Source organism: Monodon monoceros, unplaced genomic scaffold, assembly GCF_005190385.1.
Source record: "Monodon monoceros isolate NGI ecotype Baffin Bay Population unplaced genomic scaffold, NGI_Narwhal_1 Super_Scaffold_7, whole genome shotgun sequence".
Classification (NCBI taxonomy): Eukaryota; Metazoa; Chordata; class Mammalia; order Artiodactyla; family Monodontidae; genus Monodon; species Monodon monoceros.
Window position 1 is genome coordinate 62,675,036 of NW_021703784.1, and position 70,009 is coordinate 62,745,044.

Genomic DNA, 70,009 nt, shown 5'->3' on the forward strand with positions numbered 1-70,009 from the left:
CTGAGCGGAAAACTAATGTTGGAGACTGGAAATATCTCACTGCCTTATTTATTTATTTTTAATATCTGTCTATCTATCTATCTGTCTATCTAGCTAGCTATCTATCCATCTGGCTGCACCAGGTCTTAGTTGTGGCAGGCGGGATCTTTGTTGCCACATGCAGGACCTTCGTTGCAGCATGTGAGATCTTTAGTTGTGGCATGTGGGATCTTTTTTTTGGTTGCAGCATATGGGATCTTTAGTTGCAGCACGCGGGATCTTTAGTTGTGGCATGTGAACTCTTAGGTGCGGCATGTGAACTCTTAGGTGCGGCATGTGGGATCTAGTTCCCTGACTAGGGATCGAACCCTGGCCCCCTGCATTGGGAGCACGGAGTCTTCGCCACTGGACAACCAGGGAAGTCCCTCTCACTGCTTTAATGCTGAAACATCAATAATTGGTCTAGGGATTTCCCCGACGGTCCAGTGGTTAAGACTCTGCCTTCCAATGAGGGAGGTGCAGCTTCAATCCCTGGTCAAGGAGCTAAGATCCCACGTGCCGTGGGGTGTGGCCAAAAATTAAAATAAATAAATAAAAAAAATTGAAGGAAATCTTAAAAAAAAAATTCGATCTAACTTGGGAGGCAGAATCCATGTTTATTTATATGACATTTCTAGGAGAAGAGATTGAAAAACAGAACATTAGTAATGTGTGTTGACTACTGTTGGCTGCAGTTGTCAAGGTATTACAAGAAAAAAGATGAGCTCAGAATAGAATTGGCCAGAGACTGGAAGAATGAATAAAAATCAAACAAACAGACAAACTAACAAACATCCATGACTCAACTATATGCTGTCTACAAGAGACACATGTTAGATTCAAAGACAGAAATAGATTGAAAGTAAAAGGATGGAAAAAGATATACCATGCAAATAGTAACCAAAAGAAAGCTGGAATGGCTATATTATTATCAAAGTACTCTTTAAGACAAAAATTGTTACTAGAAACAAAGAAGAACATTTTAATTCTTTTATTGTTATAAAAGAATCAATCCAGCAAGCAGTTATAAAATGATAAATCTCTGCATCTTACAAAAGAGCCCCAAAATACATGAAATGAAAAATGAGAATTGAAGAGAGAAATAGAGTTTTACAATAATAGTTGGAGACTTCAGTACCTTACTTTCAATAATGGATAGAACAGACAGATAATAAAGGATAGACAGATAATCAACAAGGAAGTAGAGACTTGAACAACAATATAAACAGACTAGACCTAACAGAGAAATAGAACTCTGCACTCAACAACAGCAGAATATACATTCTTCTCAAGTACACATGGAACATTCTCTAGGATGGACCATATGTCAAGCCATAAAACAAATCTCAATAAATTTTAAAAGTTTGTAATAATGTATGTTCCCCAACCACAGCAGAACGACATTTGAAAGCCATAACAGAAGGAAATTCACAAACATGTTGAAATTAAACATATTTCTTCTGAATAATCAATGGATCAAAGAAGAAATCCCAAGGGAAATTAGAAAATACTCTGAGATGAATGAAAATGAAAAAATGGGGACTTCCCTGGTGGTCCAGTGGTTAAGACTCTGCGCTTCCCCTGCAGGGGCAAGGGTTCGATCCCTGGTTGGGGAACTAAGATCTCACATGCCGTACCGCATAGCCAAAAAAAAAAAAAAAAAGAAAGAAAGAAAAAGCTGGGCAAAGAATCTGATTGACATTTCTCCACATAAGATATACAAATGGCCAATAAACACATGAAAAGATGTTCAACATCGTTAGTCATTAGGGAACTGCAAAGTAAACTATGAGATACAACTGCCCACCCACTAAGCTGGCTATAGTCAAATAGAGACACTGACAAGTGATGGTGAGAATATGGAGAAATTGAAACCCTCATACATTGCTGGTGAGAATGTCATATGGGATGGTTTTTCTGGAAAAGAGTTTGACAGTTCCTCAAAATCTTAAACATAGAGTTCCTATATGACCCACAAATTCCACCCCTAGATATCTATCCGAGAGAAATGAAAACATACATCCACGCAAATACTTGTACACAAGTGTTCTTGGCAGCGTTATTCATAATAGCTCCAAAGTAGAAACAGTCCACATGTTCATAAACAGATGAATAAACAAAATACAGTAAGTCCCCTACATACGAACAAGTTCCATTCTGAGAGCACATTCGTAAGTCCAAGTTGTTTGTAAGTCCAACAAAGTTAGCCTAGGTACCCAACTAACACAATCAACTATATAGTACTGTAATGTAATCATTTTATAATACTTTTCACATAAATAATACATAAAAAACAAACAAACACAAAAAATGAAGAAAACATTTTTAATCTTACATACAGTACCTTGAAAAGTTCAGTAGTCCAGTACAACAGCTGGCATACAGGGGCTGGCATCGAGTGAACAGGCAAGAGGAGTTACTGACTGGAGGAGGAAGATGGTAGAGCTGAAGGATCGTCAGCAATAGGAGATGGAGGGCAAGCTGCAGTGTCACTCATGCCTGACGGTGATGGCACAGGTTCTGGTTCCTTGCTGGAACCAGATGCGTGTTCACATCTTTGAAAGTTTGCAACGTGAAGGTTCATATGTAGGGGACTTACTGTATAGTGTATCTACACAATGGAATATTATTCCGCCATAAAAAGAAATGAAGTACTGATTCATATTACAGTGTGGATGAACCTTGAAAACATTATGCTAAGTGAAAGAAACCAGACACAAAAGACCACATATTCCATTTATCTGAAATACCTAGAATAAGCAGATCTATAGGGTCAGAAAACAGATGAATCTAGGGGATAGAGGGAATGGGAAATGGGGAGTGACTGCTAATGGTTACAAGGTTTCTTTTCGGGTGATGAAAATATTCTGAAATTAGACAGTGGTAATGGTTGCACAGCTTTGTGAGTATAGCAAAAAACACTGGATTGTACATCTTAAAAGGGTGAGTATTATGGTCACAATTATATCTCAACTTAAAATAAAAAAGGATAGGATTGGCTGTTTTGCCAATTAAATTAAATGGAATAGACAAAGTCCAGAATATTGAGGCCTGCAGAGTTAGAAAAGCTGACTGCTTCTAGTTCCCAGATAGAAAGAGATGGGAATTTAAAAGCCTTTGAGTGACAAAGGCCCAAGGAAATATCTCAGCTGGTTAAAGTGAATCATGGAAAATACCTGATTAAAGGTGTGTTCCGGGCTTCCCTGGTGGCGCAGTGGTTGAGAGTCCGCCTGCCGATGCAGGGGACACAGGTTCGTGCCCCGGTCCGGGAAGATCCCACATGCCGCGGAGCGGCTGGGCCCGTGAGCCATGGCCGCTGAGCCCGCGCATCCGGAGCCTGTGCTCCGCAACGGGAGAGGCCACAACAGTGAGAGGCCCACGTACCACGAAAAAAAAAAAAAATGGTGTGTTCCTTTGTTCTAGCTAGTTTCAACGAAATCACTCTCACATTGAAAGAGAGTATGCAGGGGCAAGAAGGCAAAAGAATAAAGCAAACTTGAAAACTGTATCTTAGAAAAGTAACACTGAGTGTGAGAATTGGCACATGGAATGGTCTGGATGCAAATAGGTTAGAAAGTTATTTTTGAGGAAACTGTATTGTTAAAGAAACCACAAGCCTGTGTAAAAAGTTTGAGTCCTTTAGTTAAGCCTTAAAACTGTGCAGGAAGTTGCACAGCCCCTAAGAAAGCATTCTCTCCAGTGCCCTCTTTAGATGTGGCCAAAGAGAGTAAGGGTCCAAGAGGAAGCCTCTCAGATGGTGGTGCCTAGGATCACAAAGAACAGTGAAGGGGAGAATTCCTACCCCTGGCTAGGCAGCCATTCTAATGTCTGCCCGTTGGTACTTCAGCATTGCAATACCAATGTATTCAGCAGTGTCATACCAGTGTAGCTGTGGAACAGTGACCCCTGTGGGTCTCGCAGTCTTCCCCTTTCCGAATGGGAGTGTTAAGTGAAGTTATCCTCTTCCTGTTCCATCACTGCACATTTGTATGTTGGCATGGGTATGAGACAGACAGCTTGCCCTTTTAGTTCACAGTCTAAAAGAAGTCACATTTGTTCCTGACAGAGAGGACTGAGAAATGCAATGACAGATTGGATTTTGGATTGTTTTCCATTAAGAGCAGTAGAAGGTGTTCTATTTGTGGGAAGAAGGGAACAAAGGGATATTTAATGACCAGAAGAGGACACTGTGGTGGAGATTGTTATTTGTTTATCACATAGGCTTGCCATGTGCTCCTCTAAATTTTTCAGCCTACAATGTTGGGCAGTAATTTTTCTTTCTTGTAAAGTATCTCTGATATCAAGGTATCAAGGTTTTGCAAGACTTACCAAATGAGTTTGAATGTTTCTCCTCTTCTATTCTCTGATGCATCTGTTTAGATCAGTATTATTTATACCTTAAATTTTTGTGACTCCATTTGGGCTTGCAGTTTTCTTTGTGGAAGAGTTTTAATGCCAGATTCAATTTCTTTGATAGCTATAAGACTATTGGTATTTTCTATTTCTTCTTGTGGCAGTTTTGGTAAATTGTATTTTTTTTTTAATAAAGTTATTTATTTTATTTATTTATTTTTGGCTGTGTTGGGTCTTCGTTGCTGCACACGGGCTTTCTCTAGTTGCAGTGAGCGGGGGCTACTCTTTGTTGTGGTGCACGGACTTCTCACTGCGGTGGCTTCTCTTGTTGCAAAGCACGGGCTCTAGGCACGCAGGCTTCAGTAGTGGTAGCTCGCGGGCTCTAGAGCGCACGCAGGCTCAGTAGTTGTGGAGCATGGAGTTAGTTGCTTTGTGGCATGTGGGATCTTCCCGGACCAGGGCTTGAACTCGTGTCCCCTGCATTGGCAGGCGGATTCTTAACCACTGCACCACCAGGGAAGCCCAATAAATTGTATTTTAACAAACTTGAATATTTCACCTAAAATTTCCAATTTATTGGCATAAATGTACACATATAGAATGCCAATTTATTGGCATCAAGTTGCTTATAATAGCCTCTCATTGTCCTTTAAATGTATGTAAAGTCTGTAGTGATATCCCATTTTTTATACCTGATTTTGGTATTTGTATTCTCTCTCTCATTTTTTTTTTTCTCTCTAGATCTGCCTTGCCAGGCATTTATTTCATTGTATTAGTCTATTCAAAGAATATGCTTTTGACTGCTGATTTTCTCTATTGCATGTCTTTTTCTCTATTTCACTGATTTTTGCTCTTATCTTTATTTTTCCCTTCTATTTGTTGGGGGAGTGTTTAGTTTGCTGGGTTTTTTTCTAAAAGTTTTTGATTTGGACACTTAGATCACTGGTGTTCAACTTTTATTAAGTTTTAATATATACATTTTAAAAATTAATTAATTAATTATATTTATTTTTGGCTGTGTGAGGTCTTTGTTGCTGTGCATGGGCTTTCTCTAGTTGTGGTGAGTGGGGGCTATTCTTCGTTGAGGTTCGTGGGCTTCTCATTGTGGCGGCTTCTTTTGTTGCGGAGCACAGGATCTAGGTGCACAGCCTTCAGTAGCTGTGGCACGCGGGCTTCAGTAGTTGTGGCACACGGGCTCAGTAGTTGTGGCTTGCAGGCTCTAGAGCACAGGTTCAGTAGTTGTGGCACACAGGCCTAGTTGCTCTGCGGCATGTGAGATCTTCCCAGATGAGGGCTCGAACCTGTGTCCTCTGCATTGGCAGGCGGATTCTTAACCACTGCGCCACCAGGGAAGTTCCTTAATATATACATTTAATGGTATAGGTTTCTTCTAGCTACAGCTTCAGTAGTGTTATTGACCACACTACCTCCCTTCTCTCACTGATCAAGTAGTGAAAGACTCTTAGATGGTGAAAGTGCAGGATGGAAACTGTGTGAATTTCTGAGTCACTGTTTGGAGGAAAGCCATGCGGGAGAGCTGCCTGACCTGCGTTGGCTTGTGATATGAGCAAGAAACATAACTTTAATGTGTTGAACTACTGAGTTTTGTTTGTTTGTTTTGAATAGGTTGCCATAGCCTAACTTATCGTGGCTAATATAAGAGGGCCTGTCTTACATCAGTTCCTGTATTGGTCCATATTGCAGAAGACCTCTCCTCCTTTATTTACTCAAATATCAATATTATGAGATTGTCGTTGTAAGAGGTTTTTACAGAATATGTGGGGGTAATGGAGGGGTATTACAGCACAGCACACAATAGGAAGCAACTTTACATTGAATATGCCTTCCTCTTCATCGCACAGGAAATTTTTCTTTGTTTCTCTTTTTGGTTTGGCCCTGCCCCACAGCCAGGATTTTGAGTTCTCTTCTCTATTTAAGCTTTTCCCTCACAGTTCGTATTCTCTTCTCTTCCCATCCCTCCTATTCTAAGGCACCTCAAAACTCTCCAGTTTTTACATACAGCTTTTCCTTACCTAGGATAAAATCAAATTCCTAGTCATGGTGTCTTCTCTACTGACCAAAGCACACCCAGAGGTCTGGGGCAGAAATGGGGCTGTGGGCAGCCTGTTGGAGAATCAGTGTGGGCTTTCCAAGCTAAGAGGTTTTTTCCCAGAACCTAGAGTTGTATTTAAAAAAATTTTCCTGCCACTTTTTTTTTCTATGCTTGGGTTTTTATTTATTTTATTTCACTTCTTTTATTTTTCACATAGTTGAAATCATGCTTTGTGTTGTACTTTTATAACTTAATGTTCTATCATAAGCATTTACTACATTACTATATGATTTTGGTAAGCATCTTTTTACATTTGCATTTTTTTCCTATTTAAGAACACAATGATCAATCCCAGGGTGTAAAGAAGGACAAACTAACTGAAGTTAACTTGTCCCCCTGAAATCCCACCCACTGGACAGACAGCATTTTACACAGTGGGCTGCATGACTTCAGCTTCTGACAGTTGAACAGAAAGAAGAATATTCGGAAAGTCTGTGAGTGACTGCTTGGACAGAGCTATCCCTCATCAAACTGTAACCGAGCCATGGCCCTGGTGGGACAGCCTGGTGTGCTGGGAATCAGGACTGCCAGGTTAGATGCATCTGTGTGTCTGGAGCAGTTGTGGGGAGGGGGTGAGGCAGCAGTCTGCTCTCAGAAGGATCTAGGAACCTGTTGGGAGAGGGTCAAGCCTGTGCACATTGCTCGTGTTGCCCTGACCATCCTCAGAGGGAGGGGCTATAATGGAAAGTGAATAAAAACAGGGCTGCTTCACTGATTTCTGTGGGAGTTTTGGGCCACCTTGCTTTGTGTTCTCTGTAATAGTGACCCATGGAGGACAGGGAGGGGATGGTGGGAGGGATCCTTCCTTCTCATGGTAGATAATCCTGGAAACGGATTGGATACAGCTGCCTGAGCCATGAGTGGACCGAACTTTGTTGGTCTGGAAAAGGAGGGTTGCAAGACCACCACACCAGGCTGCCACAAAAATTGGCCATGATTTCAATGTTCAGCCTGATTGGGTACCAGTCACCAACTAACATAGAGGCCAGAGGTCAGAGAGCTAAGGTGATGACTCTTAGCACTGTTCTCAGATCCTCAACTGAGGAAGAGGGAGAAGCTACAGGGACAGGTGGACTCAGCCAGGTGCCTGCAGCCGCTGGGTTCATAGGGAGGCCTGTGGGCCAGGTTAGAGACAGGAAAACCCTGTGCTGAAGAGTAACATCTGCATGGGGCTTAGGGAGGGGTCTGGAGAGGTAGGCTAGAGCTGCGAGGAAAAAGCCCTACCAGGACCAAAGGGCCAGGTAATATGAGACAAGTAAGATGACTGGGAATCTGGCTTTATTGGAAGCCTGCCATGGAATCAGTGCAGATGGTCTTTCGCCTTCCATCTTCAGGCCCAGGGAGGGTGACACCCTGATGCTTCCAGCCCTTGAGTATCATACAAATCCTCATGGTTCCCTACACCCTTGCCACATCTTTGTAAATAGTCCCTCTATTAAATTATCTATTAAATCAATTATCCTAATATGAAGGTAGCATCTGTTTGCTTCTGGGACCCTACTGATATAGAAGCCATTCTGTTGATGGCTCTGGGGAGGCCCTCTGGACCAGCTCTGGAGATGGAGTATGGGGACAGGGCTTTAAATAGTAGATGCCTGCAGGAGGGGAAAGGACAAAAGATAAGGACAGAGAGTGTAACTTCATTGACATACTCCAGAGATCCCTGGTAGGAATGGAATTTGGCAATGCATTTATGCCTAACTCATCGGGATGGGTAGAGATCAGACAGATCTGATTTGAAGCAGTGGGTCGGGTGGTGGTATTAGGAAGCAGGACCATTAATATCACCCAGATCTTATTCCACTTGCTCTCTGGAGAAGGGCTGAGCAGCAGTCCAGACCCTGGGGGGGGATGAGTGATTAAAGCTAGAGCCCACTGAAGCAGGAGTAGGGTGGGAGGGGTGGGACCTGGCCCTGGAGTCCCGGCACAGGGTCGGGCCCCTCTACAGCTTTGGCAGAAGGAACAAAGATGCTCACAAAACAGTATGGGAGGACATTCTTCCCCACTGACTTCCAGGATATACTCACATGGAAGGAATGTTTGAGAGAGACAGAACTGGAAACATCCAGAAAACATGAAGGGTTGGGGAGGGTGGGCATGAGGAATTTAAAAACAGGTTTATTATAAACTTAATAAATGCTGGAAAAGTGACAGAATTTGGAAAAGTTAATTTGAAAACATCACCACCCTGGAGCACTAAATCTGGTTTTATTTACCCAGGCCATGTGATATTTCCTTTAGTAAAATAAGAGATTTATACACATTGGAAATGGAGCTTTTATTGTGTAATCTTTACAGAATTTCCAATCATGAATATGTGACAGAAATAAAATGTGGGAAAATGACTCAGGTATTATTCCCCTAAATTCTCCCAGGGCCTTTGCACATGCTGTTTCCAAGGTGTGGAACCTGGAAGGAGGTCAGTTTTTCTTGTTATGCTCTGTTACAGCTCTTGTACTTTTCTTTCCAGCACTATCACTGTTGAAGTTATGTGTTCAGGTGGTCATTTGATTAATGTCCTGTCTTGCTAAATAGCTGTAACCTCCATGAAGGCAAGAAGTGTTCTGCTGACCATTGTTGCTCTAGGACCTAGAGCCTGACACCTGCTAGATACTCAATAGATATTTCATGGATGACTGCCCAAAGGACTTTTAGAGTATGTCAAGACTGGCTTCCCAAGTAAGAGCAGGTGAACCAATAAAGACGCAGACATAGAGAATGGACTTGAGGACACGGGGAGGGGGAGGGGTAAGCTGGGACGAAGTGAGAGAGTAGCATTGACATATATACACTACCAAATGTAAAACAGATAGCTAGTGGGAAGCAGCTGCATAGCACAGGGAGATCAGCTCGGTGTTTTGTGACCACCTAGAGGGGTGGGATAGGGAGGGTGGGAGGGAGACGCAAGAGGGAGGAGATATGGGGATGTATGTATATGTATAGCTGATTCGCTTTGTTATACAGCAGAAACTAACACACCATTGTAAAGCAATTATACTCCAATAAAGATGTTAAAAAAAAAAGAGCAGGTGAACCACAGTATATAGTTCTGCTAATCTTGGGCCTATATTCCCTGCATTGCTCTGTGAAAAGACCTTTTTCTGACACCACACTAGCAGGGTGGGAGCATGTAACGCCATATACCAGCATGGTAACTGCTGACGCTAGGACTTCACGTGGAAGGGTAGTCAGATAGAATCCTTCAGTCAGATAGAGTCCTGCCCTCACAGCATGAAAGACAACTCCTTTGATTTCCCTGAAATTGTCAAAAGGTTTATCCTTCACTTAGATCCTTGGATCTCGGAGTGGTTGCTATGATTATGCAAATACCATGGTGCACTGACGCCAACTTGGAGAAGTTCTAAGGTGGCGAGGATATCTACACTGCACAGGGTTGTATTTTCCCCTGCTTTCTCTGATGCGAGATTTCAGGCCTGGTGTAATCAAGTTAATCACAAAATCTATGGGAGTTATATTTGGATGTTACAGAACTGCTCAGTGTGGCCAATGCAAGATAAGTGGCAATATGATATGGTGGCTTCATTAAAAGACATTTGGGACCTACTGTATAGCACAGGGCACTATATTCAATATCTTGTAATAATCTATAATAGAAAAGAATCATATAAGTGGAATCGATGCAGTAATTGTCTTTCAGTGATTGGCATATTTCACTTAGCATCATGTCCTAAGATTCATCCGTGTTGTCACATATTGCAGGATTTCTTTCTTTCTTAAGGCTGAATATTCTTTATTGTATGGACATACCACATTCTCTTTGTCCATTCATCCATCAGTGGACATTTAGGTTGCATCTTCATCTTGGCTATTGTGAATAGTGCTGCAGTGAATGTGGAATGCTAATATCTCTTTGAGATCCTGATTTCAATTCTTTTGGATAACTATGCAGAAGTGGGGTTGCTGGATCATATGGTAACACAACTCAATAGCAAAAAAACTAATAACCCAATTTAAAAATGGGCCAAACACTTGAATCAACATTTCTTTGAAGAAGACAGACAGATGGCCAACAGGTAAATGAAAATATGCTCAACATCATTAACCATCAGGGAAATGCAAATAAAAACCACAACGAGATATTACTTCCTACCTGTTAGGATAGCTATTATCAAGAAAACAGAAGACAATGGGTGTTGTAAGGATGTGGAGAAATTAGAACCCTTGTATACACTGTTGGTGGTAATGCAAAATGGTGCGTTTGCTGTAAAAATAGTATGGAGGTTCCTCAAAAGATGAAAAATAGAACCACTATATGGTCCTTCCTCCCTCTTGCTTCATGAAACATGGAAGTAATGGCTGAAGATCTATCTGTAGGCTTTTCTTAGCAAAGGAAGGGGGACTGCTAATTCCCACAAGGATGAGACCACACTTGAGGGCAGGTAGGGTGGTGGCTGGAAAGAGTCAGAGGATTTGTGACGTGCCCGTAATTCCCAACTCTGGACTATTTACAGGAAGAAAGAGAAAAAAATATTTCTCTTATTTATCTCATTGTTATTTTAGGTCGCTATTATCCTCAGCTGAATCTAATTCCAAATAATACATTTGAGAATACTCAATTATTGATAAACCACAAGCTTTTGCAATGTTTATTTAGAAAGGATCTGAACTTTGCCATATGTCACTGGAAATTGATCTGGCTCAAGTGGGGATTGTCTGGAATGTGATTGTAGACAGGAACTATGCAGATGGGTCAAGGACTGGGGCTTACCTTTTGGGAACATTTGACAGGTGATAGATATCAGTGACTTCCAACTGCTTTGTTTCTCTTTCTCAGAGACTCACCCTTTAGACAAATCATGAGCCATAGGAACTTTTGCCCACCCTGAACTGTTTGGGGTTCGTCCAGTGTTCTCTCCAAGATTTCTGAGGATTTCTGGGTGGAGCTTCTGCTTCATAGTGACCTTTGGGTTCTCATTCCTTGTTATGTGCGGATCCCCTCTCCTCTGACAGCCACTCTCCTTTCTTTCCTGGGTCTTTCCAGCATGGAACATAACTCTTGCTTCTTTGTTCCCTCAGGGCACCTCTGAAACCACTTTGCCTGAAGGTTTGGGGATAGTCGGATAGTTGATCAAGAGCCATTTGCCCTTTTCACAGTTAATGGTGCAAAGAAACAGTGGAGTTGTGAAATAACAGTTTTTTAAAAAATTCATTATTTTTGGTTCTTTTGACAATTTTTTATTGTAGTAAAACATATAGAACATAACATTTGCTATTGTAACATGAACAATTCTATGTGTACAATTCAGTGGCATCAGTTACGTTCACAATGCTGTGTGATCATCACAATTTTCTGATTTTTGATTTCCCAAATCAAAATCTTATGCAGAGTCCTCCTCCCTCACCCAGAGGTGTCATTATTCTCAGTGAGATCATAGTTAGGCTCATTCTTAAATAATAGAAATTCAGGAACTGGAAAAATGCCTGTGCTTCTCTTGGATACAATTTAAGCTGCTCCCATTCCTCCAGATGTCCCTGGTAGAATCCACAGAGCTGAGGATGGATTGGGTGTTGATGGTACTGTCACACTGATGGTGGTCAGCCTTCTGGAGTCTGACACTCAACTGGGAAGCAGACAGTGTCTGCAGCCAGGAGGGATCTTAGGAATGAGTATGGCCTAAGGGGAATGTGTGTGTGCCTGTGTGTGTGCGTGTGTGTGTGTGTGTGTGTGTGTGTAGGTGGCAATGGGGGAAGACTGCATCTCCAGGAGACAGAGGTCACTGCCTCATGTGAGGCTCTACTCTACCCACCTCCTTCTCCCCCTTCCCAAGTAATTCTGGAGGGCTATATTCATGCTAGAAGTTGACACCTGAATTTCAAAGTATAGAGGGAGAGGTGAAGGGAGGTAGGGGCAGGTGATTTGGGGCGTTCAGACAATGAGTTAAACGAGCAAGGTGTTTGAGGCTGTGATTCCCATCTATAGGAGTCCAAGCACAGAGTCTCACCAGATGGTATAATGATTAGGCTGACGGTAGAGTTCAGAGAATATGAAAACCACACAAATTCAAGTTCTGGGAATAAGCTGGGGGTGGAGCTGGAGCTACAGCCGAGCATTATTTGTGCAGAGTCCTGAAGGGAAGGCAGAGACAATAGGCCATTCTTAGATGGGGAAGGGGGTTGCTAATTCCCAGACTTCAATTTAAATACAGAGACCGTGTGCCCACAAGCAGACAGGTGTGTCCTGGGGAACATCCCCCTGCCTACCGAGAGGGTGTTCTGTGGTCATGTGCTGTGGGCCCCAAGCCTCAAATCCCCACTCATTAACCCTCTTCACTCCAGTCCAGAGAGGAGTGACTGGGGGACTCTAAGCCCAAGGTCCCCAGACACCCCAAGGCTCCACACTAGCCCCACTCTGGGCCCGGGCATGGGGAAAAGACATCTCCCCACTTCCTGTCACAACAGCTCCATTTCCAATTCTGAGTGCATGTGCTCTGGGTCTAGGGGCTAGCTCACACTCACGCTAACTTTCAAAGTGCTCGGGTTTGTCTCTCTCCTTTCTAGAAACCCATTTCAGAAAGAAGGAACCGGCTGTTAACTGTAAGGGGACATGCTGTCAGACTCCAGCTTGCTTAGGGATGATTGACCACACAGGAGTTCAAAACTGTAGGGGAGGAGGGAGTTCCCTGGTGGCCTAATGGTTAGGATTCCAGGCTTTCACTGCCACGGACCCGGTTCAATCTCTGGTCAGGGAACTGACATCCGGCGTGCGTTGTGCCAAAAAAAAAAAGAATTCCTGGGGGTGGTGGAGAAATTGAACCTCCAGCTGGAGTGGGGAGGCAGGTGGGGCGAAGGCTGTATGCTACAGCACCAGTGGGGGCCACAATGCCCTTCCATGCCCAGAGCACTCATTTTCCAGCCACTACATACTCCTGATGGACCTATTTCTGCCCCGTTTCCAGACCATATGCTATGATTTCAGTTCACTCAATTAGTAGAAGGCCCGGGGGCACTTTGGTTTGAAAATTGAATGTATTTGCTGAGACTCTGCTAAAGCACTCTCAGAAGCGGGACCCCCTTCTTATTGTCTCCTGGGTGAGATTTTTTGCTTCTGTAGTTCAGGAGACAGTAAAAGGAGACAGAGGAATTGGTTATTTGGAGGCTGCCATACCCATCTTGGATGTGCGTGTGTGCATTGTGGAACAATTACCCAGAGGTCGGTGTTAGTAGGGGTTGGGGGGATGAAGCGCAGACCCCTGGGCTTCCAAAAATGCTCAAATAATCCCCATCCGCCAGTGTCAGAGCACCCTTGGAGGTAACCCACAGCTCGGGGCCCAGTGCTCTCCAAAGCGTTCAGGTCTGAATGATTGGAGGGAAGGGCAGATTGGAGGAGAGGAGAAAGGACTCAGGATGTCTGCTCCTGGTGGCAGAGCATGGAGAAGAGACTGATGGTGCTGCTGGGGGATGGAGGCGGGGCGGGGGACGGTTGTGTTGGTTGCTACTAGTCGGTGTTCTCACCGACTTGCTCGATGCAAGGTTGCCGCAAACCTTCAACTTGTCAGAAACACAATATTTGCTAAGTGCAATAAAGCGAAGCACAATAAAATGAGGTATGTTCGTATTTATGTTTTAGTGTAAAAATAAATTTAGCAATATTTACTGTATGGATTAAGTCACCCTTACTCGACATTTTTGTCAAGTGTCCATGTCATGTGTCATAGAAGAAGTGTCCTCAGGGAAGAGGGGATTCTACTACATAGGGGAGGGGTGACAGTGGCACCCTCACTGTTCCAGTTACTTTCAAGTGGATCGCAAGGTATTACGAATTACTTGTAGCCCAGGTGGTAGATAGATTATATCATCTAACTAGCATTTAACTAATTCTCACAAAAGGGACAAGTAGCTTGAAACGATTCCTGCAAAGAAATCCATAGATTGAAAATACAGTTGGCCCTCTGTATCCATGGGTTCTGCATCTGCAGATTCAACCAACTGAGGATGGAAAAATATATATATTTTTAAATTCCAGAACGTTCCAAAAAGCAGAACTTGAATTTGCAGTGTGCCTGGCAACTATTTACATAGTATTTATTTATATATTGTATTAGGTATTATAAGTAATCTAGAGATGATTTAAAGTATACGGGAGGATGTACATAGGTTATATGCAAATACTATGCCATTTTATATAAGGGACTTGAGTATCCATGGATTTTAGTATCTGCAGGGGTCTTGGAAGGGACACTGTAATATGGATAGTGCAAGCAAAAGCAAACTCAGAAAAATGGCAGAGCTAACAATTTCCTGCTATTCATATGAGATCCATTATGATGATATCTCTGATACGGAAGTCTCTCAGAAAAAAGTTCAAACGTATAAAAAAAGACCTCTCAAAATATGGATTTACATCACTATAGTTAACAACCAGCCTAGGGGGATATTGCACTTTGAGGTATTAGCTAATAATTATATAAATATGCCATCATGATCAGCAAGATATGTACATTCTATACATCCAGAGCATGAAGACAAATCTCTATGATTTTTTTCCAAGTCATGCGATACTTAGTCGTGTATTTTTGTGAACTATTATTAAATGTAATAAACGTGTTTAGAAATCTCTTGAGTAAAATCTCTTTTATTTAATAGTAAAAGGCAAAATGTCAGTCAATATATTGGAAAAAACCCACTGTTCTATTTGCCATGATTAAAGTGACTGAATTGGTACAGAGAGAAGATGGCAACACATAAAAATGCATTCTGTTGAAAGACACACAGAAAATGTCGAAGATTTGGAAAAACGGTTTAGAACATACTATGTGTTGTGGAAGTTGGATTATGGTTGGATGCCAGTTGCTAATATGTTTTACTTTAAGTCTTTTCAGTGATGGCATTCATAAAGAAATACTTCTTGTGATCTACTAAAGAAAAGATGTGTTTATAATGTGAATGATATATCTAGTATAACATGCTGTGGTTTTTATGTGTAAGAGTAAACATCAATGCAGTGGCTGCCCAGACTGGAATACAAAACTGGGGTTGGGCAGGGAGGGACTCCATGTGAGTCACACAAGGTATCCCTTCAGGTATAGGTGATATTTTAGCAATGAATGTAACTGTGCTTTAAAATAATCATGTTATGGGGAAAGCACTTTGAAAATCGATGCTGTAACTGTTTCCATTATCATGTGATTTTAATGCCAAAATGAAGTGTGTCAGTTTCAACTATATAGACTGTCATAGCCACTGTCTTCAAAATTAAGAAATACACTTTTTAAACCTATATTACATTCTTACAAATAAAGAGTTTCTGGAGTCTAAAAAAATCCCATTGTTAAAAATATCTGCAGGAACAACTGATGAAAATGAAACAGCTCATAAAACACTGAGCAGCTTAAACTGGTTTTGCCTACTTAAATAGGTTGTTGAAACAGCCCCAGCTTAAACTGCTTTTGCCTCCCTAAATAGGTTGATTAATCAAACCTTGAGTTATTTTACAGAAACAGCAGTGCAAGACGGGAAGCCATCTCTTCAGGATGACCCCCAACTGAGAATCTTCAGTCTACAGAACTCAAAGAATCAAAAGGTTGCCACTGGAACTCTTAACAAAGCAAAGGGAGTCCTTCAATAAGGAACATCTTCCAGTAGCACGAGTAGTTTATATGTTCTGATTCAAGACTAGCCAGTCAGCTTCCAAGTTTGAAGTTCCCCTAACCTCTTAAATTTCACCCCAACCCTGGATCAAGGAGACAGATTTGAGAACTTTGCCTCCTGTCTCCTTGCTGGTCAACCTCGCAATAAAGCTTCTTCTCCCTCAAAACCAGTGCCATATTATTGGCTCCTATGCACATCAGGCAGTGAAACTTTGCTTGATAACAAAAACATCATTGGGAATGTGGGCTTCATGGACAAAGAAGAGTTTCCTGGGGGAATTTCACATTTGCAAAATTGGTAGATGGGATTTAAGCAGTGAGAATTGTGATTTAATAAGTGTAGTGAAAGAACTTTTTTTTTTATTGATGTGGATCATTTTTAAAGTCTTCATTGAATTTGTTACAATATTGCTTCTGTTTTATGTTTTGGTTTTTTTGGCCTGGAGGCATGTGGGATCTTAGCTCCCACACCTGGGATGGAACCCACACCCTCCCCTGCATTGGAAGGCGAAGTCTTCACCACTGGGCCGCCAGGGAAGACCCAGAACTTTTTTATTTGGGTGTATTTATCTTTGTGAGGTTTTTGGCTTTGTTTTGCAATTAACAGCCATTAGGACTAAGTATTGACATTAACTGAACTTAAAAGCATACTTTCTAGTCTCATAAAATATTAAACTAAGATTGATTGAAATCATTTTTAATCATGTTGCTCTCAAACAGATTTTTGCTAATAACTTTAAAGTGAAGGGAAAAAGGTATAATGTACCATTCACTAAAATTGAAATAATTTAAGATTATTGTTTCATCTTTACCAAATCCTGTAATGACTTTTAGCATGCCTTATAATACATAATGTATTTATATAGTTACACGTGCATATAACTTGCAAATAAATTGTAAATATCAGGCTAGGACATAGAAGGAATAAAACTTGGTGCACAAATGAGACAATGTGAAAGCAGTTAGCACCATCAGGACACTAATGAATAGTTTCGCTTCCCCCTTGGTGACTAACCGGTGTGAGATATGAAAGGGAGAAGGAGTCGAGGATAGCTCTCAAGAGTGGCTTGGGGGAGTGGGTGGTGGTGCTGTCACCCAGAAGGCTGGAAATGTTACCTAATGAAATTTGGGTCCACTTGACAAACTACTGACGCTGGGTTGTCGTGAAGGAAAGTGCAGCATTTGTTGCAAGGCCAAGCAAGGAGTACTGGCGGCTAAAGCTCAAAAGACTCCTCGATGGATTTCAGGGAAGGGTTTTTAAAGACAGGGAGAGGGCAACAGGGTGGGTGATCAGATCCTGGACATTCTTCTGATGGGTGGTGAGATAACTGGGAGTCAACATCATCAACCTCCTGGTTCTAATTGTCTGGGGTCTATGTGCTTGTTGATCAGCATGCAGTTAATGCCTTCCACCTGGTGGAGGTTTCAGTATCTGCAAAACAGCTCAAGCATATGGCTCAGAATATTATCTATAGCCCTCGAAGAGGAACTAAAGGTCCTTGACTTTGTTTTAGAGCTAAACTATTATTATTTTTGTCTTACTTGACTGTTTTCCTTTGCTTCTGCATTTTCTCACTTCTCTGATTAAATTTGGAACTCAGGAAAGGCCTAGGATGCTAAAGTTTTTCTACAAACAAGAGGCAGGTGGAGGACAGGGAGGGTGGGAGGAGTCTGTCCCTAGAAGGCCTTATAGGGTCCTGCTTGGTTACAGAAACACAGGAACGGGAGTAGGTTCTGGCACGTTCCTGGAAGGAAATTAGGAGTGAGTTTGGACGCGTTTCCTCCGGTATAGGAACCTCTAGTGGAGATGTGTCCAGTTAGTTGGATATGCCATCTGCAGCTCTGGAGCATTCTGGGCTAGAGAGGAGGTTCCAGAGTCATTAGCAGGCAGGAGGTTTTAACATGGGAGTGGGTGAGATCCCCAGAAGGGGCAGGCAGCCGAGCAGTGGAACCCCAGAGAGCACCACCACAATGAAAAGCCAGGCCCTGGAGGCTGAGAAGCTGCAGTCATTAAGGTGTGTAGGAAATCTGGAGAGAGAGGGGTGGTGGTTGCAGGCGCCGGCTCTGGAAACTGTACTCCAAGGGGGTGCAGGAAGGAAGGTGTGCTCAGCAGGTTCAAAGGCTGCGGAGAAGCGACTAGGGGAGGCTATAAAGCACCCACTGGCTTTGGCAACTAGAGGTCAATCCGGACTTAGAGGGGCGGGTGTGTAAGCCAGAGCACAGGGTTGGAGAAGAGAGTGTGTCAGTTCAGCTCCAGGGAGTAAGTCACCTGTTTGGGGGCGCTGACCCCAGAATCTCTCCTTGGGACAAGTCCTGGCAAGGGAGGAGGTCTGGGAAGATCCGAACATCGTGAGGAACGCTTTGGGGCCCGGGGGTGACCGCGGAGGCGAGCCGGGCTGGACCTGACCCCCGGCTGCGGCGGGCGCGCTTCCGGCCGAGGGACAGGGCGGAGGCCGCCGCGCCCCGGGCTCTCTCAAGTTTCCTTTCCTGTTGGCCGCGCAGTCCTGCGCTTCAGGTAGCAGCGGCCCGGCCGGGTGGGCGGGCGGCGGACAGGGCAGACCTCCGCGGCGGCGGCTCGGCCCGCGCCCCTCTGCCGCTGGCTCCTCGCCTCTCCCCTGCTCCGCGCCCAGGTAGGTCACCGGCTGGGGCGGCGCGAGACCCCCGGGATTCTCCCCTGCGGAAGCGGCCCTTTTCCTCCCGCCCGGCGGCCCGGGAGCTCCGGGCTGGCGCGGCGCAGCACCGCGCCCCGGGACCGCCGGCCCCTGTGCCTGCCGCGGGGCGCACCGCCGGCTCCCGTCCAGCGCCCGCCGTGGGGCGAGGCCCGGCCCGGGCTCCGCGGGTCGGCGGCAGGGCGGGGCAGCCCTTCTGCGGCGCTCGCTGTTCGCCCTGACCCGCGCCGCCACCTGCTCTCCAGACTGCGAGCCGCCCCCTTCGGCCCACTGCATGGCCCTGTCCCCTGAAGCCCGTGAGTGCGCGCGACGCTGCGCTACTGACCTTGAACCCACGGCTCGCGGCCCCCGGCGGCCCACAGTGGGAGTCGGAGCGCCCCCAGGTCGGAATCTCGGCCCTGGGCTTCCCTGCCCGCTAAGGCGGCGGCTCCGATCCCGGGCTCATCCCCTGCCTGGGCCCTGGGCTGTGCTCCTGTCGCAGTTCCTGCGGTGGCCTGGGCTCCAGAGGCCTCAGGTGAGCCCGCCATACCTCAGCTCCCTGGCGACCGACCTTGGATTCGAAAGGTTTAGAGAAATCACGGGACCCGGGACTTGCCGCCACTTAAGAGCCTGGACCACTTTCTAGTGCTTGAGGACTGGCCAGATACCAAGGGCTGAGGATTTCCACCTGGAGGCAGGGGGATGGGCAGGATGGCAGAGTGATGGGGTCATTGGAGGCCTTCATCCTTACCTCTTTGGCTCTTTCCTGGCAAGGGAGGTAGGTGTACTGCATCTGGCAGTCTGCTTTCTGCCCTTGAACTTCCTGGTAGCTGCTTTGCCAGTGGAACTGCTTGACTTGGCTGGCAGAGGCCTCTGGGGTGAGTTTTGAGAGGCCCTGGAGTAGGAGAGCCTTGCTAACTAGAGTGTCACTTACACTAACTGTTGGGTCCTTGTACGTGGCTGGAAGCTTGGTCATGACAAATTAGCAAAGGAGCTGAGTGAAGACAGCTGGAAGCACTAGTAGGAATTTCAGCATGGTCCTGAGCCCTTGTTGGCTATCCCCCTGGATGTGGTGACCAACATTTGGCCATCTTTGTTGGCTGCAGCTGGAACTCTCATGGGAGAAATTCCTCCCCTGGCTGTGAAGCATCAGTGTTGAGTGGTAGTCAAGCCATAGGGCCAGGCAGACAGAGCCCCTGTCAGCACTCACCTTCTGGAGTGTTAGCAGGTTTGGAGTAGTTAGCCTGACCTGGCTGCAACTCTGGTGGCAGCTCTGAGGGACCGGCTTACTCTGAAGATGCCGGTTCGAGGCTGCGCTAAGAATCATGGGACTTACGTGGGTGGTTTGCTGGGAGACTCTGGGACCTCTGAGCCCCACCCTCAGCCCAACCTTGGCTCTTTGGAGAGCCTCAGTAAGGCTCTCAGCAAGGTCAGGAAGCTCTTGGAGAGATGAGGCCTGTTTTCCTTGTCCTCACACTAGGTGAATCACTCTTCAAATGGCTTTGAAATCAATCCCTGGTTTTGAAAATATCATGGGCAGATAAAATGTAGCCTTAGGGTTAAGTAGGGAGAAGATCTTCTCTTCCCGAAAGCTACTCATTGGCCTCCCTGGTTCTTCCCCCCAAATATTAATCCTTTATTTCTTCTGTGTGCTGCTGCATATCTAGGATAGGAGATCGTGGCTTTGGGCTCTGATCTAGGAGGGGCTAGGGCCCAAGAGGATGGGCTCAAGGCTGGGGTGCTGGCCATGCAAAGTCAGCAAGAAGTATCACTCATAGAGGAGAAGGCTCTTTTTCCTGATCTGGTTACACATTTGAACATGGTTGCCTTCTCCTTGCACCCAAATAGGAGTTGAGAGAGTACTTGTCACATAATAGTGTTCAGTAAATAATGTTGAGTGAAAGGATTCGATGTCTACATGAAAGGTCCTGTTCATTTTCCCAGCTGGACTTTCTCGTACCTGGTATCAAGATGATAATGAGTCGAGATAATACTTATAAAGCACATATTATGTGCCAGGTACTATCCTATGCACTTTACACATGCTAACTAATTTAATTGTCATGGCAACCTATGAGGTTGGCACTGTTATTATCCCCATTTTAGAGGGAATAAAACTGAGCCAGAGAAATTAGTAACTTGCCCAAGGTCATGCAACTTAGTGGTGGGGCAGGAGTCCAACCTGGGTAGTCTGGCTTGAATCCATATTCTTAACCACACACCGAGCTGACTCTTGACACTGTCATAGATAGATTCACCACTTAGCTCATTGACTCATTCATTATGTTATGCGTTCATTCATTCAACAAGTATTTCTTGATACCTGCTATATTCCAGGCATGGGGATACAATAGTGAATGAGGTGGGCGAGGTCTGTCATGGAGGTGATATATAGTGGGCAAAGCCCCTTTGCCCAACGCCTCTTTGAGTCATGCACACCTCAGAAATGAGAAGGAAGATGGGCCCCTATAGGCAACCCCACAGCATCCTTTTGGGGAGGGGAGAGTCGTATCTTTTTGGATGAGTCATAATTTGATTCCAGCCTTTCCTGTTTGTTGGGGTTTTTTAAGGGACACTTAAGTGATAACAGTGAATGCAGTCTGATTTGGCACAATAACTTTATGTCCTTGAACCTAATAAATATTGTAGGTCTTTATCTCATGGCAATGAAAAAAAAAAAGTGAATGCAGTCTGGTCTCCTGGGAGGGAGGTGCAGGCCTGGGTCTGGTTATCATAGATTGTCTTTTTTTTTTTTAAGTCTATTTTAAAAAATTGAGATATAGTTGATGTATAATATTATATAAGTTACAGGTATGCAATATAGTGATTCATAATTTTTAAAGGTTATACTCCATTTATAGTTACTTTAAGTTATTGGCTGTATTCCCTGTGTTGTACCATATGTCCTTGTAGCTTATTTATTTTATACATAATAGATTGTACCTCTAAATCCCCTACCCCTCTCTTGCCGCTCCCACTTCCCTCTCCCTACTGGTATCCACTAGTTTGTCCTATATATCTGTGAGTCTGTTTCCTTTTTGTTATATTCATTTGTATTTTTTAGATTCCACGTATAAATAATATTATACAGTATTTCTTTTTCTGACTTATTTCACTTAGCATAATACCCTCCAAGTCCATCCATGTTGTTGCAAATGGCAAAATTTCATTTTTTCTTATGGCTGAGTAGTATTCCATTGTATATATGTGCCACATCTTCTCTATCCATTCATCTGTTGATGGACACTTGGGTTGCTTCCATATCTTGGCAATTGTAAATAATGCTGCTGTGAACGCTGGGGCGCATGTATCTTTTCAAATTAGTGTTTTCATTTTTTCAGATACATACCCAGGAGTGGAATTGCTGGGTCATATGGTAGTTGTGTTTAGCTTTATGAGAAACTACCATACCGTTTTCCACAGTGACTGCACAAATTTACATTCCTACCAGCAGTGTACGAGGGTTCCCTTTTCTCCACATCCTCGCCAGCATTTATTTGTGGTGGTCTTTTTGATGACAGCCGTTCTGACAGGTGTGAGGTGATATCTCATTGTGATTTTTTTGTTTGTTTGTTTTTTTAATTTTATATTTTATTTTTGGCTGCCTTGGGTCTTACTTGCAGTGTGAGGGCTTCTCGTTGCGGTGGCTTCTCTGGTTGCGGAGCACGGGCTCTAGGCGCGCGGGCTTCAGTAGTTGTGGCTCGTGGGCTCTAGTGTGCAGGCTCAGTAGTTGTGGCACATGGGCTTAGTTGCTCCGCAGCATGTGGGATCTTCTCGGACCAGGGCTCGAACCCGTGTCCCCTGCATTGGCAAGCGGATTCTTAACCACGGTGCCACCAGGGAAGTCCTGTTTGTTTTTTTTGTTTTTTTTTTTTTTTTGGCGGTACGCGGGCCTATCACTGTTGTGGCCTCTCCCGTTGCGGAGCACAGCCCCCGGACGCGCAGGCTCAGCGGCCATAGCTCACGGGCCCAGCCGCTTCACGGCATGTGGGATCTTCCCGGACCGGGGCACGAACCCGTGTCCCCTGCATCGTCAGGCTGACTCTCAACCACTGCGCCACCAGGGAAGCCCTCTCATTGTGATTTTAATTTGCATTTCTCTGATTAATGATACTGAGCATCTTTTCATGTGCCTGTTGTCCATCTGTATGTCTTCTTTGTAAAAATGTCTATTCAGGTCTTCTGCCCATTTTTTAATCAGGTGGTTTGTGTTTTTGATGTTGAGTTTATGAGCTGTTTATATTGATATTTTGGATATTAGCCCCTTATCGGTTATATCATTAGCAATATTTTCTTCCATTCAGTAGTATCATAGATTGTCTTAACGTTCCTTCAAAAGGGAAAAGGCTTTGCGTTTGGGACCAGTGTTCCTCCATCCAGGGGGACTTCTAGGCCACGGGGAGCAGAGACAGATTAGGCTCAAGGTGGAATTGTTAGGTCCTGAGCAAAGGTTGCCCTCCCAAAACAGAGCCACAGTTTCCTCCTAAACTGTTCTGGAGGGTCTTGTATCCCTACAGCGGGACCCTTGGCCATTGTCCCAACCTGTGTCATCTTAGTGGGTCTGCTGCCCATCTCTGTCTGGACATGATGGAGTAGATCTCACACTGGTCACTGGGGCCCAGGAAGGCAGCTTTCTCTAGGTTGGAAAATGAAGGCTCAAAGTGGAAGGCATTTTCCAAAGCCTATGCCCAGGATATTAATGGGTGTTTTTCCCTATGGTAGCAGTGGTGGGAGGGTCAAATAAGTGTGTTGGGTTAAAGAAAGTTAAGCAGCTTTCTTGATTGGAGGACTTCTCAGATGTTTAGGACCTACTAGTAGGAATTGTGTGTGAATCCCCATAAAGACTGTGGTATGCAGTACTGTCCCAGCCTTCTGACATTTTTATGTTGTACACACTACACTTTGGAAAATGCTTGTTTAGACCAAGGGTATCCACGGTCTGGTTAAAGGCGCAGAATAAGATTCTTGGATGTGCTGGGTCTAAGTCGGTTCTCAGATGCATGGGCTAGTATGCTCCCATGGCTGCCCCATCCTACCCGCCCCCAACCTCGCCCCCCAAACACACTAGCAGAAGGAATCGTTTGCCTCTCCTCCCTCTGGCAGGATAGTACTAAGGGCTCGGATTTCTTTTTTTTTTTTTTTTTCCGTTTTAAGGTCATTTAATTATTTAATGAATACACATTACCCTCCCTCTAGGTTGCTTGTAGCCTGCTGGTTGCACTGTTTATGAAACAGCTGTGAGGACAGGGGGGTCATAATCTCTTGGTAGCTAAAGCCTAGCAGCGGCCTGAGGATCGTGTGTCAACCCTGTAATCCTGCTCTGTACGCACAGGAATTATTATGTGGGCTCAGGAAGGCACAACCTCATGATTGGACGTGAGGAGGTGACTCAGGCCCAGGTCAGGGCTGGAGCCAGCCTCCCGGTAAACAACCGGCCCCATCCTTTCTGGGCGCTTCTCCCCAGGATTTCGACAGCACCACAGAAATAGCCCTTTTGCTCATGGTTATTTCCCAGACCCATGCTGTTGGTCTGAGTCACGGGGAAGCTGTGTGTTTGTTGTGAGCTTCCCCACAGAGGACCATCCTTCTCCTAAACGGCAGATGAAGAGTGGAGCTCTGCGACCTGTGATGCTGTCGTGATCCACCCTGACTGCTCTGCGGGTCACTTGAGGCAGGGAGAGAGGCTCCTCTGAGCTGGAGACCCACATGGGAGCCGGGAGCGGCAGTAAGAAGGGGAGGCTGGGGTAGGTGGGCTTGGGTGGGTCAGGCGGGAGGCACTTCTTCCCTGGGTGTGGATGGGTGGGCAGGCACGTGTGCTCTGGCAGAGCTGGTCAGGCCGCCCTGTCACCTGTGATGTGCAGCTCTTTTCAGGGAAGAAGGGAAGGAATGAGACAGGGCATGCCCGTCTTTTCATCCTTGCCTGCTCCGGTGCTGAGATGTCCCCTCCCCCTGAGTCTCTGTCCTTTCCAGTTCCTGGCCCTTCCCTCTTTTAGAGGGGGTGGGGAGAGGCTCATATTAGCAACTGGCCCGGAGCTCCCCCCGCCAGCCCTGGGGTGCCCTCAGGACTGTTTTGGGGGCCCTTTGGGGGGCCCTCTGAGGAGACCAGGGCAGGCTCTGTGTGTATAGACGACTTCGCTTGGTAAGATGAGCCGGGTCACCAGGCCAAGCCCGAGGCGGGGTTCAAAACGGAAGCAGCACGGATGATGGTATTGCAGTTAGTGTGCGGCTTTCAGGAGGGGTCTGGACGTTAGAGGGAGGCTGTGGCTTATCGTCTGCGGTTTGTCAGGAAGGCTGAATGCACTATTGCATTGGGCAGCAGTTGCTTTAGTTTCCTGCTCTGAAGAGGGCTGTGAATGGGGCCAGGACGCTGCATTCCGGACACAGCAGCCATGATAACTAGCATTACCTGGGCCCCGTAGGACTCTTGGAAATTTTCCGCTTCCATTTCATATTCACGGAAGAATTTCCAGCCCAGACTTTTCCTCCTCTTACTGAGGGCTGCTCACGGATATGCAAAGCAGAGACCTCCCACCCCAGCAGCAGACAGAACCCAGCTAGCTGCACTTACACTGACTCAGCTCAGCCTCCCCGGCAGCACGCAGCCCTTGGCCCAAGTGCGTCACCTGGGTGGCATCCTCAGAATCAGCCATGGAGACTCCAGTGCCAGGCTCAGGTCTGTGTCATGGGTTCTAACTGTGGGAGTCTGGCAAGAGCAAGAAACAGCATCATTTGTATAAGGAGGGGATTTAAGAGGCGCTGTGCTCCCTTTCTGGAGGGGTCATGGTGCTATGAAAACGTTCCTGTTTGTTGAAATGTGTGGATTCTTAGGCACTGTGCCACCAGGGAAGTCCTCACAAGGTATTTTTTATGTGATTGCGCTGTCCTCATAGTTATAATTTTGGTTGCTTAATGTTTTTTTTCAAGTGAGTATGCTCTCATTTGGACATTTTAAAGCTATTTATATAAAGAGTGAAGGTAAACATGTTTGTGCTTTTTCCTTCCTTCAGATTCTTTTCTTAGAAGCAATTTCTAGAAGTGGGTTTACTCTGTCAGGTGCTTGAATGGTTTGTGGCATTTGCTGCCTCTCGCCTGGGGCCCTTTGGAGGTCTGCTTCTGAGATGCGATGTGAGGTTTTGGAAGGCTGCACTTGCCCGGGGCCTTAGAGTTGAGGGCTGGGGGCCCAGCTTTGTTCTCCCCTAACAGCTCCTCCCGGGTCTAGCTGTTTGTCTTTCTCTCCATTTCTTTCTTCTATCACCTTCTCTGGCCTCTGCTCTGATAGTTTCCAGCTTCCCCTTCTCTCTGCTATCAGGATGTGGAAATCTCCACAGTCAGCTGTTGATCTCCGCAGGATAGGCCTTTGCAGTCCTGGTCTCTGCTACCACGGACCAGCAGTTGCGTGCTGGGCTGCCTCTCTCCTCCCAGCTCCCTCCCACTCAAGCCCCTGAGGGTGAAGGAGGCCCAGGAAAGGCCTGGCCCTGGGGGCGGGGTGGGGGGGAAGGAGGAAATTGGTTTCACAGTCTAGGGGCCCACAGGGGTACTGTGCCTGTCCGTTACCAGCCTGCTTGCTTCATTCCTGTCTGTGTCATGAATTACACAGAGAAGACCGCAGAGAAGACCAGAGCAGCAAGGCTCCCCAGGCACCAGAAACCTCCCTGGTACCTAGAACTGAGAGGGCCTTGGAGATCACTTAGTCTAATCCCCTTATCTCACAGGTGAGGACACTGTGAGGCGAGAGAATGACTGCCCCAGGGTTGTTCAGTGAGTCCCTCCTCCCTTGTAATTGCTTCCTCTCCCTGCCAGGCAGCAACTGGGCCCTGTCTCACCTTCGTCCTCCTCTGTCGGGCTGACAAAGCCACGTCTCTCTTTAAACCCTCCTTAAAGAAACTGGGTGGACAGGAAACGCCTCTCCCAGAGCCGCTCCTGGTGAAGGTGGCTTGTGGAGAGGAGGCAGTATTGGTCTGTTCCCTAAGTGTGAGGGACAGTGTGGACACTTGCCCTGACCCCCAAATAGGCAGAGAGAAGCAGCACAGCGTGGTGGTTTAGAGGACAGATGCAGGAGCCAGGTGCCCGCATTCAAATCCCTCAGCAGAGGCTTAGAGAGGAAAGGGACAGGGGAGCCAGAGACTGAGGACAGCTCAGGTCTCTGCCCACTTATTAGAGGTGTGACCCTGGGCAAGTTAGCTCTCTGTGCCTTCCTTCTCTCATCTGTAAAATGGGAATAAACTGAGCTCGTAAATGTATAGGGCTTGGCAGAGTGTACTTACTATGGGCTATGTAAGTGTTGAAAGACAGGCGGAAAGACAGTAAAGAAAGGAGCCAACCAGGTGATTTAGACCAGCTACTGACAGGAGCCCAGTGGGCAGAGGAGGAGAAGGGCAAGCTTCTTTGAGGAAGTGAGTTTTCAGTTGGGTTGTGAGAGGTAAAGAGTCTCCCTGTCCCCAGACCTTTATTTTATTTGCTGCCTTGTTAGAAGTTCCAGAGGGTTTGGGAGATGGTGGAATTATGATTTCATTTCCGCAAAAGGCCTCATTTTATGTGGTGAGGAATGTAGCTGTGGATCTCCTGGGACCTTACGCTAATCATTAACCCCTTTGGTCTTTGGTCTTCCCCTCTGTGCAGTGGGAAGCAAGTCTGGACGTTGTAGTACGTGGCACGGCCTCCTCATAGCCTGCAGGAAGGGGCTTCTGAACTCTCCTCTTCCTGCTCTGTCATGGAAACCAAGGCCGGAAGGACGGGGCCGCCCACGCGCTAAGGATTCCCTGGGTTCAGGAAAACAGAAGTAGACTTGGTTGGACAGTTAGTTCATTCTTTCACTCCTGAACGTTTGAGTTCTCGTGAGATGTAACTGGACCTACACCCTTCACATCCAGTCACTTATGGAGCTAGTTTTAAAAATTGGCCTGCGGGGTTTGGTCTGGGGAGTTCCTAAGTAGACAGCTGACCACAAGCACCGGGGCACCCGGCCCTTTTTTCGGTGTCTTCTCCTGCCACTCACCAGTGACTCAGGTGGTCCAGTAATTCTTATAGGCTCACGCTGGTTCTTTTTCTGCCAGTCGAGATGCCGCGCCAGTTCCCCAAGCTGAACATCTCTGAGGTGGATGAGCAAGTCCGGCTCCTGGCCGAGAAGGTGTTCGCTAAAGTGCTCCGAGAAGAGGACAGCAAAGATGTCCTGTCCCTCTTCACCGTCCCCGAGGACTGCCCCATCGGGCAGAAGGAGGCCAAGGAGAGGGAGCTGCAGAAGGAGCTGGCGGAGCAGAAGTCTGTGGAGACTGCGAAAAGGTTTGTCCCCCTGACTTGTGTGGGCCTGTTCAGACCCAGGCAGGCTGTGGGCGTGTGTCCTGGATGAGACGCTTTGTGTGAACTCGGCTGTCCTGGGTACTGAGTTTATTTCTTAACCAAGACTACTGAACTCACCACTTATTCACTGAAGTGTGTCTTGGTGCCTTTGTTTGGTTGAAAAGATCAAAAACCACTTTCCCTCCTGATGTTTTAATAACAAATCATGTGCACAAATACACACCGTTTCCAAATGACATTTCCATTTTCTTTCTGAAAACTCGAGGATTTCTTGGGAAACGTGTTTTACTTCTTTTCATTGCTAATTAACAATGTATATGTACTTTGCACTGTTAATTAACTCAGCTCACTATTTGCCAGGTGCTGTGCTGGGCACTGGGGATGCATTAGTGAACAAGATAGGTATAGTCCCTGCTCTGTAGAGCTTACAGTCAGCCTAGACAGTAATTAAGTGACTGGACCACTTAATTGAAAAATGACAAGTTATGATAAGTGCTGTGTTAGTCAGGGTCTAACCAGAAAAGCAGAAACTACTTGAGTAATGGAAATAGGATTTTCATGCAGGGAATTGGTTACAGGGGGTAGAGAACCCAGGAGGCAAGCAGTGGGGAGAGAGGCAGCCCGGAGATTAGACACAGTAGGAAGCAGCCACCACCCCAGGCAGAGATACAGTGGAGAGAGGTGGTGTTGCTGGAGCCTGGGGTAGAGAAGTTGGAACTGTGGTGGCCTTGTCAGTGGAAAATGTAGCCTAGGGGGAGAGGCAACAGCCGCAGAGATGCCTCCCATGGCAGAGATGGAGGCAGGGATACCTGGCTTTAATCCTTCTGGCATGTTCCAGTTTCCCCCACTGGTTGCCACTGGCCAAACCTAGCCAGCAGCCAGCTGACGCATGGAGAGGGAGAGTCCTTTTTCAGACTGGGTTCTTAGGGAAGGTCTTTCCTAGGAGGTGACGTTGTAGCTGATGCAAGGGCATAAAGGAGCTAGCTCTGGGTAGAGCTGGGTGAGAGTCTTACAGGTGGAGCAGCCAGGACAGAGGCCCTCAGGGATCTTCAAGGAGGCCCATGTTGGGCAGAGGTGTGGTTAAGGGGGAAGCGCCATGACCTCCGGCTGGAGGGGTAGGCAGGGCCCAGATCAGATTGGTCTGTGCTCCCTGGTAAGTATTGGGTTGGTTAAAAAGTTTGTTCAGGTTTTTCTGTGAAATGTTACGGAAAAACCCGAATAAACTTTTTATCCAACCCAATAGTTTGGATCTTTGTCCAAGTGCATTGGGAAGCCCTCACCCTTTTAGCTTATCTCACCTGGGAGAGCAGAATTAAAGAATAAAAAGCTTGGAGAATGTGTCTGGCAGGGCTGTAGCTGGGTGCCTGGCTGGCTGGCGTACTGCAGACCCCAACGGCTCACGTCGTAGAACTTGGGCTTTCTCTGCAACCTAGTCCATCATCAGGTCCTTCCTAAGGTACCGCCTTATTTTAAAAGGCAAGTCCTTTCCTTTCTTGGTAGGACAGAATTTCAGTATTTCCTTAACTTTTTTTGGAAAGTAGTAAAATGTCAAGTACTTGTATGAAGGCAAGAACAGAGGTTCATCATCCAAAAAATAAGTGTTTTCCTTCCTCTGAGGGGCTGTGAAGTGAAGGGGTCATTGGTGCCATCGGCCAGCTCTGAGTGCCAGCCTTGTGCTGAGTGAGGTGGGGACAGGTCATCCCTGGAGGGTAAAGAAGAGGCTGATGGGGGAGACCCTGGTCCACACTACACTGACTGAACAGAGGGCTAACTTTATGAACTGAATGGTCTGCCGGCGTTCTGTGTCTTAAGAATTGAGCATTTTGGACCCTTAATAATGAGAAGGAGTCCTGGCATTTCGTATTACTAGAAATAGGTTTCTGAGGCCAGTTTCCATTACAGAGCGACACTGGGCCTGACGTCTTCAAAAGAGAGTCTTCTCTTCTTATCGATGCCCAGGCTAATGGCAAAATAGAAGCCTTCTTACTCTAAGTCTAAACGATGCTCCGTGGTTTCCAGAAATTCCTCTGCAAGCTCATCTCCAGAAATTTTGCTCCTTCCCTACTTGTTAGGTTGTGATGGTCTTGGTTTGCATCTGTCTGCCCCCTTTTTTTTTTTTTTTCCGGTATGCGGTCGTCTTACTGTTGTGGCCTCTCTGGTTGCGGAGCACAGGCTCCGGACGCGCAGGCTCAGCGGCCATGGCTCACGGGCCCAGCCGCTCCGTGGCATGTGGGATCTCCCCAGACCGGGGCACGAACCTGTTTCCCCTGCATCGGCAGGCGGACTCTCAACCACTGCACCACCAGGGAAGCCCTGTCTGCCCCTTTTGACTGGAAGCTCCTTGAGGACTTTATCGGGCTCCCACCGGATCCCCAGGATCCAGCCCAGGACTTGGCCTGTGTTGGTGAGCAGTGGGTGATGTGTGGCAGAAGAAAGACATCCTGTTTCTCCACTGCCACCACAGATGCTACCTCGGGGTGGCCATGGCTGTCTGGGCCACTGTGCTCTACCACTCCCTGGTACGCTTTGTGACCTTGGGCCCATTAGGAAACCTTTCTGTGCCCCAGTTTTTCATCACCTGTAAAGTAGATATGGTAAAGAGCTACTGTCTTGGGGTGTTGTGAGGCATGAGGGAATTAACATGCGCAAAAGGCTTAGGGCAGTGCCTGGATCACAGGAAGCCCCACGGAGATGTTAGCTATTTGTCCAGCTTCCTGCGGCAGAGGTGGGCAGCGACAGCAGAGGCTGCTTCCTGTGGGCTACGTGCTGCCCTGTGCGGTTTACTTTCACTCTTTAAGCCCCACACAAAGCTTATCAAGTGCATGTTCTTATCTCGATTTTGCTAATTAGGACACATGGCCCGTAAGTGACAGGGCAGAGGCTCAGATCCACGTCTTTCGAAGGTAGGACCCCACACTTCAACCACGAGGCTGTCCCACCTCCAGTCAGGGCTGGGGTCCTTGCTTCCACGAGAAGACACTGGAATGACACTGGGGGCTGCTGCCCAGGCTATAATTGCCAGCTTCTGAATGAAATGGAGGGAAAAGCTGGACCGTAGCTCCCTGCTGCCCACTGGCTTCTTTTCTGCCAGAGGACAGCTTGGTCCCTAGACTGCCTGTCAGATGTCCCAGCATCCTCTGGAGCTGTGCACCCCCAGCTTTATCTTTCAGCCTCGCTGTTCAGTAGAGGCACCGTTATGCAAATATTCAGATGTGAATCGTTCGGAGGAGGAACCCTCTCTGCAGCTTCCTCTTTGTCTCTGGCTGCTCCCTGACATTCTAGAACCTAAATGCTCATATGGAGCCTTCCCGCCACAGCCAGGCGCTGTGCTGGGCTTTGAGGATGGAGGGCGCTACATACAAGAATCAGAGGGTGACCCCTGCCCAATAGCCAGTGAGGAACCTGGGCCTCAGTCTAGGCCCACATGGAGATGAATTCTGCCAACCACCTGCATGAGCTTGGAAGTGGATTCTTTCCCAGGGTCTCCAGCTAAGAGCCCAGTGTGGCCAGCCTGGGTTTGGCCTTTCGATACCCCGGACATAGAGCCCAGCCGAGCCATGCCGACGTTTCACCTACAGAGCTGTGAGCCAGCAAGTGGGCCCTCTCCTTGGGCTCCGTTTAGCTTTTCCGGTTTTCTTAGAGACGAGCTTTAGTGGTTAGCTCTGGTTATTCCAAGCCCTGGCCCATGGCGTGTGGGCCCTAAGGAGCTGCCCCATCTGTTGTTAAACCTGTCCCTTATCCCTGCGGAGTCCGAGCTCCCAGCCCATGTTCACGTGTGACAGTCTGGGGCTCACCTGAAGACCAAGGTTGGAGCCGTAATGGATGGGTTCTGGCTTCCTCCCTGGGGCAGAGGAATATGGACGTTCCTTGCACAAGTCTGGTGGGCTCTGGCTCAGGCAGTTTTCTGATTGTGGTGTTTTTTTTTTTTTAAACTTTCTTACCTGTTTCTCGCCTTAGATGTCACCTTGCTTTTCCTTAGCAGGACTGGTCATCAGGCGGCATTGGCTGAGGCTTGCAGGGGTATAGTTGGCATAGAGATAAAAACAGTGACCTGGCAGACGTGTGGGTGACACAGAAGCCAGAGTCTCCCAGGGTCTGGCTGACCCTGTCAGAACAGGAGAGGGAGCCCAAAGTAACGGCTCTTCCTCTAGGTGCGAACATCCAAAAGATGCCAAAGTGGGAACCTCATTGCTCAAGGTGAGTCTGCCTCTGAGGAATGATTGACAGACATGAGTTGGTATCTTCCTTGGAATGGGATGCTTGACTCAGCTCCGTGTGATGGATGGATGGTGGGCTGGGGAATGCCTAGGCTGGAGGTTCCTGGAGTCCAGACTGGGTTTCCTGAACAACTCAGTGCATCTGTTATGTAGGGTTGGAGTCAGGGCAAAGACAGACTTCTGAAAAAGGGCCGCCCGCCTCTACTTTCCAGGTCTAAACAGTGTTGTCCGCAAAGAGGTGATAACACATGTGGGCAGATAAGGACCAGAGAGCCATGGCAAGCAGTGGGTGTATAGACAGGGCAGGGAAAGATTGGTCGTTCCTGAAAAATCAGCCGTGGGTCTGTGAGAAGAGACCTGGCCAAGAGCCAGGAGGAAGACAGCCGCCTCCGGGTGAGTCATAAGGTCGGTTTGGAGATCAGCTGATTTCTCCACCCCCTGTAGGTGTCCCCGGTGCCTGGAGAAAAGGAGGGGTTCTAGGGGCTCTGGTGGGTCACGGTTGTCACTGAGTCCTTCGCTGGTGGCTGTAGGCCCTGGTTGTGCTGGGATAGTACCCAGGAGGCTGCTGGGCCCTGTGACACAGGAGGGCAAGTAGTCAGCTGGTTGCTGGCATTGGACATCACTGGGTGGCAGTGCTGGGGAGAGACGTGGGAGAGGAGAGTGCTGATGGCCTCACCTCCCTGCTGCTTAACTGTGCCTGGAGATCCTAGGACTTGGGGTGGTGTCATTTGAAACATTACTGATTAGTTAATGAGGAAGGTGAGGGTTCACAAATCAGCATTGCAAATAAGCACGAGCTTGTGGCGTTTTAAACCAACCCTGTGCTTACTTCCCCAAGAGTTTGTGAAATTGTCTTTTGGTGCCAAGGTGACAGGTCCAGAGAGACCTGAAATTGATGCTGATCAGTCCCTTTCCCATAACAAAGCTACAGATCTGTGCCTGCCCTAGCAGCGGCCAGGAGGGCACATGCCAGGCTAGAGGAAGGAGCAGCTGGGGTGACAGGGTACCAGGGAGGTGGGAAGCTAAGGGCTAGCTGCACCTTGCCGTGACTTCGTATAAGCCATTTCCCATCTCTGGTCCCCTGACTCTTCCTTTATGAAAACAGGAGGTGGGACTGCTTGATTGTCACAATCTCTTCTGGCTCCAATGCCCCAAATTATTAACTTTGTGAAGTGCACTGTGACTGAGACTGTCCATATGCTGGGACTCAGAGTTTGGCTTATCTGAACACAGCATGGTGGTTGATTCGACATCGTGCTCACCTCACCTGCCCTTGGTGTTAGACCCCTGCAGGGTGGTCTGCCCTCTGTCTCCTGAGACATTTGCCTACTTGCATGTTCCACGCGCCCTGCAAACGCAGGCCACAGCAGTTCTTAGTGGCCGCAGGGAGGGGTGTCTGGGATATTGCATGCAGAGAGACGAGTGTGAGAGGACGGCACAAACGATTAGAAACTTCTTCACGGTAGGACCAGCACCGCTGATTAATCAGAGCCAAATCCTCCTGCCGTGTCCGTAACAGAGACTCTTCATCACTCGCCCCAGTTCACTGCTTTCTTTCACTTTTCCTTGTCCTCGACTTTTAGAAAGAAAAGTTTTAAGATGATTCGGTCCCAGTCCCTGTCTCTGCAAATGCCGACGCAGCAAGATTGGAAGGGCCCCCCGACAGCCTGCCCAGCCGTGTCTGCCGCAGCTCCTGTGCTCCCCGGAGCCCCTCCCCAGCCCGCACCCGCGCCCTATGCCATGCCTGAGTTCCAGCGGGTCACCATCAGCGGAGACTACTGTGCTGGGGTAAGGCGTCTCTGCGGGGGCTCTGTGAGTGTTGTATGTGCCAAAGCTGGGGTCCCGTGGGGTCACGCCCAGCCCTGAAGCCTGGCCTGGTCTGTGGGTGTCTGGAGGTGGCAGGCAGGAGGCCCAGGAGCCTGGAGAGAAGGAGGGTTCTAGGCGAGGTAGCGGGTGCGTGTCTAGGGCGCTGCTCTCCCTGTGAGGAGGGCCTAGGGTTGCAGGTTGGTACATCGTGTGGCCCGTAGGTTCCATATGTGCTCTGGGCCCAGAAACACTGCTCTCTGTCCCTGTAGCCCATGGGGGACGGTTCCAGCTTGGGCTCTTTAGTGTTCCCAGACGTTGAATGGATTAAGTCCTGGTGTTGATTGGTTTGTGCGAAATCAGTTATTGCTGATTCAGCTCCTCCTCTGTGCTTGGACTCATGTCCTTAAATACAGGCTAGACCAGCCAAGCAGGACGAGCAGGTCTTGACAAGAAAGTGAACAAGCTTGGTTTGCACCAAGTCGGTTAACTCAGTCACTGAAAATGTGCTCCTTTCACCTGGTTGGATGATGCATTTTTATTGCTTGTTTCTTGAAGAGAAGTATCACTTAGTGCCAGGTTTGGTTCCATCTCCCTGGCCCTCAACCTGCTACCCTCAGTTGGCCTTGTTATTCTGTCTCTCTTCTTTTTTAACAGTAGTTTTAGAATATATAGTGTATCTGAGAAAGCAAAGTGACTTATTACTCTTCTATACATTTTCTTCTAGCTTAAAAAAATTTATTTTTTGAGCAATAGAAAATCCTTGCATATGGCTTAAAATTTAAAAGGTACAAAAATCAGTCCTCTAGCCACCCGATTCCCCTCCTCAGAGGCAATCCTTGGTTTTGGTTTCTGGTGTGTTCTCACATAGATGGCCTGTGTACCTACAGTTTACTATGCCCATGTAGTTGATTTATTTATTTTTACGCAAATGGCAGTTACTATACATTATACTGATCCTGGGTTTTTCATCTAACAGTACATCTTGGAGATAACGCCATATCAATACATCAAGAACTTCCTTGTTATTTCTTTTTTACAAGTGCATAGTATTCCACTGTGTGGATGAACCATACTTTATTTAAATTCCTTTCTATGCATGGGAATTTTGGTTGGATTGGAAACAACACAGGCCTTGTCTGGAGATACAGCATCCTGACCAGGAGTCCGTGGTGTTCACCCAGCAGCCTCTGGCATGTGGGCAGAACAGTGGAAGGGGAGACTAGAGGTGGGCTGACAGCCAGCTGAAGCGGGGGAGGACATTGGCCTGGTGCATTAACTAGCTCCTTTCAATCAGTCTCCTGCTTGGCACGTTGTAGGGCATTGAGCCCCTGAACTGGTGAGTGGTCTCTAGAGAGCCACCAGTCTATGAGAGGCAGGCTGACCTTGCAGGTCGCCTTGGCCCCCAGTGGGTCAGCCGCCAGGCATGAGGCCTGCAGTGCTTACAGGTTGGCTGGTCTGCTGGGACTCTGAGCACGTCTCTGATACCTCCAGCCGTGGCCTGAGCCCCTTGCCCTGCTGAGTCCCTCAGTCCTGCAGACAAGAGTATTTGGCTGTATTGTTGGCAGGGACATATTTGTGTCCACGGTGTTGTCCGCTCACCTATTCCTGTTGCTCTCCTAAGCCATCAGAAAGTGTAAAATGGAATTAACACCCCCTCATGGGGACACCTGGAGTCAGGAAAGGAGAAGCTCCTTCCTTAACAAGAAGCGAGGAAAAAAAAAAAGTAAAAGTATAAAAAAGTGCATGGGAAAGATGTATACCAACTTCCTTCCTCTGAGGATGGAGTGGGTGGAGGAGGGCAGAGTTTTAGCTGTTATCTGAGATGATTTATTTATGTAAACATATAAGACGTCTGAAACAACAATAAAAAATATTAAAATTGTTAGCTCTGGAAGGTAGATACATGGGCGTCTGTCATGTTATCTTCAGTGCTTGTCTGTAGGTTTACAACATTTCAAAACTAAAAATGATTTTTTTTTTTACTAAAGCAGAGGGGTCACGGTCCAGGCCCCAGCCTTCCGGCTCTGTGCTCCCTCTTGTACCTCCCTCTGCTGCATCTCATATCCCCTCTTACGAATGACTGTCTCCCCCAGCACGTTCAGATTTCTTCCACACCTGTCCTTCCCAAGAGACAAAGATTAACGAGCCCACCGGAAGGTGGGAATTTATCTCGTTTATCTCTGAGCGTGAGGCAGCTCTGGGAAAGCAGAGCATACTTGGGCTTTGGGACTCAGTCAGATCAGGGTCTGAAGTTTGACTTCGTGACTTCCTGTGACTTATCCTCTCTGGGTCTCTGTTTCCTCAGTTGTAAAATGGGTTGCAGTGAGGACCGAAATGAAATCTACGAAAAGGGTCTGTCCCATAACACACAAGTGCTTGTTGACGGGGTGAACGGGGGTGATCACCAGATGAATCAGAAGCCTGGGGTTGGCAAAGCAGCAGACTGAGCACACGGGAGTTTTTATCTTTACCTCCGAAGAAACCATGTATTTTCTCAACTGGAAATGATGATGCTAACCCTGATCAGGGATACGGTCCAGGCTGTGCCTCTTCCTGGGCCGGGGGCGGCAGCAGCTGGCTTGTGGCTTCATCAGCCACACTGAGGCTGGCCGGGGGTACCTGCCTCTCTCCAACAGCCCCAGATCTCCTCCTGTGTCAGGGGACCCCAAGACCCCTGCTGGGTTCAGTGACTTGCCAGGAGGACTCCTAGGACTCAGTGCAGAGCTGTACTCAGGACTAGGATTTATGACAGGGAAAGGCTGCAGAGCAAAGTCAGCAAAGGGAAAAGAGGTACGTGGGGCAGAGTCTGGAAGAGGCCAGCAGCAAGCTTCCCAGCGACCCCACCCAGTGGAGTCACCAGAACGCACTTCATCCATTCAGCATTGAATTGTGACAGCGTGTGTGAAGTGTCATCTACCATGGAAGCTCATTAGAGACTCAGCAGCCATGGTTTTCACTGGGGCTGGCCACACATCTGCAGAGCACATCCCTCAGTTCCAGACTCCCAGAAGGAGCTTGGGTGTCCGGCATTAACCATGGTATTTGTACAAACCGTTCAAGCACAGGGAACCACTGGGCCCACAGTGGTGGGAATGCTCCCCAAACCCAAGTTGCCTGCTGCTAGTCAAGGGCTAACCTTGCGGCAGGTCTTGCTAGGTCGGTGGTCTCAGGCCTGCTGTGTGAACCCTTTTCTGCAGATCACCGTGGAGGACTATGAACAGGCCGCCAAGAGCCTGGCCAAGGCCCTGGTGATCCGGGAGAAGTACACCCGGCTCGCCTACCACCGCTTCCCACGCACCACGGCCCAGTACCTGGGTCACTGGCGGGCAGACGCTGCACCTCTGGAAGAGGGCCTCCCAGGTACGGCGCTGTGGCTGCAGGTGGGCTTTCAAGCAGGGCATGGCCCGAGGGTTGGTCAGGAGGTTTTACTGGTTGGATGTACCTCCCCCAGATGGTGTTTTAAGGGCAGAGCCCTGGTGTTGGCTTCTCCTACACTGATTTTTTTTTTGCTGGTTTCCCCAAGGATTGATTCCACGTGCACTGTGTGCCTTGCCCTTGGTTGAGCTGTACAAGTTGAGAGAGACAAGGCAGGGGAGGGGGTGAAAGACAGTCCCTGATCTTGGGGGTCCTCCAGGGAGACAGGCAGCCTCATGCTGGATATTTAAACACAATCAGACAGTAAATGCCAAATTGGTGGTGAGGTGGGTGGTGTGTGGGTAAGTAGAGAGGGTGTGTTCCCAGGGCAGGGAAGTTGGCTCTGGAGTCCAACACACCTGCATTCCAATCTAAGCTCCACTGTCTTGGGCAAGGAAGGTATTTCTCCAAACCTCAGTTTCTCAGTCTGTAAAATGGGAATACTAATAATATCTATCCCTTGGGCCAGTTGTGAGGATGAAACGAGAGAATGCACGTGAAGTGGTTGGTGCAGTTCTGGCATCTGGGGAGTGATTGGTAAATAGGAGTTACATTGATGCTGTGGAGTTTGGGGAAGGAGAGATCAGAGAAGGCAGGATGGTTTCTGGTGGAGTCTGTTGGGCCTGTGAAAGACCCAGGAGCAGTAGAGGCTGTAAGTTAACTAATATGAATGAAGACAACAGGAAACCTCGATCTTGAAAGTTGGTGGTGGGGGGTCGGATGAGGGCCTGGTGGTCTGTGCCAGCACCCAGGACCCTGGCTGCCCCCTCGGCGGGGGGTTGGTGCCAAGATGTCTTCTGTCTCTTGCTTTCCTTGAAGCTCTGAGACCTCGACTTTGGGCATCTGTTACTACCTGGGGCCCTGGGTCAGTCTCAGCCCTCCCAAACCCGTTTCCCTGTCTGAGGGAAGTTGATCCCACCCGCTCCAGTGTTGGCAAGGGCAGGCAGGAATGACTGTCGAAGGTGTACTTTATACAGAACAGAGTCCCCGGGGGCCCGGGTGTGAGTGTGGTGACGTGGAGGCAGTGGTCCCCCCCAGGCCTCTGGACTGCGTGTGTCTCACAGGCACTGGCACACATCAGGGACTCCTGAGCTGGCCTGTGGCCGTGCCTGAAGTGTGTGTGTGGGGCATCAGTTCCCCGCCCCCGTGCAGCTTCAGCCCCTGTGATGCCTCACATCTGCTCTAGGGCAGTCTGTTCCGAGCACTGATGGGGGTCGCCCAGGCGGCTACTCCGCCTCCGTCCCTTCCATTGATGAAGATTCCAGGGTTTCCTCCTGCCTAGGGTGGCAGCCAGGCAGCTGGACCCTGTGCGGGGTTGGCTGATGTGCAGAGCTGAAGCCCCCAGTTCTACTGCTGCTCAGCATAACCTGTTCCTTGGCCAGAACAGAGCTTATCGAGAGCCAGGAAAACCCACTATGAGAGTAATGAGAATAATGCCCTACGATGTATTACTGTTTAGAAAGCATTTTCCTCTACCTGCTAGTGCAGCCCTCACAACAGCCCATTAAGGCAGGGTGTCATCCTCAGGTGAGCAGACAGGTTCAGGAGGTAAAGTCGTTTGCTCCAAGTCGTAGCTGGAAAATAGCCAAGAGGCATTTTCTGGCTCCTGTGGGCTAACAGCCCGCAGCCGTAGGGACAGACAGCTCTGTCTCTGGGGGGGATGCGTTCCCTATTCTGTGCTTATTTGTGGAGGGGATGGCTTCTCCATCTAGCCCCTTAGCCTCCCTGGGCTCAGGAAGATGTGGAAGGTCAGGGACAGTTATTCCCACCGGGGCAGTGCCAGGTTCTGTCTGTTCTCTTATTAGAAGACACAGCTGCCCTTTTTCATAAGCCTCGTGTCCTTGAAGTACCCAGGAAGCTGAAGCTCATTTCAGTTAAAACAGTAAAGGGCCAGCCGTGTGCCAGGGCCCGTTCTAGGGAATGGGGACACAGCAGTGAACAAAATGAACATATACTACCCAAGATAAAGAAGAGAAATTATCTTACATAGTGGCAAGTGCTGAGGAGACAAAATAAAGCAGGGAAGGGGATATGAGATGTCGGGGGCAGTGGGAGTGGTTAGGTTTTAGATCAGACAACCAGGGCAGGCCTCGGTGGGAACGTGACTTTTTTTTTTTTTTTTTTTTTTTTGCGTTACGCGGGCCTCTCACTGTTGTGGCCTCTCCCGTTGTGGAGCACAGGCTCCGGACGCACAGGCTCAGCGGCCATGGCTCACGGGCCCAGCCGCTCCGCGGCATGTGGGATCTTCCCGGACCGGGGCACGAACCTGTGTCCCCTGCATCGGCAGGCGGACTCTCAACCACTGCACCACCAGGGAAGCCCGGAATGTGACTTTTGAGCCCCTGTGAGCTCCTGAGGTGAAGGGCACTTGGCCATCACTCAATCCTGTTTTGCAGACTTCCACCCTCCCCCACTGCCCCAGGAAGACCCTTACTGCCTGGATGATGCTCCCCGAAACCTGGGCTTCCTGGTCCGCATGCAGGGGGGCATCCTCTACGTGTACGATAACACAAAGATGCTGGAGTGCCAGGAGCCCCACAGCCTGCCCTACCCGGACCTGGAGACCTACACGGTGGACATGAGCCATATCCTGGCTCTCATCACCCATGGCCCCACGTAAGCCCCCCGAGTCTGCCTCTCTTTGCAGGGGTGCTATCCTGTAGGAAGGGACCGGGAGAGGCCTCTTGCTGTGGGCTTCTCCTCAGCTAAACCACCCCCAGAAAGAGAGTGGTTTCCCCTTTCCCCGGTGCTTTGTGGGTTTCTGCCACAATCTTCCTTCACAGGCTGGCATATTCTTAAAGTTGCTACTACCTGTCCCTTCTGCACGCGCAGGTGTGGGGCATCTGCTTGCCGCTGGCCACCTGTGCACCTTAAAATGGCGGTCACTCCTCTTCCCAGGCAAGACGGCAGCCTTGCAGAGAGTTACCAGCCTAGGGCGTTACTGCAGGTGGGGGAGTGATGAAGACTGTTGCTTCCTCTGTTGGCTTTTCTGTGTTTCTGGAGGGGAGAGTGCAGGGAGCCTGGGAACTTAGCCACGACCCCCGTGTTGCCTGTAGGCTTGGCTCGAGCTAACCTGGCAGGTAGCTGTCTTCCTGGGCCCTCACTTCTTGGTGAGCACTTAAGCGAATCAGCAGTGGAGGCTCAGCCTGCCCGGGCCCTGAGCCCCTCTGACAGCGGCTGTGCTGTGAATACCAAGCCAGGACTGGGGGTCCGGGGGAGGGGAGGAAGCTGGTCACGGCTGAGGGACTTATCTCTTGCCCTGCCTTTTGGGGTTCGCTGGAAATGGGGTGATGTCGTGTCTGAGGTGGGAGAGTGGGCCCCGAAGGGATGGACAGAGTGGGTCTTGGTCCTCGGTGATCTGAGGGCAGATGTAAGAGCTGGGAGGGGAAAGGGCAGTTCCCAGGAGCTTGCCTCAGCCAAGGAGAGCAGGAGCTTTGAGGGGAAGCCTTGGGGATGGGACTGCTCCCCACGTGTGTGAGCAGTGGCTGTCCTGCCTGGGAGGCTGTCAGGGCGAGTCCCGCTGGGGAAGGGACTGGGTGATATGGCCTTGGGAATCCCGTCCGACCCAGACTCTCCTGTGCTTGGCTCTGGGGCTCATCCAGCTGGTGCTGGTGCGGGGCTGGCAGCTGCTCTTCATGCACGTCCCAGTGACGGGGCGCCAAAGGAGCTGTGTGTGTTTGGGGGCCACGGAAGCAGGGTGGCCTGCAGTGGCCTTGCCAGCCGGTGGGGACATCAGTCCTTGCAGAGGTGGTAACAACACCCCTACATTTCTAGTCTGCCCATGATGCAGGACATCCTCCCCTCATCCTGAAGCCTCAGAGCTGAGAAGTCTTCAGGTCTCAGGGTTTGGGGGATGTCATTTGGTCACAGGGTGGTTCTCTGCAGCCAAGGTGGGCAGGTCACGCCTTAGGGTTTGACTGTATTATCAATCTTTTGGGCAGAGGTGAAACTCTTTTTCCAGGAGTGGAAGGTGGCTGAGGATAGATGGGAGGAAGGAAAGACGGAAGGGCTGAAGGAGGGAGATCTTCCTTAAGTGTCCACTCTGCTGAGTTGGGCCCTTCACACACATAAGCCAGTTTAACCCTCGTTTCACTCTTGGGCATTGCTGGCTCCATATCTGTTCATGAGAGACAGCAGCTTGGGATGAATTGCCTACGCCCGTAAGGCTAGAAGTTAAGGAACCCGTGTGAGGTTGCAGTCAGCTCTCTACTGCCCCCATCGACTCACATGGCTGTGGTTCCACACTTCAGCTGGGTCTGCAGAAAGCAGGCCCCTCCGTACCCCTCCCTGCTCCGTCCTGACCTTCCGCCCAGGGGTCGGTCCCCCCAGACACTGGAGGTCTCCAAACTGGAGAGCTTGCTGTGCCTTCTCCTCAACTGTGGTTTCTCCCCCTTCCCAATCTGCAGGAAAACGTATTGTCACCGGCGACTGAACTTTCTGGAATCCAAGTTCAGCCTTCACGAGATGCTAAATGAAATGGCCGAGTTCAAAGAGTTGAAGAGCAACCCTCACCGAGACTTCTATAACGTGAGAAAGGTGTGTTAGCTGGCTGGTGTTCAGAGCCGGTGCCCTAGCCCATCCGGGCTCAGCCCCCTGTGTAGCCTTCCTATGTACAGAGGGAAGACTGGCCAGTTGCCTTCCGTGCGGCAGGCCACGCCTCAGGTGGTACTTGGGTATGACATGGTGGAAACCTTTGTCCATGTTGTGTATCTGTTGGAACGTGCCCTCCTCCTTGAGAAATAGGGCATGGCCTATTAATTGGTTATAAGACTGGAGACCAGCCTTTTACAGTAGAGAATGTATTAAATTTATCATGGATCGAGAAAAGCTATTAAGGCCTCTTTGGACTTGGGAGTTTGTGGCCCTGCTTCCTTCTGCACGGGGCGTATTTAAGGAAGAGCATCCGACGTGCCCCCCTCTCTGGCCTTCCCCTAGAGTGGAGAGCCTGCAGGGGCCGCAGTCGGGGCCGACGTGCAGGTTAAATGATCACGGACTTCCGCTTTGCCATTTTATTCCGTGTGACTAATATACAGCGAGCATGGGATCAGTGCCAAGCGTGGGGCCTTTGATGCCTAATGAGAGTCACTTCCTGTCCACAAGCAGTTCCCAGCCTGTTACTGTTAGTGTGATAGGTGTGTGACCGGGGTGTCTTTCAGGGAGAGGCCAGGACTGAGGTGACTTTGAGTAGGAGTTTGCCAGGCAGAGGGCAGGACAGGGGGTGGAAGTGATGGCACAGCAGGTAGAGGGAGCTGTGGCTACAAGCAGCAGCAGGGGGAGAGTGGCCTGAGACAGGAGGGAGCGCGAGGATGCTGGCACAGCTGCAAGGGGTGCAGTGTGGCTGGAGCTCAGGGGTGGGGGCAGAGGCTCGTGGCGGGCTGTGGGGAGTGAGCCTGCAGGTGTGGGTGAGGTTCTGGATCACGCAAGGGCCCACAGGTTTGTCAGAGGCAGCAGGGAGGCGGGCGGGGTTGTGGCGCTGCTCTGGGACAGAAGCTCCGGGAGAAGGGTGGGGTAAGGCTATGCCTGGAGGAGGGGTGGCCACATCTGAACTGAGTCACAGCAGGGTTGTCATGGCCACAGGGGCCTCTGTCCCAGTGCCACCCTCTCCCTGGGGTCAGCTTTGACAAGGGAGGGTAGGCCAGAGGAGGTTGTGTCTCCTCTGGGGAGCCCAGCTCAGGCCTCCCTGACCCCCTGCCTGGGAGCACTCAGCAGTACTATGTGGACGGCCTTCTCCAGCGAGGCCCCGAGATCACCTCTGCTAAGCTGCATCCCACTTGGATGGGATCAAGAGCCTCCAGAGTGCAAGTTAGGCTTCTGCTCCTGGGCTCTGAGGCTCATGGAAGAGTCTCGGGGATTTCCAGGCAGAGGTGAAAGGATGTGTGTTAGACACCACCTCCGTGGCATATTCACCTTCAAGCACCATCTGTTTCTTCTCTGTGATCCTCAGGTGCTCAGACAGCTGGGTGCCTCAGTCATTAGGTCAGCTCCTCTCTGCCCTGCCCGAAGGAACCCTACAACGCCCAGATGGGTGTCCAAGAAAACTCCTTGCCCAGCCCTGCGCAGCCCTGCCCTCTGCCCACGTGCGCGCTCTGGGCCTGACTGCTTCCTGCTGCCTGCGCCTGACTGCACTGGCTCCGACACTGTCTGCTTCTAAGGCGGGGCCCCAGTGGGTGTTTGCGCTCTCTGGCCACCATGAGGGCGAGAGTCCTAGGGGGCAGGGGGCGAAGGGGCTGTGGTTACATACCAGAGCCCATCCTCGCGTTCCCTGTCAGTCTGGGGGTTCATGTGCTCTCTGGACAGAGGTGGCCTTGAGCCCCGTGCTCTGACACAGTGGGCTGTTCTCTGGCACCACAGCTATCCATAAACACACGTCCAGGTCAGGCTGTGCCTGCCCCTCCCTGCCTCCTGAGTGCTGGCTGCTTCATCTTACCCTGGAAGCCTGTGCTAGGGGAGGAGAGCTGACTTTCTGAAGTTCAGGATGGGCTGGGAGGTGGCCTCCATACTTCCAAGTGGCTGTCAGTGTCACGGGGGCAGGCCAGGGTCCTGCTCTGAGGCAGGAGCTGTGCCTGGCTGTGGGTCAGTGTGGGCGGTACTTGTGAAATTACCTGCAACATCACATCAGGTCATGGGTTATGGCACCATGAGGCCAAACCAGCAGGACTGTGTAACTGAGATGACTTTTCTGCTCAGAGCTGAGAATGAGGGGCTGAGTGTGTTCGCTGCTTGGGAGGTGGGTAAGATTAGGCCTTACCCACTTCGGTTTAAATGTCATATCAGGGATAGCAGATAGGTTTCGTCTTCTGTGCCAAACTTGACCAACTGGGAGCGGCTACCTGAGGCTACTCCCGAAGCTTAGTGAAGAGTGCTGTAATTGATTACCGATGTTTGCCACAGGGGTGGGAATAGTCAGTGTTGGCTTAGGGGCCGGGCATTGGCCAGCCCTGTTTAGAGACTCTACTGTTTGTTTAGACCCAGGTCTTAGATGAAAGCAAGGAATGCTCTTGGGTCTTCTGGTGAGTTGAAAATGCTGACCTCCAAAGACAGGCTCTTTTACTTGTTCCTAAAATAATCACCTTGGTAATTTTGAAGTTTGGATCAGATGCTTCCTGGATTACCCAGTTGTTTTCCTCCCTCATCTAGTGACTCCTGGGGATGAGGACAGGCTGCACCCCCTGCAGTGTGTCATTGCTATGTTAGAGGACAGCAAGAAAGCCCAGAATGTGCTAAGTCACGCTGAGGCAGTTGAGCCCAGCTGTGTCCAGATGAGATTACTCCGGCTGACCTCCGCTTGTGTGTCCCACATGAGCCCAGCCCATCCGTGTTGTGCCTGAGCCTGTGTACTGCGCTTTGGATGACGTTTTAACTTTTGGTGCTTCCTTTCTCTGATGCCTAGTGGTCTGTCTTTCTGGTAGGAGTGGCAGGATTAAGGGCAGGAAGGGCTCTGATGAGTGAGTGATGTTGGTCAGTGATATGGGCTGGCTGATTAAAAAGCTCACAGAGGTTCAATGGATCGGATGTCTGGTTTGGCATGACTTGGAGATGCCTGGCCAGCTGTGAACAGCATTCTTTGGCCTGAGGTCAGCCGCCTCCTCACCCCAGCCCTGGCAGAGCGCCCAGTCAGCTGCAGCAGGGACTGCAGAGTGTGGGCTGGCAGCTGGCAGCACCCTGGTCAGTGAGGCTGCTGCCACCCTCCTGGGGGAACCTCCCTCAGGCCCCTTGGGCTCATGGAAGGGGGTCAGGATGTTCACTGTGACTTCAGGCCATCCCTCAGCTTAGCCAGGGCTCCGTTTCTTTAGGGCTAGTGGCTGAGGGGAATGCTCTGAGGGTTCCAGAGAGGTCAATGGCAAGTGTGGGATTTTGTGGGGCATTAGGTGGGTCCTCAGGTTTCTATGAGGTTGTGGATATCATCGAAACGATTGGAACCTCCCACACCTGTTCATTGGTCCATTCATCCATCCATTGACTCAACATCATACCAGGCTCTGGGGTAGGCGCTGGAGGCTTAGATGCATCAGACATGGTCCCTGTCCTTGAGGACTGAGCTCCCAGTCTAGTGATGAAGTAGACAGAAAATTATTAGATCAGATTGGAGGACATAAACAGTGACGGGAGTGTCTGTGCTAGAGTCCCAGGTTGGGCAAGGGAAAAAATGATCCGTTGTGCTTGGGGGATCAGGACAGGCTGCCACGTGGAGGAAGTCGTGGGAAATTTCCTGGTGGATGGATCGGTGGGGAGGAGGGAAGGCATGCCAGGCTGAGGACACGCGGTGTGGAATAGCATGGCACCTCGGGCACCTGTAAGTGGGGGTGTCCTGGCTGGAGCAGAGAGCAGGGCAGCGGCAAGGTGAGACTTAAGGCTTGAAGTAAGCCTTGAATCTCAGGCTAAGGAGCTTGGGCTTTATCTTGAACACTTGGGGGCACTGATGATTTGTTAACAGGGATAGTGGCTGGATCTGACCTACATTTAAAAAAAGATCTCTTGATGCTGTAAGGAGGGGGACTGGGCAGCAAGGCTAGACGGAGGAAGACCAGTTCCAAAGTCTACAGAGAAATGGGGTGGGGGATCTGGCGTCAGTGCAGGTGCTGAGGCTCTGCGGTCCACACCGAAGCCTGGATGTCCTGGCTCCTGTTGCTGGGGGGAGGTGGCCCAGCTCATGTGCTGGGGGCCACTGTGTTGCAGGTGGACACGCACATCCACGCGGCTGCCTGCATGAACCAGAAGCACCTGCTGCGCTTCATCAAGCATACGTACCAGACGGAGCCCGACAGGACAGTTGCCGAGAAGTGGGGCCGGAAGATCACCCTGCGGCAGGTGTTCGACAGCCTGCACATGGACCCGTACGACCTCACTGTGGACTCGCTGGATGTCCATGCGGTGAGTGAGCTCAGCCAAAGGGCCTCGTGCAGTCCTGGCAGGGGACTCAGCCCCCTGGAAAGGAGCCAGGATTGGGCTTGGAGAGAGGCTGGCCATGTAGGCATCTCTTTTTCTTCTAGCCGTGGATGATACGGAACAGGGTTCTTGGCCTTTCTGATCAATAGAAATTGACTAGAGGCTAGACAAGAAATTTAGGCAAGGCTTTATTGGGGACCCTGCTGCAGCAGGGGGGAGCGAGAACAAACAGGTTCCCTTGCGTGCTCGCTCCCTGAGTGGGGAGTGAGCTTGTACCTTATATGGGGTAAGGGTAGGGATGTGTCCCGGGGTCGGGCGGGAGTGGTGGCTTAGGTGGTTTGCCCACCCCTCTGGTGGTGTTGAGTGCAGGGGGCACGCTCAGTACCCTGCTTTTGCTTCCAACACCCTGTTTTTGCTCTAGGCTCTTCAGAAGTGGCAGTTGGGTTTTTTGGTCCCTTTGTATCTTTTGTCCATAATTTGTCCCAACTGTGCATGCACACAGTTATTTTTAGTCCCATATAGTTTCTTTGCATTTTGCTGCTTGAGGAGACGTTTGTCCAGGTGCAAGTACTGTAGCACTGCAGCAAGGAGTCCCAGGTCCCAGCCTGTCTCATGGGGACTGTGAGAGGTAGTTTGTCCTCAGAGAGTAACAGGGCTGGGAGCAGCCCTGGGACAGGGGAAAAGAGTGTGTGACTTGGTCAGAGAGGTCCCTGTTCTAATTCCACTTAGGAGTTGTGTGCCCTTAAGCAACTCATTTAAGCTTTTATTTCCTTGCTTATAAAGTGGTGACTGCCACGTGCCTTATTGACATTACAAAGTTATTAAATTACTACCTGATGTTGCAGCTGCTATAGGAAACAGTATGGCGGTTCCTCAGAAAGTTAAATATAGAATTACCATACATTCTAGCCATTCCACTCCTAGGTATGTACCCAAAAGAACTGAAAGCAGGGACGAAAACTGTTACTTGCACATTAATGCTTATAGCAGCATTATTCACAGTGGCCAAAAAGTGGAAGCAAACCAAGTGTCCATCAACAGATGAATGGATAAATAAAATGCACACACACACTGGAATATTATTCAGTCCTAAAAAGGAATAAAGTACTGATATCTGCTACATCCATGGATGAAGCTTGAACACATTATGATAAGTCAAAGAAGCCAGACACAAAAGGACAAATACTGTATGATTCCACTTGTATGAGGCATCTAGAATAGGCAAACTCATAGAGACAGAAAAGAGAATGGTGGTTACCAGGGTCTGGGGGAGCTATTGTTTAGTGGGTACAGAGTTTCAGTTTTACAAGATGAAAAGAGTTATGGGGATGGATGGTGGTGATAGTTGCACGGCAACGTGAATGTATTTTATACCACTGAACTGTATACTTAAAAGTGGTTAAGAAGGTAAATTTTGTGTTATGTACATTTCACCACAATAAAAAAATCTTAAACCAGACACTGAATGAGGCAATGTGGAGAAAAGTGCCTTATGACGTCTAAACGGTAATAGGACACACATTATTACTGATGGTTCAGTATTTTCGGCTCACTCAGCCAGCCCTGCTTCTGGAGGCATGAGGCCCTTGATCCTCCTTTACAGAGGGCCTCGCAAAAGGACCCCAGTGCTGGCTGAGTGAGGATGCATGATCCTGGCCCTGGGACTTTCCAGGTTTTCGTGCAAGAACTGACACAGAAGGTATCTTTCAGTGTGGCTCACAGAGCCCACCTTGTAAAGGCCTGGAGGGGTCATGTGTGTGGTGGCTGCAGAACAGCATGGTGATCTGGCTGGTGTCCCTTCTCCCCAGGGCCGGCAGACGTTCCACCGCTTTGACAAGTTCAACTCCAAATACAACCCTGTGGGGGCCAGTGAGCTCCGAGACCTGTATTTGAAAACTGAAAACTACCTGGGAGGAGAGTACTTTGCTCGGATGGTCAAGGTGGGTGAGCCCTGGACCTCTCCAAGCCCTCCTCGGATTCCTGACAGCATTTGCATTCATGGGGTGGGGGCCCCGCAGGGCCTCCTGTCCTCTTCCCCTTCGTGAATCCCCGTCCATCCACCATCCAGCTCAGGCGAGGTGCAGGTGCCTGGGTGCCAAGTGCTGTGGCCCTGGCCGCTGACTCCCGAGTGCGCAGGCTGTGCTGTGTGTGGACTGTGCTGACTGCAGGCAAGGGGGGGGGAGGGTGTCCACCACTGGCCCAACTCTCGGCATCCAGGCTTGCTGCTCTGTGTGTCTGCAGCCTGCACTGGGTATAGGTTAGCCCCATTTGGAGATGCTTCTGCTGTCTGGCCTGGTCATGTGTGTGACTGTGCAGGTCCAAGGCCTTCTCCCCTAGGAAGGTGGAGTTAGTGCTGACGTGGCAGCAAGGGGATGTAGATCAGGCCTTCTGAGCCCAGGAGCAGGTGGCTGAGGGAGCTGCAGGATCTAGCAGCTGGGGTGCTCTGGGCTGACCTGAGCTCTTCTTGGTGCCAGGAGGTGGCCCAGGAGCTGGAGGAGAGCAAGTACCAGTACTCAGAGCCACGGCTCTCCATCTACGGCTGCAGTCCTGAGGAGTGGTCCAACCTGGCCCGCTGGTTCATCCAGCACAAGGTCTACTCACCCAACATGCGCTGGATCATCCAGGTGCCCCGGATCTAGTAAGTGCGGCAGCTGCTGTCTACCTGTGTCCTCTGGGGTCGCCAACCTGTCCCACAGGAGCTGCTGAGTCTGTGCTGCTGAGGGACAGGGCCTGTTCCAGTGCCAGCCTAGGCCTCTCTGCCCCAGGGATTTTCCTACAGGGCGGGGTGGTTGGCAAAGACGTCCTTGTGACACTTCAACTCTGTTCTTTGAAGAACATACATGTGCAGAGGCCTGGTAGGAACTACTGCCCATCTTCTTGTCACTGTGGTTTGAGGATGGGCTATCCTTTTGGGTGAGGCCCATGGTCTGAATGACCTGATGGGGGGGGTGGCCTACACTGCTGGCCCTCTCCCTGGATATGACTCAGACCACCGCTGTCCTCTCCAGTCTGGCCAGTGTGGCCCCTGGATGGGCCTGGGACACGTGGTTTAGGGGGACTGAGCTGAGGGGAGAGAGTTGGATCAGCCTGAATCCCAGCGCCCCACTCCCAGATTGGCCTCTAGCTGGAGAAAGCTCTCTGATGGGTATGGGTAGGTGTTGAGTGTGCCACCAATGCCTAGTGTTGCAGAACTTGGCGAGGAGGGGAGGATCTGTATTGGAGCCCCACCTCTGAGTCTACCCTGGGTGTTTAAATGGGGATCTGTGCTGCCTGAGGGAAGGGACTGGGGAGGCTGGTCTCTGATGGGCCAAGGGGGCTGTTGTGTCCACCTTGATCAGCAAGTCTCCGCTTTCCCCCAGTGACATATTTAGGTCAAAGAAGCTGCTGCCAAGCTTTGGGAAGATGCTGGAGAACATCTTCCTGCCCCTTTTTGAGGCCACCATTAATCCTCAGGATCACCGAGAGCTTCACCTCTTCCTCAGATATGTAAGTGTGGGTGGCGCCCAGGCAGTGTGCCCAGTGAGGGAGGGACGAGAGGAATCCCGGGGGGGTTGGGTCAGCCTTCCCTTCTAAGATCCTGTCACTGGCGTGCCCCAGGCATGAGGTGGCCAGCCCAAGAAGCTGAATTTCTAGAATAATGAGCCTGCTCCTCTGGGGCAGCCCTGCGGGCATGGGTGGGGTGTTGGGAAGGCAGCCGTGAGGCAGAAAGACTGAGGAGTTAGTTCCTGACCAGGTGGGGCTGGAAGGACTGGCCTCTGTCCCAGCTGTAGCCTCAGGTTGTTACAAATGCAGACATTTCAGGCTCCTGCTTTTGCTTAGAAACCAATGGTCCTCCCACCTTGTTTGGTTAAGCACACAAGCCCCACAAAATATATTTATCTGGTTAGTTGTGGGAGAGGGTGAGAAGGGTGGAAGAGAGACTTAACCAGAAAGGGCATCAGGGGGGCAGGAGCTGGTCCCGCCCCCTGGGTGCCCAGAATAGAGTTGGCTGCAGGTGGTGAGAAGCAAGTTCAGTGCCTGGTAGAGTTTATTGGGATGGTTTCTGACAGTGAGGGAAGTGGGGAAGATACCAGAGGGCTGGGAGTGGTGGAGGGAGGGGTGACAGTGTGAGTGTGTGAGTGTGTGTGTATGTGTGTGTGTGTGTGTGTAGTAGGGGTTGGGGGAGTTGGGGGGTTGCCAGGAAAGTTTGAAGGGGCTGAGGGACGGCACTGAATTTATGTCTTAGACAAACACCATGCAGGCTGTTGTGTGAAGAAAGGCCTGGAACAGAAGCAGCTGGAGGTGGGGGGCAAGGGGGCAAGGTGAGAGTCAGGGGCCTGCTCCAGCAATGGAGACGTGCGGGGGCCTTGAACCAGCAGTCGCAGCTCACACTGATTATTCGCTCCCTGCTCCGGTGATCCACGCCATGACGTGATCTTGCTTCAGCCTCACGGTTGCCCCCCTTGACATCATTTTGTAGGTGTTAATAGTAAGCAGCATGATTATGTGTTGCTGTGTGTTAGACACTGTGGATTATCTCACTTAATCCTCACGACTGTCCTGTGAAGCTACTAGCTCCGATTTACACATGAGGAAGTGAAAACTGAGAGATCACAGAGCTAAAAAGTGGCAGAAGTGGAATTCGTACCCAGGTCCCTGGCCCAGGTGTTGTCATCCCCACATTAAGGAAAGTGAGACGTATACAGGCGGTGGGCGGGGCCCCTGGGCGGGTATGGGCACGGGTGGAGAATGGATGGGGACTGGGCACACCCTGAAGGTCAGCAAGGGGAAAGAGTCACGGGGGGCCTCCTGGTGCCTGGCTTTGTTGGGGAGCAGATGGTGTGCCTTTCAGAGGACACTGCCAACTGTGGGGGGACAGCAGGCTTGGGGAGGAGGAGTTGGGGTTTGGACATGTTTTGTGTTTGAGGCTATGGGAGGCCCAGTTTGGGGCCCTGCATTAGCAGCGCCCAGGAGAGGGGCTGACACTGCCCCCATGCTGGGCCCCCAGAGTTCAGGTGCAGCGTGGAGCTAGTGAGCACAGAGCAGAGCGGAACTCGAGGTCCGCCCTGGCACCCAGACCTGTCCAGGCCGTGCTGAGAGCTGCAGTGGGACTCTGTCATTTCCTTTGACACATAATGACTGTGACAGGGAAGATTCTGCCAAGTCCCTCGTGGTCGCTTGCTCCTCTGGGCCCCTACTGCCATTTCGAAACAGGCAGACTCAGCCGGTCCTTCAGGGGCCCCTTCCCAAAGTACAGCTGTGGCTGAGGGACAGGAGCAAAACTGCCCTGCATGCTGGCTGAGAGCTGGGTCCTTGCAGGTACATCCTCCATCAGGGCCTGACCTCTGGGAGCAGGTGACGGGAAGCCTGTGACTCGGGTGGGGCCCTGGAGGTGTAGTGTGGGCCCCAGCTGAGGTGTAAGTGCAGGGGGAGAGTGGGCATCTCCTGAGCTGCTCTGACCCCAAGAGCCATGGCTCAGCCTGCCAAGGGGCCCTCTTGGATGGCGCACACCTTGGCCTGTTTGAGAGGCATCCCAGCTGGCCACACCTGGGACATCATGGCCACTCTAGGGCATCCTCCACCTACAGCCCCAAACAGTGCAGACCCTGAGCCCGTTTAGGCTCAGAGCTGGTCGTCTCACGTGGGAAAGCTCCTTAACTGGCCCTGCTTTGCTGTCAGCCAAGCCCTCCCTCACAGGGTCACTTGAGTATTAAGTTAGCTGATGTGTGGTAAGTGCTTCAAGCAGGGCCTGACATACAGTAGGTGCAGGGGAAATGCCTGTCCCCTTCCCCCTCACAGCTGTTGTCACCGCTGCTGTTGACACAGCCTAAGGATGGGAGGTGAGTATAGCTGCCTCACCGTTCACCTGGCCTGGCCTGAGCTTCCCTTCACTGTTGCCACCACACAGGGGCTTGGCGCTCTCCAGACTGACTTCCCGGGTACCTCTGGAAGCCCCGGAGGGACAGACTGGGGCGCTGTGCCCACTCCCTATCCCTGGAAAGAATGGGGCTCAGGCAGGCCAAATGGGGCTCAGGCAGGCCACGGGGTCTCCAGCTGAGGTTTCATACCTGAGAGGCCTGGGCTCCAACGCCTTTAGCAGGCTCACTTCAGCTGCACATATACTGAGGCCTTCGGCAGCTTGTCTGCCCTGGCTTGACGCAGGACCCCTCCTCCTGCCCAGGTGACGGGGTTTGACAGCGTGGATGACGAGTCCAAGCACAGCGATCACATGTTCTCAGACAAGAGCCCCAGCCCGGACGTCTGGACCAGCGAGCAGAACCCGCCCTACAGCTACTACCTGTACTACATGTATGCCAACATCATGGTGCTCAACAACCTCCGCAGGTGGGTGAGCTGGCCCCTGTGCACACCTCAAACCAGAGGATGCTCCTGAGCCCACCCCACAGGGCACGTACCCACAGGGCACGTACCCACAGGGCTCGTACCCACAGGGCTACACACACATGCAGGCGTGCCTGCTGCCACAGATACGATCACACATACAAGGCAGCCAGACCCCATGCCTGGACACACGTCCATACACACACTCACCAACACCTACATGTGTGCACGTCTGTCCCTGATATGATAGAGACACAGGACCTGCTGATACACGTTCACTAACCTCCACGCCAGTGGTGTTCACACGTGCATCTATCCATTCAGTGAATCACAGCACCTGCCATGTTAAGGCACCGTCCTGGGCACGGGACACATAATAGGGAACAAAACAGATCGCATCCACGTGCTCATGGAGCTTCCATCCAGTGGTCTCACGCCCAGCCTCCCCACAGCGCACACATGGAGGCGAGGCCCACGAGGCAGGATGCTGAGCCAGTCCCTCCCCACATGTCTAGCGTCCTCCCACCCCTGCTGGGCCACGGGGCCTCAGAGCTCAGCCTCAGCCAGCGCTAGTTTGTGGGTGTGGAAGTTTTGAGGGGGACCATGATTGAAAGGAGACGGCCAGGGTTGGAGCCCTGGGCTGAGCTCTCCGAGGTAGGGGCTCTAGTTCTAGCTCTGCTGTTGCCCTGCTCGGTGGCTTCTGACATCTGGGTTTACCCCCTTTTTATAACAAGGAGGCTGGACTCCACAGTTTCTCGTGGGCTTTCCTGCTCTGAAGGTCTATGAATCTGGACTACCAGGCCCTGGGGAAGGGGAGGAGAGGATGGAGGACTAGGCCCTCTCTTCCTAGAGATGAAGTCTCTTGGTTCTGAGGCGCTCTGGGCCTGGGCCTTAGCACCTGGGGAGAGGTTGTTTCCAGGGTGCCCTGCCTCAGCGGTGCGGACCCTGCCATGGGGGACTGTCTCCCCTGGAGTGGGCCCTGAGCTAGCAGTGCAGGCCTGTGGGGCCCGGGGCAGGTGGACCAGGGGTTCTTTCTCACCACAAGCCTCATGTCTGCAGGGAACGGGGCCTGAGCACGTTCCTGTTCCGGCCTCACTGCGGGGAGTCTGGCTCCATCACTCACTTGGTATCTGCTTTCCTGACTGCCGACAACATTTCCCATGGGCTGCTCCTCAAGAAGGTAACCGGGCCCCTGACAGATGGCTGCCCTGCAGTGACAGTCCCGCCCGGGGCTGCCCTGGGGAGGAGTGGGACCACCTGGGCTCCTGCCTGCGCCCTGGGAGGCTCTGGCCAGTGATACAGGAAGGCCGAGCCTTTTTCTGGGCTGTGCCGTCTGTAGTCTCTTGGCTTCATATTTAATTATGAAAAAACATAGCCAAATACATCACAACTTAGATTTTCAAAAAAATGGAGAAATGGAAAAAAGTCCTTATTGCTATTATTTTAATAGAAACAGCATTATTAGCTTTTTAGTATTTCCAATTCCCATCTTTTTCCAGAACATATTTCTAATATGCTTATTAGCATAAAGAACACAGATTTTTGGTTCCTTCTTCATCCCTTATCATCACAAGCGTTTTTCTGCGCTGCTCATTCTAAAGGCTGCTGAAAGGATGGCTGCCACTTGGTTGGGCTGTGACTGATCCAGCCAGGCTCCAGCTGTTGCACAGAATCCACCCAACTTTTTGCTTGTGTAAATCATGCTACCATGAACTCTATGCATTGTCTTCTCCGTATTTTGACTCACTTCCATAGGAAGGACATTTGTTCAAACTCCTCTCCTGCCCTGGTCCTGGGGAGGTCGAACCGTGTTTCACATTTCTGTGTGGGGTGGGTGCTACATCAGAGAACCACTCTAGCCCAGTCAGGTCCGCCCCGCCCCTTCCTACCTCCGAGGAGCTGCAGTGTTTACAGTCTCAACCTGAATGTTTGTGGTCAGAGCGCAAAGCAACAAAAGTGGGCATCTCCAGGACTGACCTATTGGGGTCAGCTCCTGGGGGAGGGTAGCTGAGGATGTAGGTTGGGGTCAGCCCGGGGCCTTGTAGGTGCCCTTCCCTTCCTGCCCTGAGCTGTGCCTCCAGTGTGGAGCCAAGAGGGAGCACTTAGTGGGCAGGAGAGCAGTCCCAGGGAGGGATGGGCCCTGATGCAGTAGTGAGGTAAATGTGGAGGGTGGGCCTGGGGGTCCTGGCGTTGTGGAGCTCGGGGTGACTGGGGGCTCCCACAGACACTGCCCGGACCCCTGGTTTCCCCTGGTGAATGCTTCTCCCATCCCTCCCTCCCCTCGCTGGCTCTTGTTTCCTGAGTTTGGTGGTTCTTTTGCAGAGTCCGGTGTTGCAGTATCTCTACTACCTTGCTCAGATCCCCATTGCTATGTCTCCTCTTAGCAACAACAGTCTGTTCCTCGAATATTCCAAAAACCCTCTGAGGGAATTCCTGCATAAGGGACTGCATGTTTCTCTCTCCACCGATGACCCCATGCAGTTCCACTACACGAAGGTGAGGACTTTAGGGGAAGATAAGGACTGTAGGTCCTCCCACTGCCGGCACCTGAGCACATGGCTCAGCTCTGCCTTCAGGGTGGCATTGGTGGCCCACTGAAGACAAGAGGTAACTTTCTGGTGAGCGAAGTGCTCCTTCCAGGAGCCCTCGGGGTTCTTGAATCTTTGAGGATTTTTCTTTGCCTTTCATTTTCCGTCTTTGATATTCACTAGCTCTGTGATGTTGGTAGAGCTACTTACTTGACCTCTCTGTATTTTATCCTTCTTCATGTGTAAAATAGGGATAAAATTGTTCCTATGTCCACCTCTACCTTATTCTAAGGATTCATTAAGATAATGAATCAGTGTCTAATGTAGTGTCTGCGTACAGCATGTATTAAAGATGTTAGCTACCATTTTTGTTACCACTATTATTACTAGCACACTGTGGATCTCTGGGAAACTGAAGAGGAAGGGAAAGGCGATGCCATGCATCACTTAGTATACGAGCACGTTTGGGTGGTACTGATAAGACCAGCCACGGATTAGTAAAAATAGAGGTGCCTGGGTCTTCTAGGACAGGCTCCAAGCTCCAATCTTCTGGTCTCAGGACCCCTTTATATTATGAAGAACTGAGGCCCTCAGAGAGCTGTGGTTGACATGCCTTGTATCTAGTGATACTTAACTGTGTGAAATTGAAAAATATTAACTCATGTAAAATAATACTAATAAATCATTAAATGTTAACTTAGCAATTTTTATGAGAATAACCATATTTCTGCAAACTACAATAACAAAATACTGAGAATGGCAAGAATGGCGTTTTGAAAATCTCTTTAATGTCTAGTTTGATAGAGGACAGCTGGACTCTCATCTCTGCTTCAGTCAATCTGCTGTGATAAATTACTTTTATCAAAGTGTATGAAGAAAATCTTGCCTCACAAAATGCATAGCTGGAAAAGGGAGGACCTTCCAGAGGCCTTGGGGACCCTCAGGAATGCTGGGACCATGTTTTCAGAACCACTGCTCTACAATACAGAGGCAATGATGTGGCAAAGAGGTGATGGAAGGGCTTGTGATAAATGTCAGACGTTTCACATCCCAGAGGACAAAGCACAAGCATAGCTCAAACCCAAATGCCTCTGGGCTAACACTATCTCACTACTGATCCTTGACCGCTTCTCATTCCTATTTAATGTTCCATCTCTGTTCTTTACTCAGATTAACTTTTATTCTGGATGATCTTAAGAAAATGTGTTAAATACAAAGCAAGACTATAGGGTGGGTACTAAAAGTGTGCACGACAGGGAGACAGGCACAGGAGAGCAGGCTGGCATCCCCAGTCATGGGCGCAGGGCTTGGAACATGTGTTGGTCAACAGATAAATCTGTAGGTGTTCTTTGATATATCTGTCTTTGGCAACCTGAGCTTTCACACAAAGATCTCCGGAGTTTGTAATTTAAAGGTGGGGGGATATTGTTTTATTATTCAGGTGCCAGTCCTTAAAGAAAAATGAAATCTGCAATGTCAGTCTGATGTTTCTAGCTTGGGAAATACGTGAAGCATTGAAATGGATAGTCTCCCATCTAACACATTTACTTTGGGGGAATCTAGGAAGCACTTATGGAAGAATACGCAATTGCGGCTCAAGTGTGGAAGCTGAGCACGTGTGACCTGTGTGAGATCGCCAGGAACAGTGTGCTGCAGAGCGGCCTCTCGCATCAGGTATGCCGTGTGATGGCACCACCCCATCCCTCCTGTCCTTTCAACACATGTGTACATCGGATGCCTGCTGTGTGCCAGGCACTTTCTTGGCCCTGGGACTGGGGATGAACAGAACAAGCAGGGTCTCTGTCACACTGAAAACTCATATTCTAGGGGAGAACGCTGTGGAGACTCCTGAATTTTCATGGATGCTCTGTCACCCTTTTCAGACCTCTGCTCAAATGTCACCTCCTCAGAGAGGCCTTCCCTGATTACCCATTCTACAATAGCCACACACTTGCCCTCATTCTCCATCATAACGTTTATTACTATATGACATTGCCATATGTAGTCATGTGTTTTTCTGTCTTGCCTTCTAGAATGTAAGTTCAGCATTATATCCCTGGGGCCTAGAATAGACCCTGGCACATAGTGGGCACTCAATACTTCTTGAATAGATGAATAGTACCTAGATTGAATAGAAAACTCTAGGGATGGGACCCAGACATCAGTAATTACAAAAAAATTTTTTATAGCTCCCTAGGTGATTCTGACATGGAGCCAGGATTGAGAACCATTGCTCCAGATGGTGTCTTAGGTCCCTGGGTACCTCCGCTGGGTGGTGTCACTGGTACAGGGAGAGGGCTGCATCTTGCTGCTCTTGTTGGATGCTGATGCAGACAAGAGTTAAGGCTCAAGATTCATTTTGTGGGGACATGATTCCTTGGACTGGCTGTCCCCAGACACACCTGTGCTCTTGTCAGCTCCCGGGAGAGCCTTGCTAGAGTCTTCACGCCTTCATCTTGCCTTCTTCATTGCCAGAAGCTCTTGTAGTTCTTTGCCTTTCTGATCAAGGAAAGCACAGTTGGAAATGAAGGGAATGAATGTGGTTGTCAGGGTGACAACCTCGAGGAGAGGGAGGCCAGGAGGAATTTTATAAGAGCTCTGTGGGGAAAGATGTCTTGATGGAGGACCTGCTTTGGAGGACTAGCCTGATTTGGTGTGGTTAATGTCAGAGCTGCCATGTGGATATAGAAAGTGATTCTAAGGTATATTGTTTCATTTGTATTTCTCTTGGTCCACAGGAAAAGCAAAAATTTCTGGGACAAAATTATTATAAAGAGGGACCTGAAGGAAATGATATTCGAAAGACAAATGTTGCTCAGATCCGGATGGCGTTCCGATATGAGACCTTATGCAATGAGCTCAGCTTCCTGTCTGACGCCATGAAATCAGAAGAGATCACAGCCCTGACCAAGTAGTCGAGTACTGGACATGCATTTTAACTTTCTGGGTTAATTTCAAATCTGCTGTGATTAACAGTGTTCACGGAGAGGTGCCTGTGAAGAACTTTCAAACTAGTGATTTTTGGCTGCACTGTTCACTTTAAGGTCTAACATGCCCACTTCTGTTAATATTTTTGAGTAATAGATGGTGAATCCTCCTTGGGGATCTGGGAGCTGGACACTTGTCTGTATTCATTCCTAATTTTCCAGATGTTTCTCTTGAAAGTGCTAATGCTTGCATTGTTGGGGCCAGGATCTTACATGGTCCAGTGCCCACTGACATATGAGGGCTGTGTGGTTTTCTGCCACAGTCCTCTCTGTAGGCCCTGCAGACTAGTTGGTATTTGTTCATTTCAGCCTCTGATGGGCTGGCTGCCTTAAAGTCTGTTTCAAAGCTCCCTTTCATAAAGGAGCTACTTCGAGAGAATTAGAAAACGTCCTTTGTTGTGCTTTTTTTTTTTTTTAATGAGTTTTTAAAACCTTTATTTAGCCTTCCTCCCTTTCTATTTAGGAAACCAAATATTCACATCACAACCATCACTCCTATTTTGGGTCTTGGTTTCCTCATCCGAAAGGTGAGAGTTTGCACTAGATGAGTGATTTTCAGGTGGTGGTCTGTGAGTTCGCCTCCTGGACCACTTCAAGGCAGGGGTGGGCAGGGGGGAATGAGGTTCTGGGGTGCTGCTTTTACTTCTTCAAGGTGACTCTGCTTTCATCAGTTTTACATTGGGACTTCTGTGTATTTACATTTGAACTAAGGACTTTGAAAAGCACAGGACTAGATGACCTCTGTTCCTTTTGGCTTTAATATTCTATGATTGTAGCCCAATTATCATTTTACTTATGAAGAGTTAGGGCCACAGAAGTAAAGTTTGCTTAAGATCACACAGCTCTAATAAGTAATAGGACTAGAACTAGGTTTCCCTAATCCTAATCCAGTCCTTTCCCCACCATTCCATCAGACCTCACAAATGTAGATTTTTTTTGTCACTGTAACCTGGTGCATTTTTTCCCCCCCAGGTGAAATCTCACCTTTACCTAATATGCAGACTTCTTCAGAAGATATAAGTGGTCCCTGGGGCCAGGTAGAAAGCATTTTTAAAGACTAGTCTGAATTTAAGCTTTACCAATGTATTCTTCATCTGTGTTACTAGTGCCTGGTACATAGTAGGTGCTCAATAAATGTATATTAAATAAATGAATGAATTTCCTCTTTTGGCAACTTTTTAAGGATGTGTGCTTCTGGTACTCACCAAGCTGCTCAAGGACCTTCCTGTCTATCTCTGTGGGCAAATGCAGACTACAGGAAGCCCTTCTGAATTATTACAGAGTTAGAAGAACCCGATTTTTGCCTGTGAAAATGCTTACCTGACTTTAGATTGTTTTGTCCTGTTACTTTATAATGCTTATCACCTCTACCGGTCAACTTAGTACAAACAATAAATGTAGTCTTTTTACTAGGCAGACATGTGCTATCTTACAGCTAATCATGAAATTGAATGAAAACCGAGTATTTGTGTTAGGCATCCACTATTTTTTGAAAAGCCATTTGTATACTTTTGCCCTAACATAGCAAGTATTGTACAGTTTTTCATTGTCATTTTATCTGTATCAAGTATTTGTTTTTATTATTAAAGTCTGTTAGGACTGTGGCTAACTAGTAGTTTTAAACTATTTAAGGCATATCTTTAAGTTTTTAAGAAAGATGGGCATCATGAAAAGCTATCAATAATAATTACTAATTTATCTGTTTACTAAGGTTCAGGTATGGATGACATTCACTAGGAAAACTCAGAAATTTTGAACTGAAGCTTGCAAAGTAAGCTTTACAAAGCAAAACCCAGAAGGTAAAACTTTGCTTTTTTTCCTCTAACTTCTGCTGTAACAGTTCATGACCAAAGCCTCACATGGTCATTTCCTTTTCCTTGGATATAACTTCAGTCTGTTCACCCAACACCTGTTGGATTTTACCTGTCCTGCAAGCTTTTCAGATACCTTTTTCTATAGCACTGTGCACTGTTACATCATTGTACCTAATTGGCCTTTTTGGGTGGATCTCTACTTTCTTTTGTGATCAGAGCTGGACTCAAAACCAATTGTATACTAGCCCACATTTCTAAAAGAATGGTTTTTGAGGCATGTTATCCCTTGCTTACTCTAAAAGGCTCAAGTTCACATTATATGTTACTTCAAACTGCATTGTTGAAATGATCAATATTATTGTTCTTTGCCTCATAAAAACCAATCAAGCTCCTGGGATGGTATTTACCAAGGCCTGTCCTGGGCCTTTACTTTCTCTTACCTTGGATAAAGCTGAGTTGAAAGCACATCCCTATGGCTTTCTCTTTACTTGTTTGAGTGCTGTGTTGGTGAAACAATATTGACCTTTCTCTGGGTTTGCAGATACAACTGAAGGTGATATGTTGGTAATATACCTAGGTATTCTCTACCTGAACTACGACTGTTATAAAGAACCAAGTATAGAGGGGGCAGAGTCAAGATGGTGGCGGGGGAGGACGCAGAGTTCACGTCTCCCCACAACTAGGGTGCCTGCTGGACACTGGTGGGGGACCTCGATGCCTAAGGAGATGGGAAGAACCCCCGAGCGACCGGGTAGGATGAGGGGGCAGTGAGGGGGGAGGAGAAGTGGAGGCTGGACAGGACCAATGCACCTGAGGGGTAGCTGGGAGCGGGGAGGTGTTTCCACTCTTGGAGGGACGCTTGGGGCTTGGAGGATCAAGGGGGAGCACGCCTAGCGTCTCCCCTGACCAACTAGGACCCAGGAAGCCTGCTGGGCTCCCAGGCAGGGTCCCCTGCCCTCCAAGGCCCCCCTCTGGGCTGCATGGGTCCTTGGGGCATAGGAGGGAGGCGGGGACATGAGGAGAGGCGGGCAGGAGGGGCCCTCTGGGATGGGAGGATCAGGGGAGGTGTGGCAGGTGTTTCCTCCTCACCCACTTGGGGCCTGAGAAGCCTGCTGGGCTCCTGGGCCTGGTCCTCCATTCTCCAAGGCCCCCTCCAGCCTCGTGGGTCCTGGGGCATAGGAGGGAAGGAGTGGGTAGAAGAAGAGAGTCCAATGGGGAGGGGCCCTGTGGGATCAGAGGATTGGGGGGATGTGCCTAGTGTTTCCCCCACCCACTCAGGCCCAGTGAGCCTGCTCGGGTCCTGGACCTGTTCCTCTGCCCTCCAGGGCTGGGGCTCCTCCTGTTGCATTAAGCCTAAGCCCCCCTCCATTCCCCCACCCCCAGGGCCTTTTCCTGTCCTGTGGGTCCTAAGCATAGGCCCTGCCTACTACCTAAACACCACCCCTGCCTAAGCCCCGCCCCCCATAGCCAAGGCCTTTTCAAGCTTTTTTTTTTTCTCCTTTTTTTTTTTTTTTTTTTTTTTACTATTACGGTTTTGTTTTACCATCTGGGTGTTGTTTTCATCTATATTTTTATTTTTTTATTCTTTCTAACATGTCTGTCAGTTTTCTAATCTAATTTTATTATTTACACTTCATTATTCTTTTTTTTTTTTTTTTTTTTGCTGCCCCATGCAGCTTGTGGGATCTTGGTTCACGAGCCCGGGGCCAGGTCAGAGCTCCTGTGGTGGGAGCTCCGAGTCCAAACCACTGGCCTGACAGATAATATTCCCAGACCCCAGAGAATATTCATTGGAGTGAGGTCCTCATTTCAGCACTAAGACCCAGCTCTACCCAACAGCCTACAAACTCCAGTGCTGGAAGCCTCGGGCGAAACAACCAGCAAAACAGGAACACAATCCCAGCCATCCAAAAAAAAAAAAAGAAAATGAGACGACAAAAAAATATGTTACAGATGAAGGAGCAAGGTAAAAACCTACAAGACCAAATAAATTAAGAGGAAATAGGCAATCTACATGAAAAATAATTCAGAGATATGATAGTAAAGATGATCTAGAATCTCAGAAACAGAATGGAGGCATGGATTAAGAAAATGTAAGAAATGTTTAACAAAGATCTAGAAGAACTAAAGAACAAACGAACAGAGATGAACAACACAATAACTGAAATGAAAAACAGACTAGAAGGAATCAATAACAGAATAACTGAGGGAGAAGAATGAATAAGTGAGTGGGAAGACAGAATGGTGGAAATAACTGCCAAGGAGCAGAATAAAGAAAAAATGAAAAGAATTGAAGACACTCTCAGAGATCTCTGGGACAACACTAAATGCACCAACATTCAAAGTATAGGGGTCCCAGAAGAAGAAGAGAAAAAGAAAGGGTCTGAGAAAATATTTGAAGAGATTATAGTGGAAAACTTCCCTAACATGGGAAAGGAAATAGTCACCCAAGTCCAGGAAGCACAGAGAGTCCCATACAGGATAAACCCTAGGAAGAACACACCAAGACACATATTAATCAAACTAACAAACAAATTAAATTCATGAAAAAATATTAAGAGCAGTAAGGGAAAAACAAAAAATAACATACAAAGGAATCCCCATAAGGTTATCAGCTGATTTTTCAGCAGAAACTGCAGGCCAGAAAGGAGTGGAAGGATATACTTAAAGTGATGAAAGAGAAACACCTACAACCAAGATTAATCTACCCAGCAAGAATCTCATTCAGATTCGATGGAGAAATCAAAAGCTTTTTCAGACAAGCAAAACCTAAGAGAATTCAGCACCACCAAACCAGCTTTACAACAAATGCTAAAGGAACTTCTCCTGGCGGGAAACACAAGAGAAGAAAAAGACCCACAAAAACAAACCCAAAACAATTAAAGTGGTAATAGGAATATACATCTTGATAATAACCTTGAATACAAATGGATTAAATGCCCCAACCAAAAGACACAGACTGGCTGGATGGATACAAAAACAAGACCCATATATATGCTGTCTACAAGAGACCCACTTCAGACCTAGGGATACATACAGACTGAAAGTGAAGGGATGGAAAAAGATTCCATGCAAATGGAAATCAAAAGAAAGCTGGAGTAGCAATACTCATATCAGATAAAATAGACTTTAAAATAAAGACTGTTACAAGAGATAAGGACACTACATAATGATCAAGGGATCAATCCAAGAAAAAAATATAACAATGATAAATATTTATGCACCCAACACAGGAGTACCTCAATACATAAGGCAAATGCTAAAACAACCATAAAAGGGGAAATCGACAGTAACACAATAACAGTAGGGGACTTTTAACACCCCACTTACACCAATGGACAGATCATCTAAACAGAAAATAAATAGGGAAACAAGCTTTAAATGACACAATAGACCAGATAGATTTAATTGATATTTATAGAACATTCCACCTGCAAGTGGCAGAATACACTTTCTACTCAAGTGCACATGGAACATTCTCCAGGGTAGATCACACCTTGGGCCACAAATCAAGCCTCAGAAAATTTAAGAAAATTGAAATCGTATCCAGCATCTTTTCTGACCACAATGTGATGAGATTGGAAATCAATTACAGGAAAAAAAACTGTAAAAAACACAAATACATGGATGCTAAACAGTGCACTACTAAATAACCAAGAGATCACTGAAGAAATCAAAGAAGAAATTAAAAAATACATAGAAACAGATGATAATTAAAACACTATGACCCAAAAATTATGGGATGCAGCAAAAGCAGTTCTAAGAGGGAAGCTTATAGCAATTCAATCTCACCTCAAGAGACAAGAAAAATCTCAAACAATCTAACCTTACACCTAAAGCAACTAGAGAAAGAACAAAGAAAACCCAGTCAGTAGAAGGAAAGAAATAATAAAGATCAGATTAGAAATAAATGAAATAGAAATAAAACAATAGCAAAGACCAATAAAACTAAAAGTTGGTTCTTTGAGAAGATAAAATGGATAAACCTTTAGCCAGACTCATCAAGAAAAAGAGAGGATGCAAATCAGTAAAATCAGAAATAGGGGAAATCACAACTGACACTGCAGACATACAAAGGATTATAAGAGACTACTGCAAACAACTATGTGCCAATAAAATGGACAACCTCAAAGAAATGGACAAATTCTTGGAAAGGTACAATTTTCCAAGACTGAACCAGAAAGAATTAGAAAATATAAGCAGACCCATCACAAGTAATGAAATTGAAACTGTAATTAAAAATCTTGCAAAAAAAGTCTAGGATCAGATGGCTTCACAGGTGAATTCTAGCAAACATTTAGAGAAGAGCTAACACTGACCCTTCTCAAACTCTTCCAAAAAATTGCAGAGGGAGGAACACTCCCAAATTTGTTCTACGAAGCCACCATCACCCTGATACCAAAACCAGACAAAGATACAACCAAAAAAGAAAATTACAGACCAATATCACTGATGAACACAGATGCAAAAATCCTCAACAAAATACTAGCAAACAGAATCCAACAACACATTGAAAGGATCATACACCCTGATCAAGTGGGATTCATTCCAGGGATGCAAGGATTCTTCAATATACACAAATCAATCAATGTGATACACCACATTAACAAATTAAGTAATAAAAACCATATGATCATCTCAATAGGTGCAGAAAAAGCTTTTGACAAAATTCCACACACATTTATGATAAAAACTCTCCAGAAAATGGGCATAGAGGGAACCTACCTCAACATAATAAAGGCCATATATGACAAACCCACAGCAAGCGTCATAATGATGAAAAACTGAAAGCATTTCCACTAAGATCAGAAATAAGGATGTCCACTCCTGCCACTCAACATAATTTTGGAAGTCCTAGCCACAGCAATCAGAGAAGAAAAAGAAAAGGAATACAAATTGGAAAAGAAGAAGTAAAACTGTCACTGTTTGCAGATGACATGTATACTATACTATACATAGAAAATCCTAAAGATGCCACCAGAAAACTACTTGAACTAGTCACTGAATTTGGTAAGGTCGCAGGATACAAAAATTAATGCACAGAAATCTCTGGCAGTATACAGTAACAATCTATACAGTAACAACGAAAAATCAGAAATCAAGGAAACAATCCCATTTACCACTGCAACAAAAAGAATAAAATACCTAGGAATAAAGCTGCCTAAGGAGGTGAAAGACTTGTACTCAGAAAACTATAAAACACTGATGAAAGAAATCAAAGATGACATAAACAGATGGAGAAATATACCATGTTCTTGGATTGGAAGAATCAATATTGTGAAAATGACTATACTACCAAAGCAATCTACAGACTTGATGCAATTCCTATCAAACTACCAATGGCATTCTTCACAGAATTAGAACAAAAAATTTTACAATTTGTATGGAAACACAAAAGACCCCGAATAGCCAAAGCACTCTTCCAAAAGAAAAACAGAGCTGGATGAATCAGGTACCCAACTTCAGACTATACTACAAAGCTACAGTAATGAAGACAGTATGATATTGGCACAAAAACAGAAATATAGATCAATGAACAGGATAGAAAGCCCAGAGATAAACCCATGCACATATGGTCACCTAATCTATGACAAAGGAGGAAAGAACATATAATGGAGAAAAGACAGCCTCTTCAATAAGTGGTGCTGGGAAAACTGGACAGCTACATGTAAAAGAATGAAATTAGAACACTCCCTAACACCACAGCCAAAAATAAACTCAAAATGGATTAAAGACCTAAATGTAAGACCAGACACTATAAAACTCTTAGAGGAAAACACAGGAAAATCACTCTTTGACATAAACCACAGCAAGATCTTTTTTGACCCACCTCCTAGAGTTATGAAAATAAAAACAAAAATAAACAAATGGGTCCTAATGAAACTTAAAAGCTTTTGCACAGCGAAGGAAACCATAAATAAGACAAGAAGACAACACTCAGAATGGGAGAAAATATTTGCCAATGAAGCAATGGACAAAGGATTAATCTCCAAAATATACAAACAGCTCATGGATCTCAATATCAAAAAAACAAACAACCCAATTTAAAAATGTGCAAAAGACCTAAATTTTACCAAAGAAGACATACAGATGGCCAAGAGGCACGTGAAAAGATGCTCAACATCACTAATTATTGGAGAAATGCAAAGCAAAACTACAATGAGGTATCACCTCACACCAGTGAGAGTGGCCATCGTCAAAAAATCTACAAACAATAAATGCTGGAGAGGGTGTAGAGAAAAGTGAACCCATTTGCACTGTTGGTGGGAATGTAAATTGATACAGCCACTATGGAGAACAGTATGGAGGTTCCTTAAAAAACTAAAAATAGAACTACCATATGACCCAGCAATCCCACTACTGGGCATATACCCTGAGAAAACCATAATTCAAAAGGACACATGTATCCCAATGTTCATTGCAGCACGCTTTACAATAGGACATGGAAACAACCTAAATGTCCAACGATACATGAATGGATAAAGAAGATGTGGTATGTATATACAATGGAATATTAGTCATAAAAGGAATGAAAGTGGGTCATTTGTAGAGATGTGGATGGACTTAGAGTCTATCATACAGAGTGAAGTAAGCCAAAAAGAGAAAAACAAATATCGTATATTAACGCATATATGTGGAATCTAGAAAAATGGTACAGATGAACTTATTTGTAGGACAGGAATAGAGACACAGACATAGAGAACGGACTTCTGGACACGGTGGGGACAGGGAGGGTGGGACGAATAGGGAGATTAGGTTTGATATAAATACACTACTGTGTGTAAAATAGATAGTGGGAACCTGCTGTATAGCACAGGGAGCTCAGCTTGGTGCTCTGTGATCTAGATTGGGGGGCGGGGGGGAGGGCAAAGGGGGGGAGGGAGGTCCAAGAGGGAGTGGATATTGGTATAAATATTGCTGATTTACTTCACTGTAGAGCAGAAACTAACAACATTGTAAAGCAATTGTGCTACAATAAAAAAATTAAAAAGAATTAAAATCTCAAAAAAAAAGTATAACTGCAATAAAAGGAACACTCATCAGACATAGTTCCTTGAAAATTTTTATACCTTCAACCTCTAAAGGAATATGTGATTAGAAAGAGGATGCCAAAGAGTTAAGACTATAAACAGCTGCAAGATTATCAAAATATATCTGAGGGGGCGTTTATGTCTTTGATACCAAAATGTGTACTTCTCCATGACAATATACATTAACTGCTACTCCTTCTTATAAATGGCTTTCCACTTCTCAGCACTAAGATTCTAGCCTGCTTCTCTAATTACATTCTTTTATCTTAGAAATGATCTTATAAGGTAAACATCAAAACCACCATAGGGTAAAGTACTTTATCGATTATTTTTACTATTCAGTAGGGTAACAAAAGACCATGAAAACAAATGAAAGTCTGTTGCTAACTCTTTATATTATATTGTCATTGTGTTGCCCATTTTAAATGTGGGTGAACAGCTGATTTCCCTAATCTCCAAGTAGTTTTCTTATTCCTAGACAGACAAAGTAAGCTGGACTTACTTAATGAAGAAAAAAACAGTGAAAAGTGCAATTCTTTGGACTACCTTTTAATGAATCCAACTTTCCAGTGATAAAAATCACTGAACCAAAATATATTTTCAAGCAGCCTTATTACCCCTACATATATTAGGTATAAGGAAATTGAGTCTAATTTGAAATGAGTTTTAAAACATAGCACAAAAACATTACAATCCCCCAGAGCACAATACAAAATAGTCCTCTAAGGAATATAAACACAGTATATAAGAATGTGAAACTACATGATAAGAAAAAAAAAATCTCTTCAATTAGCTAAAATTTACTTGCTAAAGATTATTTATTGCACAATATGTCAGTTTGCCCTAAGAATAAAACAGATACTATTATTTTCAATGTCTAATTTCAGTACATAGTCAAATCCACTTTCTCAAACTAAAGTTCTACAGTATTATGAGTAAACCCTTTGTTATTGGGTTAAGATAGGGAAACTTTATAACTTATAAAACAAATTTCTTAAGAGTTCATGAAACCACTTCATAAATCCTAGAAGGCACACATATTTCCTATCATAGTAAGTGCGTTTAAGTACTTCATATTTAAAAAGGACAAGCTGTACAGAATACAAAAAGTATACATTTCATCCATTAAACAAATTTATAACTTCTATGATTAGCTATTACAGTAGAACCTACCTAACATTCACATCTAAAGAATTATCACCCAGTTTAATGGAGTGAGCAAAAAACTGTGCTCCTTTATTTGATAAGGCTAGTAAAAACGTTTAATTTCACAGTAGATCAGTTAGTGTCTTGGAGCTCATATTGGAAAATAAATAAAAGGTTTGGGCAATATCAAGTCACTGGGCTCACTGTTAAATAATTCCTTGAAAGGTGAAGGATTCTGGGGGATAAAATCATTGGCTATACCTGGAAAGATCCAAAAATCAGTAAAGCCACTTTGTTCATTTTCAGAAACATTCTTAAATTGGGCAATCTGAATGAGACTCAGAAAATCTAATCCATAAAGACAATTTAAAATCTTAGAGCTGGAAAACACCTCAGAGGATTCTCTGTCTCAAGGTTTTCAAAATAGGTTCCATGGAGTACTAAGAATCCATGGAGGAGATTCAGAGTTCTGGATTTTGACTTGAATTATTTAATTCTTTTGAAAAAAAATTTTAAAAACAAGTCCCATCATACAACTGTATTACTCATCAGATTCCAATATACTGGTAATCACCAGTGCATTAATACATGTTTTCATTGGTTGACTTCATAAATATTTAGTTATTATGGTATATAAAGTTTATATAAGGAAATTTATAATGATAAAATGGCGTTTAGTGGGGTAGGGTGTGTGTTCATGCATGTGCAGCACGTGTGTGTAAAGGTTCTGAGTAAGATTTTTACTTGAAAAAGTTCTATTGCTGAAATAAAGTGTGAAAACCACAGATAAAGTCTGTTTCTAAAGTAAGAACCTACAAACCAGAGGAAGGGGCTTTCTCTAGGTCACACAGCCATCAAGTGCACTGCCAGGTTGATAGGCTACAGCCCCCAGTACTCTACTTGCATAAGCGTCCATAGCAAGTGTTTAGCTATTTGGTACTGAGCTGCCCCCATCATGAATGTCAACCAATTAGTTATCAGTATTTTTGGGGTAAAATCAAGCTACCTTTTGTCAGACATTTTTCCTAAAAATGAATTACTTAATTTGCATGCCTATTAAAGTCTCTAGTATCCAAAAATTCTGCTGTCAATAAGCAGCAACTTAAATTGTATACTTTGGTACTCTGGAAAATAGTAACATTTGCAATTTACCAATAATAAATCATAAAAGTTACATGGAATGTTAAAATACTTTTTAAAGACATCAGGCCCTAGTTTATTATATGCTGAAATGTTAGCTTAAAATAAAAAATTTTACTTTATAAGCAAAATTTAAAAAAAATGGTTCAAATGCCACTGAACATAACTATACTCTTTCAGGGTATTTCAAATAAAATGCAGTGAAACAGTAAGTCAAATTAATCTCCTAACTTTCAGAGGTGTTTTATGTACATATGGTTAAAAGGCTACACCCTATTTTCTTCTCTCTTAATCTAAGAAATTTGAAGACTTTGGGACCTCAGAAAGATGCCTTCAAATTAAGAAAGTAAAAGCGCCATAAACCAATATTGAATGATTTATCATAATTTGGACATAAAATTTAGGGTCTGTAATGAAGAAAAATTTCCATCTGAAACGGCAAGATACATACGTATTATCAAAAGCTATTTAGAACAGTTTCCCAGCTGTGGAAAGCATTTGCAGAATAGCCAAGAAGATTCTCCAGCAGAAATCCATTTACAAGGCAAAGTCCTGCCCAAGTTTATAGTCCTAATCCAAATTATACAGCATGGGGGAGGGGGGAGAAGACTTTTAAGTGCAAAGCATGTAGTTCCAAAACACTTAAAGTTATGAAATAATTGTGGATTATTTCAAGTAAAAA

General features: G+C 47.6%; 1 protein-coding gene across 6 annotated transcripts; it reads left to right on the forward strand.

The window, feature by feature from the left end:
* Positions 1 to 17,832: 17,832 nt before the first annotated feature.
* AMPD3 (adenosine monophosphate deaminase 3) lies at positions 17,833 to 59,805 on the forward strand. 6 transcript variants are annotated; one of them, XM_029207961.1, is made up of 15 exons: positions 17,833 to 17,854; positions 27,794 to 28,019; positions 33,838 to 34,042; positions 37,258 to 37,420; positions 39,871 to 40,090; positions 41,881 to 42,010; positions 46,151 to 46,345; positions 48,169 to 48,300; positions 48,835 to 48,998; positions 49,720 to 49,846; positions 52,521 to 52,684; positions 53,741 to 53,861; positions 55,004 to 55,177; positions 56,773 to 56,883; positions 57,948 to 59,805. In XM_029207961.1, the coding sequence occupies exons 2-15, from the start codon at positions 27,799 to 27,801 to the stop codon at positions 58,122 to 58,124; spliced, it is 2,304 nt and encodes a 767-aa protein (XP_029063794.1). In that variant the 5' UTR covers positions 17,833 to 17,854; positions 27,794 to 27,798; the 3' UTR covers positions 58,125 to 59,805. The 6 variants fall into 6 exon arrangements, with proteins under 6 accessions (XP_029063794.1, XP_029063791.1, XP_029063790.1 ...); XM_029207958.1 differs by lacking the exon at positions 17,833 to 17,854 and adding an exon at positions 17,868 to 18,107; XM_029207957.1 differs by lacking the exon at positions 17,833 to 17,854 and adding an exon at positions 18,571 to 18,722.
* Positions 59,806 to 70,009: the final 10,204 nt, after the last annotated feature.

Coding starts and splice junctions, on each gene's coding strand:
- AMPD3 (XM_029207956.1), top strand. CDS start 25,389: ATGGAGACTCCAGTGCCAGGCTCAG. Junction 25,414..27,793: donor GACTCCAGTGCCAGGCTCAG/GTCTGTGTCATG, acceptor TTTTTCTGCCAG/TCGAGATGCCGCGCCAGTTC. Junction 40,091..41,880: donor CTCATCACCCATGGCCCCAC/GTAAGCCCCCCG, acceptor CCCAATCTGCAG/GAAAACGTATTGTCACCGGC.